Genomic DNA, 72089 nt, shown 5'->3' on the forward strand with positions numbered 1-72089 from the left:
CATTCTGCCCCTCCCTGCCACAATGCCTTCACTTCTTTAGTGCGAGAACAGAAAACATTCTGAAAAATATATGAGCAGATGTGGCTTTCTGTGTATTTAAAAGGAAATTGCTCAATCCATCAAGATAGTCTCCCTAGGAGAATCACCTGGAAGGAACAGCCCATGTCTTGTGCTTTTGGGAGAAGCCAGCCTGGTTTTGTAGATCGACACTTATTTTCTAAGTTGTCTCTTTGGAAGGAGTTTTGACCATTCTTCTTTGGGGACGTGTGATGGCTTTCCAGCTTGTAAGCTTCTCACCCTTGATCCTACACCTTGTGCTCTTTCCTCCACTTGTCCACTCATCTCAAAATGTAATCTCGCCAGTGCAAAAAGGTTTGCTTGCAGTCTTTTTCCAAATTCTCTTCCTTTCTCTTCTCTGAAGCTTTCTTACCTGTACCTCACTGCCACTTCAGAAGTGAAACTCTGCCATGAATGTGACCTTAAGGTGACCTACTAGTAATTTCCCTTTTCCGCACTCCATCTAGATGGTACAAACCTCCATTGTGAAATGAAACCTCCAAATGAAAATGCCAAGTAGACTAAGGTCTGGGGCATTTTATGCTCTTGATATCATTCTATTTGCCACCTTCTGAAAATCTCAAATGAATGCAATATTCCTCCTAAAATGTGGACTTGAGAACGTGAACCCCAATATCCATATGAGATATCAACATAAAAATATCTACCAAAACATTACAAGATGGACTTGGAATATCTTGTGAGGTCAAAAAGTAAGAAAGTGAAAAAAAAGATAAGAGCTTGTCAAAAGGTCACAGAAACAGACTTGAAAGAGCTACCAATGATGACACTATAAAGAAAATAAACACTGATAGTATTCAATTATAACCAAAAGTATAAAATAAACATTCATGAGTCCGTACTGACATAAATAAATGATGGAATAAATAAATAAACAAAGAAGAAAGGAAAACTCTTCCTTATAGAAGAATTCCAATTGACAAGGAAGAAAGGAGGGACATACCGCCATTAGAACACAAGAGTGACAACGGCCGCCTGCAGGATCCCCTGATGAATGCTAAAATTAGTGAGCAGAAGTTTAGGGTGAAATAGGATATTTGCAGTTTCAAATTATCTCCCCCAAATGCTTATTAGTTGCAAAGGGAAATACAATACCTTTCCAGTGGAGTAACCTGGCAGATAACCCATTACTAAGTGATCACCTTGGTTACTTACTTAGTAATAAGATATGCCAACATCATACAGCCCTAATATGTTGCATATATTAAGCCCATCACAGTAATGGCCCCTTTGTGACACTTCCCCCCAAAAACTATAACCTCCATCTAATGATGAAAAAAAGAATCACACAAACCCAAATTCAGGGACATTATTTGTAGTACATGACCACTATTCTTAAAAGTGTCAAGGCTATGAAAGAAAAGCAGAGGATCTGTCAAATGGGAGACAATTATGGGGACATAAGAACTAGCTGCTGTAAGATCCTGGATTGGATCCTGGATTAGAATAAACACATTAGTGAAAAAGCTGATAAAATGGAACAAAGTCCCTAGTTTAGTTAGTAACATACCATTGTTAACTTCCTAGTTTGACAATTGTATCATGGCTATCGGAGATGCTGACACCAGGCGTGCTGTGTGAAGAGTGTACGGGAACTTGTACTATCTTTGAAACTTCTCTACTAGTTTAAGAATTATTTCAAAATAAAAAGCCAAAAGAAATTTTAGTGGTCTGCCTAAGATTAGGGTGCCGTTTTAACATTCATGTTACACGGATGGGTCAGGTTGGGCTTAGAATTAGGCACCTCAGCTAGGTGTTTGTCACAGGAACTAGGACTACTGATTCTATTTTTGTGCAGTTGATTTTTTGAATTTAAGTGCAAAAGCTTTAATTAATCTTTATTTTAAAAATCACTATTGATTTAATCCACTATTTAAATTAAATGAACTCTTTCTAAGTTCTTAGTCTATCACCCAATCTGTTTATTATTACTTCTAGGATGTAAGGTTATGGAAATTTCAAACTATACAACTGAATTTTTATATTATAAATATTATAAATAGCTGTATATTATTTATAACAATGTAATATATTATTTATGTTACATATTCTAAATATCACATTTAGATTTTAAGACACAGTACTTTCAAGTAGTTGCTTTTAAAAGACAGCACAGGGGCTGGCCACATGGCCGAGTGGTTAAGTTTGCACTCTGTGCTTTGGTGGCCTGGGGTTCACAGGTTCGCATCCCAGGCACAGACCTACACACTTCTCATCAAGCCATGCTGTGGAGGCGTCCCACATAGAAGAACTAGAATAACTTACAACTAGGATATCTAACTATGTACTGAGGCTTTGGAGAGAAAAAAAAAGAGGAAGATTGGCAATAGATGTTAGTTCAGGGCCACTCTTCCTCCCCAAAAAGTATACCTTTAAAAAAAATAAAAGCACATTAATTTGTCAGCCATTGCATCTATGGCACACTTTGCAATTTACAGTGTTTTCACATAAATTGTGGCATATTCATAATTGCAAGCAAACTGCTGAGTCACACTCTTTACAATGCAGACTATGATATTGTGAGCGGCGTGACGTAAGCTATGCCGTAGGATGAGCCACTCGTTCACTGTGTTGATGCGATGTGGTGACGGGCCTCCCGAGCGCACCTCCTCAGATCAGTGCCTGTGCTTGCCCTCCGGGAAAGCCCTGGGCAGCAGCATGACCACGCAGGAGTTTCTACTTCTGACTGCACAGAGAGAGAGTAAACCTCCTAATTATTGAAACATCGTACTACAGAGCAGAGATTTTGAAGGAGCCTTAAAGTGGGGTCCAAATTCCCAATCAAAGAAAAACAAAAAGAATCTCCCGGCCGGGGTTGCTAACGGGCAGTCACTTCTGTCAGAACGTCTCCACTCATGGACGGCTCTCTGCTCCGCAGGGAGTCCAGGCCACTTTAAGACGTCTACCCACTGACCCAGGATATGCCTTCCTGTTAATATTGTCCATTGGTTTTCATTTTCCTTTCTGGACCTCTGTAGTGTGTTTAATTCCTATTCCATGTTCAGCCTCTAAAGAGATGAAGACAGCTAATATTTTTTCCCTCATTTCCATATATTTCTTTGCTAGATGAAATATCTCCAGATTCTTCATCTACATGCTCTGTGGTATGGATTCCAGACTTCTAAACCATGCCACCTTCGCCTCTAAAAACCCAATGTATGCAGTGCTTCCCGCAAAATGTGGCAGTTGGAAACAAATCTCAAATTTTATCTATATTCTTATGGGTAATGTGGTCACCCAAGACCGAAATGTATTTATATTTATGGTAACCAAGTCACATTATTGGGTCAGATTGAGCTTGTGATCAGCTTTATTTCCAAGATCTTTTTCATATGAACCAAGTCTTTCCCGTTCTATACCAACACATTAACTGTACCGTGCCTCCTCTGCCCAGGCTTCTCTGCTCACGAACGCTTTCAAGGAGCTCATCCTGGGCCTGCTGACCAGCCCAACCAGGTAGCATGAGCTTTCGTTCAGAAGGGCTATCTCAGGAGGGCCCCCCCGCGTCCCTGGACCTTGGGCAGGCAGAGCTCAGCCTGGCTTCCTGAGCAAACTAGAAAAGAGTCCTGTTTCCCAATCTGGTCCACACTTAGGCGTAAGCAGTGCTCCTTTGGGACCCAGGTTACCGCGTCTCCTACAACAGTTTCTGGTTCTACTCCTTCCTCCCTCGTTAAGTTAGAAGGCCCTTGCTCTGTGGGTCCCTTTGATATATTGTTTCCCACGCTCTGTGTCTCTGGCCTGTCAGCTCTCTGCTACCCTCTCTCCGTTTATCTTCAAGGTGCTCCTCCTGAAGCCACTCTCTTGGTCCAAACTAAATAAAAAAGCAAACATATAGCAGAGCCTCCACGCATATCATTTCATGCATGTCTAGAAGGGTGACTGTCCAGAAGGGTCACCCCCCACGATCTTACAAACAACGTCCCTCTGGACCCCAACGCAGACTCAGGATATTTGGGCATCCCGGGATGTCCCAGCAGGATGGTCGTTCTTTGGTCATTTATATGTTAAACCTGCCTTTTCCAGCCCAGAAATGTGATACCTGAAATGTAATCACCTAAAGTCCAGCTCAGTCCAAATCGTAGGTCAGCCTCTATGGCCAAGGAAAACAGGGAGGACCATAGGAGCTTCAGTCCCACCAGAAAATACAAAGTCAGTCAATGCTGCTGCTTTCGAAGACTTCTGATTCATGATGCCTTTGATGAATCCTGGGCACGCTTAACTCACTAATCTCCCTTAATCCATGCGACTGGACTTCTGCTTTGCTGTCTTAATTATAGGGGAGTCTCTGCACCCATCCCTCCCCATCCCTCACCCAGAGCAGAAGCCAGGATGTGGGCTCGGCGCTCAGACGCCCTGCTCAGCTCCCGCCTGTTCTCTTCCCAGGATGTTGAGTCTGTGTTCTCAGGCAGTGTTTCCAGCTTCCAGAGATGCACGACTCAAAGTGAAAGGCGGCTCTAGACCCGGCCGCCTACTCCTCCTGCAGGCAGAGCCGCTTCTCACACTCACTTCTTCCACACGCTTCTGCCTTTGAATTGGAAGCATCTGCTCCCTGACGCCTGCCTCTGCACGGTTCAGTGACCAGGGAAGATTCACAGGCTGGGCCTATGAATGACCTCCCAGTAAGCGCCAGGTGCCTGCTGCCTCCTCCAAGAGCCCTGTCAGGTCTCTGCCTCCCCCTCCAGCCTGCTCCGAGTGACAGCAAAATGTTCACGGCAGCCAGAGGGCGGGGCAGGTGTGGACACGGGCAGGCTCTCAGGGAGGGCTGGGGGGTTCACTACATGGCTGCGAGGCTGCGTCCTCCTACCCCACGGGCCATGGTGACAGCTCACTTCCCCCTCTTGCTTTTTGTACCCATCACAGGACAGGTCTCTGGTAGACCGCCCAGTGGCCAAAGTCTGGAGACAGCTCTGCAAAACGCTGGGCCTAGAATACAGTAGTTGCTTAATAAACGCTTGTGGATGGTTGTCTGTACAATGATCAAAAACCCATGTTTAAAAATTATTTTGGGGATCAGAAATTCAAGTGCTTTGTCAATTCAAAATTCCTACTATTCTTGGGAATTAAAGGGAATTGAGAAATATCAAGGTGCAGAGGTGCAGAGACGCAGTGCACTGTTTTCTGTTTCAGATTCTCATTGGCAGCGAGAGATCCAGCTCTGTTCTTCACACCCTCCTCCCGTCTCCCCACTTTCCCCGGTAGTGGCTTCCCTCAGCTGGTGCTGTTAACTAAGATGTAATTTATTCCAACTAAGGTGCTAATGGGTGCTTAATGGACACGTTACCCTTTCTGGAAAACCATCGAATTTCCTGTGACTTTTATGCCCTACATCCAAGGAAGGGCTAATGTCCGTGTTAGTCACTGATGCACAGCCTTGCTCTTAATTTTCCACTCCAAGGTATTTGCTTTCGAAAAAGGAACTTTTAATACGAAAGAGATCTAAAGAAGAGCTATGGGCCTGGGCTCTGGTCGTGAGGATGGCAAGTCCAGCTGGACTCCCATAAATTACACTTTGTATATTTGTAAGGTGCACCGTGTTTTACGCAGCGGCGATGTCCCTTACTTCTAATAGCTTTGTGGCGAGCCATACATTTAAAAAGCAATGTGTCAGTGTAGGGGATTATTTCTAAGAATATCCTTAGAATATTTCTAAGATCGTCTGAATTTTTCTCCGGTGAACAGAAGAGAGAAACAGAAAGGACTGCTCAGTTCCACATCACTTGGAATCTTGGATCTTGGTGATCCCTCAGCTCCTTGGGCTTGGGAACAGTTTCCAGGCCCTGTCTCAGAGTCATTTTAATGTCCCTCAAGCCAGAGAGCATCTCCACTTGAGCCCAGGGCTATAGGCAGTTGGGAGAGCAGGTGGGAAGAACAGAAGAGACAGAACTGTCTGAACTGTTTGCAGTATTCAAGGATCCCCAGAAGAAGGAAGAGAGGGGGAAACTGGGACCGTGTCTGAGATCTACCTCAAGGCCCCGTCCAAACATGGAGAATGAGGAAATCATGGAGTCCTCGCTCAGAAGCATCCACTCCTCACTCCCTTCCCTACCAGAGCTCGTGGGCCCCACATTCCCTCAGGAATCGGCTGTGTTCTAAACCTTATCTGGGAAACTAATAATGCCCCCAAAATGTTCAAGAGCGATCATCGCTCGGAGTGCCTATCTTTCCTGCTGACACTAATCTCCTTTTCTGTCTTATTTATTTTTGTTTTAATCCAGTGGTTTCAGTGATTTAGGTCAAACATTCACATCAGAATCACCTGAAAGGCTTGTTTAACAGATTTCTTGACTCCACTCCCAGAGTTTCTGATTCTTGGGTGATGTCCAAAAATTTGTATTTCTAACAAGTTTTGGGGTGATGCTGATGTTGCCAGTTCAGGTGCCACACTCTTTTTTTTTTCTCACTGAGAAAGATTTGCCCTGAGCTAACACCTGCTACAACCTTCCTCTTTTTGCATGTGAGCTGCCACCATAGCTTGGCCACTGACAGACAAGTGGTGTAGGTCCACACCCAGGGAAGGAAGAAAGGGCACCAAAGAAGTGGGGTGCACAGAGTGGTTATATACCCCCAAGGGGATGTTTCACATATGATTGAAATGTCCCTTTCACAATAGTCGCGAGACTGCTCTGTCGGCACAGCGATTGATGGACACAGCAGGTAGGTCTGCTGTTTCGGTGGACACAGCAGGGTGGCAGGTCCGTTGTCTTGAGCTGGGTGGTCCAAGGTGAGCTGGGTGGTCAAAGGTGAGCACAACAATCAGTTCCTAGCCTAGGGAAAGATGCTTATCCTTAAGGAAATGCCAATGTGGGGGGAAGTTGCATCTTTTTCTTAAGGTCTTTTGTTTTTGCCATAGTAAATGTTTAAAGCAGATATACAATGCGTGCTCACTGGCATGTCAGGCCCTTTTGGATAAACAAAGTCAAGCCAAATTAGGTTTACACGAAATGGCTTCCTCATATACTGCAATGTATCCTATTGCTTGCCATTTCTACTTGTCACTGCTATAGGCTGGGCACTTGTCCAAAACCAACGCATGGTTCTCCCATAAAAAACATCCAGACGGAAAGTGAGGGATCCTGGCTCCGCCATTGTTTCTCTGGGCCTTGAACAAACTTCACACTGGCTGCCCTGCCCTCCGTGGGCCCGGGGCCCTCAGGCAGGGCTCCAATGCACATCTTCCCTCCAGAGGGGACAGCACCAAGGTAAGGGCCTACATGGCAGGAACCAGTGGTCACCTCCCCTCTTTGAGACAGTTGTGAAAGCTAAGGGTCAAAACGCACCAGGAGCCTGATGTAGTAGTGCTCTCATTGCCATCACTGTCCTCTGGGAAGCCCCCGATATGGTACACCTGTGGTATTTAAACGGAGACAATGAAACGGCAGGACAAAGGGCAAGACAGAATGTGGGCTGTCAGGGGCGACGGTGCTGCCTTTTCTCTGTATTCTCACCAGCGGATTAAATATCTAAGATAAAGAGTGAGAGCAATGCAACAGAGATGAGGTCTTCCTCTTCCGAGAGGAGGTCTGCGTGTGTGTGAACATGTGGGTATGTGAGTGTGTGTGTGAGCATGTGGGTATTTGCATGAGGGTGCTCACAGGCATGCACAAATGGGCTGGTAGAGAAGCTGAGTATTTGTGAGGAGTGTTCTAGAAAGATAGAACAGCACCAGCCAAAACCCTGTCATAAAGGATGAGCCTGAGGAATTGAAAGGAAGGGGTGCTGATGGAGTGCGGAGAACATGGGCACATGAAGGCAGAATCTGAACCCTTGAATATGTGTCTCTATGCTCTGAAGAGCGTCTCTGTTCTTACTAGATACATTGAAAGAGAAAAGTCATTGTCCTTCTGCCCATTCTTCATCTTCTCAGTTTTTGAAAGTTGACATTATTAATCTGGGCATGAGGCAGCGGTTCTCAAAGGGTGGTGTGGGAATCCCTGGGTTCCTCAGGACCCTGATTCACGAAGGTCTATGAAGTCATCATCTTTTCCGTAAAAATATTATGATGCCATTGGTCTTTTTTGCTCTTGTCTCATGAGAACACTGTCGAAAGTTCACTAACATGATTTCAGTTTCCACATTGCAACTAACCTTTAAGAAATTACCATTTGTCCCTTTTTGGTGTAATAGCAAGGAAAAACAACCACACTTTTCTTAGAAACTTATTAAAATAGTCCCCCTTCTCTAATTTTATAACTGTATGAGGCCAGGTTTTCTTCATATTCTTCAACCAAAGCAATGTATTGCAAGAGATTGACTGCAGAAGCACATTTGAGAATCTGGCTATCTTCTATTAAGCCAGATATTAAAGGTATTTACAAAAATATAAAACAACACCCCTCTTCTTACTATTTTGTTCTGGAAAATATTATTTTTCATAAGATAATTTGTTTATATTGATATGAAATGGCTTTATTATTGCTATTTTAAATGAATCAATAAACATTTGTAAGTATGCTAATTTTAATTCTAATATAGTAAATGGCAATCAAGGTAATTCATGTAAGCAAAAGGTCTTTGTTGTCCTCAATAATTTGTAAGAGTGTAAAGGGGTCATGAGACCCAAAAGTTTCAGAACCACTGACGTAAAGAGAAACACAAAGCCACATTGTTCCCCTCTGGACCTCGATAGAGTAGGAGCCACCCATGTCACGGGACCCGGGATGCGTTGGTAGAGTTTCCACTGGACCACCTTCCGGATGAGCCTGTTGCTTTGAACCCACAGCCTTTGATCACCCATGAGATTATAATGACTTCTCTCGTTAAAATACACATTGCCCTCGGTCAGCGGCATGGCACATCCTTCATCGTTTTTGCTTTTTTCACCTCAGGATAGATTCTTGTATAAAACCTATCCTAACACGAAAATTACCTGGGAGGCCCTCTTTATAGCAAGATGGAGAGAGATTCAAATGGTCTCTCCACAACGTTGGCTGGGGAGATGGAGGCTGGGAAGATCAGCGCAGGGGGAGCATCTCGCTGGCCTTTATGTCTCATGATGGCATTGGCTGCTGCCAGGGCTCCAGGATCAAATCCATCATGCCCAGTTAGATTTGAATTTCAACACACAGCAAACGTTTTATTTTTTGCGTGTTTAAACATTGTGTGAGCCATACTTACACAAAAACATGATTTGTTGTTTTTCTGAAACTCAGTTTTAACTGGGTGTCCTGTATTTGTATTTGCTAAATCTGACACCTTAGCTGTTTGAGAATAGACATTTTACAGCTCAACAAACAATTTTTGCTTTATTCATTGCTTTTCAGAGTACCACTTCCATTTAGTGCTTCATTCCTCATAAGAAAATACAGAAACAAATTTACTTTCAAGAGATTGTGCAAAAGCACGTTTTTGTAAGCAGATGCAAACTTTTTGGAATTTTTTTAACCGAATAGAATTTATTGTCGGGTGACTTGCCCCATATGTTAACTGCTCTGCCTTTAAATATAGTTCATACTCTTGCTCGTCCATCTGTGTCTCTTTCTTTATCTTTCTTTTTTTTTTTGCAATGTTTTCATATTCCTTTAGTTTAAATTATGTAAGTTTTATTGATTACTTAAAGGTTGGTTATTATTTTATCAATTAGAAAAATGTGACTGAGAAAATGACACTCCTTTAACCATCAAATTGCTAATATCTGAGTGTCTAAACACAAGAAAGCATCCTTGCATGCTTTGAATGCGAATGCATTGTGAGCATTTTAGAGGCAAAATGTAGAGCATTGTCCCGCACAGGTGGCTGGGGCAGACATGAGGAAGCACCTCGCAGACCTCCCTCTGCAGAGCAAAGGCCCCAGCTGCAGATGGATTCTGAAATCCGTTGCTGAAACCATGTATCCTGTGCCCTGCTGTCAGCCAATGACTGAACACACAGGGAAACTGAGGCAGGCGCATCCCTGGGAGACATGGCTGACTTAGGTGAGGACTCCCTGGCAGTCCTGCCAGACTGTCATCAAGCGCACAGTGCTCAGGGAGGCTCCCACCCAGGCATCCTTTCTCTCTTCTCCACTTGAGGTTGGACTTGCACAGCAGTCATCGCCTCTCCCAGCCCGTTCTGGTTCCCTCCCTGATTTCTATCACAGGTGTTTCCTCTAATAAACTATTTGCATATTTATTCACATCTTTGCATCTGTTTCACTGAGGACCCAGACTAGCACAAGTGGTAGCAGGAGTGGTCCTGGAAGGTAAGGTAGGATGGGCTCCGCCTCCTCATGCAGGGGAAGAGAATGCCATCCTGGTTTGTGGATGGGACAGGGAGATTCTAACTATGCAGTTTACGGTGACCTGGGAAAATGTCCTGGTGGAGAGAAATGCTGTGACAGGTACGGCAATGCAGGCATTTGAAAAACATAGGGCTACAGAGACAGAGGAGTCGGTGGGTTCCTGGTAAGTTGTATTGACTCGTTGCAGAACGACATGAGAGACTGAGGGCTGTTAACAAGAAGTGAATGGCTAAGTGTGAGGCCAGAGAGCCCCTGTGGTAATTTGCAAAGAGGAGAAGGACAGGAACACATGAGCAGCAGCTGGAGCACGTAAGGGGCACAGGTATCCAGAGACGTGCCAGAAGGCACAGCCAGAGCAGGTCTGTTCCGTGAAGGTTAGGGTCTTGGTAGGGCACACCTGGAATCCAGCAGCGTGGGGCAGGGTATCTGGATGGACGGTTGGTGACGTTGACTCAGCCCCTCCGCGTGGGCCTGCTGGGCTTGCAGAGGTGGTGGGTATGTTCCTACTAAAAGCCAGCCCTCCTGCTGTGCTGACAGGGGCTGCAGGAGGCCCTCTCCCTCAAGGCAACAAAAATCGCACCAGCCAGCTGCCCAACCCCTCGGCAGGCTCCCAGAGTAACACCGGGTTAAATCTCAGGATACTCAGCTGGAGACACTCTGTGCCTGATAAGAGAAAAAGAGACTGTGTACTTAGGAAATTGCAAGATTCAGTAGGCATACACTGGTTGGTTGCTTCCTCCTGAGGCCTCTCTCCTTGGCTTGCAGACGGCCGTCTTCTCCCTGTGTCCTCACATGGTCACCCCTCTGTGCGTGTCTGTCCTCATCTCCTCTTCTTATAAGGACATCGGTCACGTTGGATCAGGGCCCACTCTTATGACCTCACTTTATCACCTCTCTAAAGACCCCACCCCCAAAGACAGTCACCTTCTGTGGTACCGGCAGTCAGGACCAGCCTGTAACATAAGTAGAACTTGTTTGCCATTGGATTTTAGGAGAAATTAGCAAAATTTATTTGTTCTATTTCATTTTAAAGTATACACCCAAAATTTAATATTTGAAAACTTTACAATATATGTTATCATGTCAAGACAAAATAAACCCAATATTTGACACATTTGTGGCTTGCAAAGGTTTGTCATTCATTTGCACCTAGAAAAAGACCGGGGTAGTACACTAAAGGTCAGCTTTTGTGAGCACAGAGAAATGAGCTGTGGGTCGTTTCCCGAGTGGAGAGCGTCATACTCCATCTCAAACGAAGGAGCAGCTTCTTGAGAAAAAGTCACTTACAGACAGGAGAGGCGACGGCACAGCCCACTCTCACATCCCCTGAAGCCACCAGCCTCCTCTCCACACTCTCTCTCAGCCCCTGTGCGCTGGTCTTCAGTGCTGTAAACGGTGGCCCACGTCCCTGGCCCCACCCTCCATGCCTGCAAAACTTGGAGGGCAGGAGTTGAGTTATTGAGTCACAAAAACAAACTAAAACATTCAATTATTTTTAACCCCATAAGCCAATTTTTCAAGAAATCAGGCACACATCATAGCATTTCACCCGTTTGTCCCATGTTTGGTGTTAGGTTAAATCATCCAGAGGAGTATTCCAACCCTAGACCATAGGCAGCAGGCTGGTCCTATAATCTAGGGAGGGAAACCTGGCCACGGCGTCGTGGAAGCAGACTTTCCAAGGACAGCGAGGAAATCGGCTCTGGTGTCCGAGAGAAGCCAGCCGCCTGCCGTAATGTGTGGCACCTGCCGAGGGAGGCGTTCCTCTTCAGGAGGTCTGGTGACCAGGAGGAACTGAAACCCGGCTCTGAGACTCCAAAGGCAAACAGCTCGTAACTGTTCCGCCCTCCGAGGACTGCAATGAAAACCTCGAAATTGTGGGCACTGTCTGTCAATAGCAAATCCAATTTTCAAAAACGGCGCTCAATGGCTAATTAAAGAGATTTCTACAATAAACATATATATTATTATATTATATCATATATATATTTTTAAATACTTCCATGTTGGGGCCAGCCCCGTGGCTGAGTGGTTAAAGTTCTGCATGCTCCACTTCAGCAGCCAAGGTTCACAGGTTCAGATCCCGGGTGTGGACCTACTGCACTCATCAGCCATGCTGTGCAGGTGTCCCACATACAAAGTAGAGGAAGACTAGCACAGATGTTAGCTTAGGGCTAATCTTCCTCAAGAAAAAAGAGGAGGATTGGCAATGGATATTAACTCAGGGTGAATCTTCCTCACAATAAATAAATAAATACATACATACATACTTCCTTGTCTTTTAAAATTTGTTTTGCTGGGAAAGATTTGCCCTGAGCTAACATCTGTTGACAATCTTCCTTTCTTCTTTTTTTTCTCCCCAAAGCTCCAGTGCAAAGTTGTATATTTCTAGCTGTAGATCCTTCTGGTTCTCCTATGTGAGCCACTGTCACAGCATGGTTACTGATAGAGGAGTGGTGTGGCTATGACCCCAGGGAACTGAACCCAGGCAACCAAAGCGGAGCATGCTGAACTTTAACCGCCAGGCCAACAGGGCTGGCTCTACATATATATTTAAATTAAGAGATCGGCATGCTTAATGAGCACCAACTATATGGAGATACATTACTAATGACTACCAACTGATAATCAATAGCTATGTGTTTGGAATCTGCTATGTACTTTCCACTGTGTTACTGCAGCTGCAAAAGAAATGTATAAAATTCCTGTCATTGAGAAAGTTTAAAATCTAGTTCGAGAAGACACAGACACACACAAACAGAGACGCAGAGAGACACGCACATACACAGACACATGTGCACATAGACATGGATACAGAGTCAAACATACACAGAAACACAGAGATACAGACACACACACACACAGAGACACACATCATATTTTGTATAATAATCTATTTCTAACACACCAGCTAGTAAATCAACAATGTAAATGCTTTAGGAATGCTTTCAGAAGATACAGGCTGTGGCTTGGTGACCCTAAAACAGACACCACTCTGTCTGGATGACAAGATGGAATACTTTGGAATGCAATTTCAGCCAGAACGCTTTTCTGAAGGAAGGGTTTTAATGGGCAGCACTAAAGTGTGGAATTTCCCCATGAGAAACTGACTCCCAGCTCTGGACTTCCTGGCTGGGCTTGACTACCTAATTTAGGTACTTCATTTTCTCTGTCAGGAAATGGTGAACTTGACAGCCCTTTGTTAGAAGCATGGAGAAGCTACTACACACTGACGGTTTTAACATGAAAGTCCTTTGGGAAAGAAATGGAAACCATACTCATTATGCTTTGACCAAAGCCTGAATATAGTGGTTTGGATTTTGTGGTTAAAAAAAAAACTGGGGAGAGGATTAAGCTGGAGAGGAGGAGGAAGGCAGCAGGAAAAGCAGAAAAAAGAGGGGAGAGGAGTGTCCTGAAAAAGGTACAGCATCGCTTGCATTTCCTAAACTGCAATGACAGCCTTGGAATTAGCCCCCAGTGAGTGCCTGTGGTTAGATTACTGATTTTTCAATCCACATAGGTCATAAAGTTTCTAGAAGGTTTAGATAAATTTACAAATATCACAGAAGACTATAAAGTGCCATGATGGGCCAGCCCGTGAAACCGGACCCCTAGAGTACTAAGAACAATAATGAAGAAAGAGGCAACCATCTTTCTTGTGTCTAGAAACTTACGTATTAACTCTCCTCTCATTTATGAAGAGAACTGTTAATGACTTTGGCACTGGACATGGGAGATGCCTGACTTCATCACTCTGTTGCTGTGCGTCCTATACTCCTTAAATTCCTGCCTTCTTCCTGAGATGTCTGGGAGCCTGGCTGCAGGACATTACCCATATTGGTCTGTCTTTGGCAGGATCCTGTTTCTAGGTATCTTCTCTGCCCCCACCCCTCTGCCACATAATCTCTGAGAAGCCCAAAGAACACCATTGTCTAGACGTCAAAATGAGGAACTCCATCACATTAAGACTTGGACAGCAGACAGTAGAGTCAATATAATCATTAGTAGTTAGAATCTGGAAATACAACAGTAACAGTAGCTGGCTTATTATAAAGTATTTGCTCCACGCCAGGCACTGTGTTAGCCGCTTTCCACGTTCTATTATTTACCACTCACGAAAGCCTGCTTGATGTAGACACCATCTTTGCTTGTTTCAAACATGGCAGCCACTAAGACACAGTTAAATACTGAACTGAATATTCTCAATCATGCACTTCAAACACATTTCACCAGGTTAATATCTCCTCACTGGAGAGACCTGGAGTCAGGAGCTAAATGAAGAAATTAATGCGTCTTCCTGGAATGGAAGCCCCTCCTCCTTGTCCCAGTCAAGAGTTCCCTGACCCTAGCTATTTAAACAATTCACACAAAAAATTGCAAGAGATAACGTGAAATTCAAGTGCAACTGGTATCTGGGAAAACAATGTTTAAAGAGAGACCACAAATTACTATTTCAATATTTAACTCTTGGTAGGAATTTTAGGCGTTGGACAGACCTTGTTTTTGATACGATCTTCACACACTGTTGAATCATATGCTGAACCTTCTGCCCACACAGCACCAGCTCTGGAAATGAAGATCTGTGGTGCCAGAGCTCTCAGAGGGAGCAGCAAAAAGCACAACTGGATTTTCTTTCAAAACCTGATGCGTGACTCCTGTTCCCTCTCTCACCCACCCACTCAGCAAACTGAAGGGAGCTTTTCAGATATTTCCGCTGGAATAATACCACTCTCCCCTTTCATTAGAACTGAGAAAATGAAGGCCAAATTGCAAAGGGATGTCAGCTCGTCTGATGCAGAGGCATAATTTAGGTTTCAAAATAACAATATAACTTTAAGAAGGTCTTGGAAGGAGACCTTGGCCCCAGCGAGGGTAGTCTGAGATGTAGTAAGCTCCCACGAATAATGTTAATCACATAATTGTCTAACTTCAGTATGATTAGCTTAAATGACAAAAAATAACAAATGCCAGCCGGCTTCTGCAACTGCCGGGAGGTCCATGTAAGAGTTGGTAGGGATTTAATAGTTATCTGCAAATCTATGTCAGCTCCAAGAGAGAACAACTTTGCTTTCCCTTTAGAGCAATAGGCTATAAACATTGTTAATAGGGTGCCCCCGCAGTAAGAAATACTTGCGTCTGCAACCTCCATTCATGTTTGTTCATTTATTGAAAAAAATTACGTACGTATCTTCCTGTACGTGAGAGAGTTTACAGCGTAGATTCTGGAGCAAGACCATGCGGGTCTGAATCTCAGTTCTGTCACTTATTTGCTGTAGACCTTGGTAGTTCATTAACCCAACTGTGCTTCAGTGCCATCATCTATAAACTAGAATGATAATAACAATTACTGTGATAGCTGATGTGAGGACTAAATTAGTTGATACGCATAAATCACTTTGAGCAGTGCCTGGCACAGAATAAATGCTACAGAATTCTGGCAATTATTGTAATTATATAATTGATGATAATATAGTTACAATAATTGCTGTATATATAATTAATTATATTATATTGATTAACATATTATATATTAATCCTGTTATAATAATTGCTAAAATTCTGCAGCACTTATTTTGTGCCAAGCACTGCTCAAAATTATATATATATATATGTATATATATATATTTCAACACTCACAAAAGGCAACCTACTAAATGGGAGCAAATATTTGTAAGACATATATCTGATAAGGGGTTGTTATCCAAAATACATAAAGAACTCATGCAACTCAGTAAAAAACAATCTAATTTAAAAAATGGACAGACCATCTGAATAGACGTTTTTCCGAGGAAGACATACAGATGGCCAACAGGCACATGAAAAGGTGCTCAGCATCACTAACCATCAGGGAAATGCAAATCAAACCCACAGTGAGATATCACTTCACACCTATTAGAATGATCATCACCAAAAAGAGAAGAAATAACAAGTGTTGGTGAAGATGTGGAGAAAAGGAAAGCCTTGTGCACTGTTGGTGGGAACGCAAACTGGTGTAGCCACTATGGAAAACAGTATGGAGGTTCCTCAAAAAATTAAAAGTAGAACTACCACATGATCCAGCAATTCCATTTCTGAGTATTTATCTGAGGAAAATGAGAACAGTAACTTGAAAACATATATGCACCCTGATGTTCATTGCAGCATTATTTACAATAGCCAGGATATGGCAACAACCTAAGTGTCCATGGATGAAGGAATGGGTAAAGAAGATGTGGTGTATATACACAATGGAATATTGTTCAGCCATAAAAAAGAAGGAAATCCTTCCATTTGTGGTAACATGAATGGACCTTAAGGGGTTTCTCTCTCCATATCCTCATGATGATGTCTCTAATTTCTCTGTGTCTGGCTATCTAGGAGTCCATTCGGTTTGGTATGAGGAAATTTTAAGCTGTCTCAAGGGAGGAAGAGAATGCCCTTGTGACAGAATGATGTTTTCTGAACTGTAGGCGCTGGGTACCTCTCAAGCCATTTATGTCTCCTCTCCTCCAACCCCCACCTCAGATACAACTATTGAAGAATTGCATGTTTAATTCCCTTGTAGTTTCTACACACTGCATGTGCTATGAACATTAAGTAGGCAAATTGTTCCCCTTCTGATGATAAACTTTTATATTACTGAGGCAAAGTAAAAAGACAACACAGATGTCCTCTGATAAATATTAACTACCAAAATTCCATTTCACCTCCCATTGAAAACGTCATTTGCAATTTATTAATTGCCAAGTGTCTGCCAGACACTCATTATTTTTTGTCTGCCCAATAATATTTCAAAAAATGCATTTTAATCTCTGATTTACTGATGAGGAAATTGAGGTTTAGGAGATTAAGTGATTTCTCCAAGGTTACATAGCTGGTAAAGGGCAGAGCTGCAATTTTTGCTATTATGCCTAAAAGCTGACATATTAAATTTTCAATTCAGAGAGAAGGAAGAAACAGAAAATAAGAAAGGCAGAAGGTAGGCAGGCAGAGGAAATCGATTATCTACAATGTGGGATTAAAGGCATGGTGTTGGGACATGAGAAATTCTCTTGTGTCCTTTCGTCACCTAACCCTTTATGTCAAGCGCTGAGCATAATGCCTTCCTATAGTAAGGAAATGATGAGCTATAGGATTTGCTATCCGATTTAAATCTAACAATTATAATCCAAATTTTACCATTAAGGAAACGAGTTTTTAAAGAGATTAAGTAATTTTTCCAAGCTCACAATACTTGTAAATTACAGAGCCAAGATTAGAAACGGAAGCTATAATGCTAGATAACCTCAGTGGGTTTCAGTGTGCTTCAACTGTAATAAATCTTTCTTTTTTTTTTTTTTTTCACTGAGGAAGATTCACCCTAAGCTAACATCTGTGCCAATCTTCCTCTATTTTATATGTGGGTCACTGCCACAGTGTGGCCACTGACAAGTGGTGTAGTTCTGCACCCAAGAACTGAACCCATAGGACTGATCCCATGCCCACAACCTTTTCCAACATTAGGATTCATGATCCCAGCTCAAGCACGTTTTTATGCCGTGCAGGTTTATTTTCACTTCTCAGAGAACAATCGCTGTGGACTATGTTTTGGTAGTGGTCATGGCCCTTTGCATGTACTTGGTGCCATATCCTGCCCAGCCAGGTGAGCAAGGAAAGAACAAATAGCAGATAATTATGGATTGTGAGAACTAGGAGAAAGCTTAGATGCTTTTTTTTAAGTTCCCTATTTTTATAGACGAGAAAAATAGGAATGACTTGCCCAAATGTGTGCAACTAATTTGTAGGGAGCTTAACTCGAACCCTGATATCCTAGAATTTCAGCCTAGCATAGTTTATACTAAATAACACAGTTATATTTCCTTTGGCCAAATGGTGACATAGGTGTTGTTTGTGCTTGGTGGCCCTCCTGCCTTTGACCTTTGGAAACCCTAACTCACTTTTAGGTCCCTGTAGGCGCTGCTTCTGCCTCTTTGAACAAATGCATTGGCCCTTCACACCCTTCTTCCCACTCCTGTCTCCGTGCAAAGATGAGGTGGAAACATGGTAATACTGAGGCTTAGATTTGGGTTCCACAATAAACCCTTGGCTAGCTCCTTTGTTATCCATTAAAATGGATAAAACGCATTAACCCCTCTCAAGGTAGAAGTATCAGGTGACGTGGTCCATCTGTGAAGATGTATTCTTTGTCGAAGAAGACTTCCAATCACAATTTATAATTGACTGCACCATTAACATATGCTCACTAACGCAGTTACCCGCCCGTGTGCACAGACACACCATCGGCAGCTGGCAATGGCAAATATGCCACATGGACAGATATAGGAGCCACTAGGTAAAAACATCGCCAAAACTCATGCCAAATGGGCACAATCTCACTCTAACTGAAAAGGAAAGAAAATATCATATCAGTAAACAAACCTGTCTTTTATCCTGCCTGTTATTCTCTCCACAGTTACACTAACACGTGACTGCAGCTCCACTTGCAAATACATCTTCTAAGAGATGTTAGGACAATTAGCAGGAAGACTTTGGAAAAGACTAATTTGACTTGGAGATGGTACAGAGATGAGGGTGGAGGTATCAGCTTATATATTTTCTTAGCCTTTGCATTAAAATTGAGAGATTTTGGTACCTTTATTAATCAGACTTTGGAGAAAAGTCAATGAATTCTTGAGGCCTCATTCAATAACCAGTGTGATTTCATGAAGAAAGGATTATGCTTCACCAGCTTGTTAAGAATTCTTTGAATTTTACTGCCACTTAATCAAAGCAACTATAATGAAATTGGACACAGACAGCAGTGGGGCATTCATACTGCTTTGTAGCAAAGTTTCTCTGTGTCAAATCAAACTTCATTCAAGGGACAGAAGCGTGCAATATTAGCCAAGTGCAAGAAGTTTCAGCAATGCCGCAAACAGCATGGAATCCTAGAACCTGGAAACAGACGTTCCCAATCTGGAAAAGAGCTACAAGATTACATCCCAGGCCCCACATTTTATAGGAAAAAGTTCCAGGAAGTTCGATTCTCATCCTCAGGACACACAGCCTGGACTAGAACGAGATACCACCTCCAAGGGCTTTCCTATGCCCCACAGACGAGTTTTCTTCTTTCTAAATAAGAACAGATTCTCCCCACAGGCCCTGCAGGAGTCTTCGTACAGGATGCACACCGTTATTCTTTATATTAATGGGGTGAATAATGGCACTGAAGGCAGACTGTCAGGTTGGTGACTTGTGCTGAATAGTGTAGTAGTGAAGAGCGATAACAGGAGTGAGGGAGCCCGGAAGCAGGAACTTGAGGGCATACAAGTGATTAAGCCAAGCTGTGTTTGGAACAATTTGTGGCTGAACATGGAACAAAAGCAAAAGGAAATGGGAAAAAAGGAAATGTCTCGTAGTTTTCTACCCAGAAAAAGTACTTGCATTGAGAGTTTAACAAATTAACTAATTTGTTCTTACTGCTTCATGGAGCAGTTCTGGAAATGGATAATTCTGGCTGTTAATAGAACATATGTATGTGTATGTATATATTCAATATGTGTGTATATATATTTATTCCACACCTGCACATATATTCCATATGTGTGCATATAACTATGTATTCAGCAAAGCAATGAATGTCTTGTTCACTGAACGTTCTGTTTCTGTTAGCAATGCCACCATTGAGAGGTCATTTCAAATCCTTTCTGCCTCAAATTTTCAATCATATTATCTTTCTATTGCAAATCGTGCTAAGGTCTATGTGACCAAAATCCCTTATTACGCAGATGGCAACTGAGGTCTCAGCTGGCTGTGACTCACCCAAGGTCTCATGGCTGTTACGAGGTGTGGCTGAGCAGGTGGCAAGTTTCAGTTTGACAGGGCCATGGATAATTAGATAGAGGGACAGACTTTTCTGAGAATCATCTGCTTCTCAAGGGCTGGGCTTCTATAACTCACTCAAATAAATCCAGGCTGTCATCTCACGGGGAATTGTCATTATCTCATCCAGTTGACCAGCCTTTCTCCAGCCCTCAGTCCCCTGACACCTGCCCCCCTGGCACTTGTTTAAACGGCCGGTGCCAAAGGAGTTACTCTTGCTATCACACCAAACCAGACTCCTGAGAAAGAGAAGTGGGATGTCATTTCTGCTGAAACCCAGCCCAGTGCTCTTCTCTCTGTGACAAGCTCGCCTATCCCCGAAACCTCCTAAAGCCTGCATTCATTTCCCAGGGCAGCCGTAACAAAAAAACACAAACTGCTTGGCTTAAAACAACAGAAAGTTATTGTCTCACAGTTCTGAAGGCCAGAAGTTTGAGATTAAGGTGTCATCAGGGCCACATTCCCGAGAAGCTGGTAAGGGAGGCCCCTTGCGGGCCTCTTCTAACTTTAGTGGTTGCCCGCGATCCTTGGCTGGCCTTGGCTGGCAGATGCATCACTGCAATCTCTGCCTCTGTCGTCTCGATATCTCTTGCGTCTCTCTCCTCCTCTTACAAGCACACCAGTCATACTGGATTAAGGACCCACCTACTCCCAATATAATCCCATCTTAACTTAGTTGATTATATCCTCAATGACACTATTCCCAAATAATGCCACATTCCGAGATACTGAAAGTTAGGACTTCAAAATATCTTTCTGGGGGGACACAGTTCAACCCATAACAGTGCCACATGTCTCTGGTGGCTCTTTCACGCACAGATGGGTCTGGCTCTGCTGAACAGCTCTGCCTCCCGGTATCCCTGCCTTCTTAAGATGCTCCATGTGCTAGCTCATCCACAACCTTTTGTTATTCCTCAGTAGCCCTTTGCCTGGAGAAATTGGGACGCTCTGAATGTGTCACCTCAAGAGGGCAGCACAGAGAAGGCACCTGATCGTTTTTTAAATACAAAGTGCAAATCTGCAGCACATCCAACAGTTGCTCTTCTAAGAAATGTGATCAAGTCCGCTAAAGCCACTCAGAGAGGCGATGGAGCAAAATCTTTCCTGGAACTACAGGTAACCCTGCCCACTGGTTTCTTCCCACGGTGCAGGCGCGTGTCCAGGGACTCCTTTCATTTCAGCTACGTACAACTCAGCTTGCATGTGTGGCCATGCAGCCTGTGCCAAGGACTGTGCTGGGGGTGGAAACGGAAAGATCAGTTTCACTCAGCCATTACCCGGAGGGAGCTCGGTCTAGAAGAGAAGTTGCTTAACTATACTTAATGTGATCTATTTGCACATGCATGGGAATAGCTTTTATAAATAAAGTACTGGGAGACGCAGAATGTTGAAGGACTCATTCTGCACTTAGGGATAAGAAAGAAAAACTAGAGAAACGCCATTTTACCTAGATATTAAAGGCAGAAGGAAGCAGTCAGAGAAACTTCCAGTTCCGGGCGTGATGAGGAAGCCAGTGTCTGACTGGATGAGATATTAACACAGCTCTTCTCAGGACTTGGTCAACACTTAACACAGGGCTACAGTCCTTGAGAAAAAGAAAAACCAAGAAGTGAGCCCATATTCACTCCAGCTTCCCGTGTAGTGGAGAGTGCTGAGAGGGAAACATCAGGGTTGGGACTGCTGAGGTGACTGGACTGGGTGGGCAGGGCACTGGTGAGGAGGGTATTGCAGACAGGGAACCCTAGAGGCTGCAAACAACCCCCCTGAGTGACTCCCAAGCTATGCGCAGGGCCATCTACAGAAAGAATAGCAATGAACAGTTATGTGGAACCTAAGGGCTGAGCAGAAACTAGGGGTCACACAGTGTGGGGAGAGGTTGGAATTTGTGCCCAGCTAGAGAGTAGAGACCTTGGCGAATTATCCTAGGAGATCCTAGAAAGGGTACTTCCCAGTAAAAAAGGGAAAAACTGAATGAAACACACCTTAACAAAGCCTAAAACCAAGCCTTAACAAGAGAAAAGTGATCTGCTTTTAAGTAATTTAACTCCCTGTCAAAACAAAGTTCAGCACTCTTCAGAGGAAGATAGCTTCATACAGACACTTACAATATAATCCACAGACCCCAGCTGACAGGAAAAGACTTACTGGGTGTGATAATAAGCAGGAAAAATTGACTTGTAACAAAAAAGATGAGTTACTAGAAATAGACCAAGATTTGATAGCTTATGTAGTTTTTATTGACCTGCCTTTGATAGGCTAACCTTTCTTCTGCTATTAAGTCCATCAAATAATTATTCATGTCAGATATTTTGGAATTCAATTCTAGGTTTTTACATTTGATGGTTTCCTTTTTCTTTTATCTCTTCCTTCCTTCCTTCTTTCTTTCCTTCCTTCCTTCCTCCCTCCCTCCCTTCCTACCTCTCTTCCTTCTTTTCTTCCTCTCTCTTCTCTTCTTCTTTTTTTCTTGCTGAAATGTACCATCTTTTTGCCTAATTTGATCATTTTTTCATTAAGTTCTTTAACATGTTTACAATATTTATTATAAGTCCTTGTCTGCTAATTCCAAAATATGGGTCATCTCCGACCTTGCTTTTATTGTCAAATTTATTCTTTTGATTATTGGTCACATTTTTCTGCTTCTTCACATCACACAATTATTTTTTATTGCATGCTGGGTATTGTGCAAAAAAGAACAGTAGAAACTGAAGTGCAGAATATTCTTCCCCAATAAAGGCTCACTGTTTGCTATGTCAGGCAACTAGGGTACGGCTCCACTTTCTTCCAGCTAATGAGGGGTTGATCTGGGTTGGGGCTGGATAGTCTCTAATGATTTCCATTCACTCTGGTGTCTTGAGAGTGGGATCAGACATCAGACGACCCTTTCCGTAAGCACTTCTATATCTTTATATCACATGGTCAAGAGCTCTTTCTCTATATTCCAATCCAATCCCTAGCTTCCTGCATCACAATTTTTTCAGTAAAAATCCCGTGGTGTAGGATTATCAAGTCATAGCACTTGCTCCGTGTTGTGGCTCCTTCTCATGTAGGGTCATTAAGAATTCAGCTACGTTCTCCTTGACCCTGCAACATTTCGCTGCTATTCAATGTTGCTTCTTGGCTGTGCTTCCAGACTTGGCAAATGCCCACAGGGATAAAGTGACTGCTTGTCTCTGATTACCTAGGAAGGCTTTGCTCCTGTCTGGAAGTTAGTTTATTCTATTTCTTCACATCCATTGCTCTTTTATCTGAAATCTGAAAGTTTGACCCATGTTTTCTCAATCTTATAACCAGACCTGTGATCTTTTTTGACTTTCTACATCCTCACTGGATGCAATACTCATCTGATAGTGTCTTAACTCAGGAATATGCAAGATCCTCAAATTCTTCTTCAATTTTCCCCTAGTAGATACAATGACCACATATGGAAGACTAGCTAAAATTGTATTCTCAGAAATTTTATCCCCTTGTCCTCATATATATGGTTAGCATATTTTTGGTTGAAAATATGACTAGACTATATCAGATTTTCTCAGTTTCACCTACCTCTGGTACTCTCTGCTGCTTGCTTTACCAATTAACTTTGAGCGACTATTGCGTCACAGGACACGAGCAAATCAAAATCCTTCACCACCTGCCCGAAACTGTAGAACATGGGTATGAATCTCCTCAGTAGCTGCTGGAATGGTCAGGTTATGCAACCTGGAAGCATGAGGGAGCTGACTCTCCTTTAGGAAAACTTCAGGCAATCACAGGGAGCCAGTAGATACATACCCTCTCGCTCCTTCTGATGGACTTTTCCAAAGCATGGCTTTCCATAAAACCTTTGAGGGACGTACTTGATTTCCACATGAGCTCATCTGCAAATTCACCAGTGGTGACTCTCCATGGGCCTGCCAGGGGGCAGTGATGAGCACATTAACGCATTACCTACACTGCTTTCCATCCTTTCTTCCTCACTTTCTTCTTCTGTCTCTTAGATTGCTCCTTCAAAACAAAACTTTCCAGCTAACTTTTTCCTACAGCTCTGGTTTCTGTGGAAACTGGGTTAAGACAACCTGAATCATGCATCTTAAAGTCATGCAGTGGAAGGAAAGAAGTAAAAACAAATCGCATTACTCCTGGTATTGGTGGAAAATATCTATTCACATAAGTGAGGTACAGTTTACCTACCAAGAGTCATTTCAACCCATTCATATGGGAAGAGCTCCTCCCGTCTCTAGAAGAATAAGAAAACCATTCCATTTACAAACATCTACATTTTTAAGGTTCAGAATGATAACAGTATGTGGAAATCCAAACAGAGTATTCCTTCAGGGAATAGGATTTGTTTCTCTTACTAAGTTTTTTCCTGATCCACTGATTTTCTGGGTTTCTACTTCCATTTATTGAAAAGTTAGCAAAGAAATGACAAGAGAATATCCTAAAACTGCCCTTGAGCAACTGTACTACCACACAACTTGCATAACCTTTCTGAGCCTCAATTCCCCCATCAGATAAAATAAGGATCATATGAAATGAGCATGTGAACACACCTACTGCTGACCATACCTCCTGGCATACGGTGGGCACTCAGCAAAGTCAACCTAATCTGGATCTCCGCGTTTAGTTCAAGCAAATTGCTTTGCTTTCTGTAGCTTTTAGAAGAATATCCCATTCCACCTCTGTATGCTAATTGCCTTTTCAGATTATGTATCTCATTAAGCTCTGTATATCTTCATTTCTAGTGTCAGTAGTAATTGAGTGCTCAGTCATTGTTATATTCTCTATCCTGACAACATTTATTAAAATGAAGCAATTAACTATTGTCTTAAATGGAGTTTAGAGGTAAGGCTCATTAGACTTAGGCTCATTACAATTAGCTTAAATGATAAATGCAAAATTATTTTATCCCAGCTCTACCCTGAAAATTGGTTCAACTGTGTTTCTCTAGAGCTGGCTTGCCTTCCTCACATAAGAACGAAATTAGTTTCAAATATGTTAGTGAAACACGATATTCATTAAAAGTATCCTATTAAAAATGTAAAACCCCAAATTGGCTCACAGGGGTTTCCACACTGTTAACTTCTGGACCCCAGCGCACCCTACTTCACAGGGGGCCACCTGGCTGGACTCGGGGGCTCCCTTGAATGGAGGTAAAGGAGGAAACAGGCCCTTATTAAATGGCCCAACCGTGTATTTGCATTTAGATGCACAGGAGATGGTCCCCTTTGCACACGCACACGGTGGTGAGAATGACAGCGCAGAAGAGAGGCCCCTCTTCCTAATGGTTTGCTTCAGGGAAGCCGGGGCTCTGAATGTTAAGTGATTCTCGACTGGATTAAGTGGTTGTTGTAGAAAATTGCAGCTCCTCTGGTTCTTGCCAGACACCAGACATTAGGCAGGATATTTAGACGATTTTATTCTTTTCAAAGGGTCTTGTAAAAAGGAAACAGAAGTAAAGACAAATCCCATCAGGCTGCATCCAAACTCTTCCCACCACAAGTCAGCAGAGAAGAAATTTCTGGAAAGACATCACTTCGAAGTGATAAAGTGTGGACTTTAGAGTCAGACAGAACTGTATTGTACTCCTCGTTGTGTGATCTTCTAGATATTCACAGCTTCACAAAAACATCACTTTTGCGGTCTGAAAATGGAAATAATGTTTAATCTTTCCAAGTGGGAGATAGATGAGATAACCCTTAGCATAGTCTCCAACACATAATACACAATGGACAGATGCTCCTTTTGCCCTTGTCTTCCACCGGTCACACCAACTATTTGTTACAGTTTGAAAGACATAATAGGGATGTTGAAACCCTCTACCAGACCGCCTGGCACATGTGAAGAGCATATAGAATATTTTACGGTGGCTTCTCATCTGCACGACTGTGTGCTCCAATTTGAGATTCACACAATAAGACCTCCTCTGTACGGTCCCTGAAATCTCTGTAATAATCAGATGGTAAATTAAAACATGTAGTGGAACAGCCCTCTCAGTGACCATGGTTTGATTATGACTTGAGAGAAAGAATCTAAGAAAAAAGAAAAAAAAATGATAGAAAACCTTGCTTTCCAACAACAAAGCTGAACATGAAACAGGCTGGAGAGGCATTGGGAAGGATGTGAGGGAAGAATGTATCAGATAAGCAAACCAGCTATACAGTAGCTTAAAATAATCAGATTAGGTATTTTTTTCCTCATTTTAAAAACATCTAGTATTCAATAGTCTAGTGTTTTGAATGAAGCGATTCAACAGTGCTCTTAGGGTCTCAGGGTCTTTGTGGCTTTCTGCTCTGCCCTTAGTAACTGGTTGCCTTTGTCCTGATGTTTGCTGCCTCATTGTTGCTGTGCTTGCTGGGGCCCAGGAAATATGCCTGTGCTCTATCTGCAGGAGAGGCTGGGAAGGAAAGCATATTCTGTCTCTCCAAAGAAAGACAGTCTTTTTCCTCCACCAAAATTCATGATACGGATAATCCCCAAACATTAAAGGGTGAATGCATTTGGCCATATACACATGACGAATGCCCACAGTGTAGGAATATGTGGATACAAGGAGTGGTTGGCTCCTTGCAATGATGGCAGTGGAACCTGGGCAGTCTCTACCCTCTACCCAGTGGTGACAGCCCAGGGCCACACCAGCCAAGCAACAGTTCTGCAGAGAGAGTTTTCAAGTTCTTTACATTTTTCTTAAACAACTTGGAGGATCTAGATGAGGAGAGGAGATGAAGGGAGCACTCAGGGATATGGCAGTGTGCAACATCTAAAGGTTAAATGACTGAGTGTGTTGTGGTTCAACAGAGAAACAGAGAATTAAATGGCTGAACCAACTACCATTAAACTGTGGACCTAAAACCTCCATCAATATCCAAGTGAGGGTCACCATGAAAGAAAGCCACTAACTTAAAGTGAAGGAACAACATCCTCAAAATATGAGGCCTGGAAGAAGGAAGCACATCCAGACGCTGGAGTGAAGACTTCTGAAAACTCATTCCTCCATAAAAGAAACAGGAACCTTGGCAAAAATTGTCAAAATAAACATTTTTAAAACTCTGGATTTTAAAAACTCTGATTACTGCCTTGCAACAATTCAAGGAGTGTTTATTCAAGATGAATGATGGAAACTCAACAACAGTGAGCGCCATGGTCTTTCAGCTTGCGCTAGTCCACCGCCTCACCAGCTCCTTGAAAACCAACAGCCCACCATCACAGTCACTGTGGCAGCCAGGAGCTCCTCGAGAAGCCCAGTTCTCGGAGAATCATCATGACTTAACCTGACTGGCAGCTCCCTGAATACTCCCACTAGGAGGACGTGTCTTAATCTGACCGGATTCAGAGCTCGCTCAGTATAAAAAGTGCTTTCCCCGGGGACACTTGTTGAAAAAATTACCAGCAATTGTTTAACATCCACCTTGAGGCAGCGATAATAGTTAGAACAAGCAAGAGGCTGCAAAAACTAACAGAAAAACCTGGGAGTGAGAAGTCCTTGAGAGGCTTTGAAAAGTTCAACATGCTGCTGGGGATCTAGAAGGCCACATATGTGCCAAGAAGATCTGAGAGACTCTGATCTTTCCCTGCTGGCTGACCGCGAGGGTCTGTGCAAGCAGGACATGAACGCTACGGGCAGAGCTGTAAGTGCCTGAGTGTGGAGGTGTTGAAGGCAAAGGCAGGGACACTTAGTGGTTCAAGGAAATATTCGTTCAGTGTGTACAAGGACATGTTGGTATCTAAGGAAATTTCTGTCTAATCACCAGCTGCCTGGTAAGTTAACTGCAGAGACTTCAGGGGCACATGACACACACGTCAGGGAATGCAGACTTTATAGAATTAGTTCAAGAAGGTCACTAAACAAACACATGACAGCAGCAGTAGCAACAACAACAAACAATGACAGCAAACCCTGGAATGAGGGAAATAGGGTTTCCAGAGCTGTCACATTATAATGTTTAAATTGGTCAGCATTCAACAGGAATTTATGAGAAAGGGAGAAACACAGGAAAGTGCGTCCCATAGACAGGAAAATAAGTAGACAATAGAAACTGTCCCTGAGGAAGCCCTGATGTTGGACTTCTTGCATAAAAAACTTAAATCACTTATTTTAAGGATTTTCAAAGAACTAAAGGAAACCATATCTAAAGAACTACAGAAAAATACATGAATAATACATCACCAAACAATTACACATAGATATGCGGAGATATATTTCCAAATCGAAATTCTAGAGCAGAAAAACACAATAAGCACAATGAAAAAGTCGCAAGAGGGGCTCAACAGTATACGCTGTTGGTGGCAGTGGAAAATAGTGCAGCTGCTTTTGAAACAGTCTGGCAGGTCCTCAAAATGCTCAACATAGTTACCAGGTGACCCCCCTACTAGATGTACACCTGTTTCGACCTCTGTAACAAGTTGCCTCACGCTTAGTGGTATAAAAAATGCAGATTTATTGTTCATCAGTAGTATAAGTTAGAAGTCCAACAGGGGTCTCAGTGGGCTGACATCAAGGTGACGTCAGGGCTGTGTCCCTTCTGGAGGCCCTAGTGGAGGGGCCATTTCTTTGCTTTTTCTGCCCACATTCCTTGGCTCTTGGTGCGTTTCCTTCATCTTCAAAGCCAGACACAGCAGGTTGCCTCCTTCTCACTTCGTCTCCCTCTGACCTCCTGTTCTACTCCCTTATCCACTCTCAAGGCCCCTTGTGATTTCATCGACCTACATAGAAAATCCAGGATAATTGCACTATTTTACGATCAGCTGATTGGCAACATTAGTTCCCCTTTGCCACGTAGGAAAACATATTCGTAGATTCTGAAGATTAGAACATGGATGTTTTTAGTGGGGGACATTATTCTGCGTATCACAGTCCCCAAGAGAACTGAAAACATGTATTCACACAAAAATCTGTACAAGACTGTTCATAGCAGAATTATTCATAATAGCTAAAAATTGGAAACAACCCAAATGCCCATCAACTAATGAATGCATAAACAAAACGTGGCAGATTATTCAGACATAGAAAGGAGTGGAGTATCTATAAATGTGACGGCACGGATATTTCTTGAAAACGTTATGCTAAGTAAAAGAAGGCCATCACACAAGGCCACGTATTGTACAAGTCTATCTACATGAATTGTTCGGGATGGACCAGTCCTCTGAAAGAGGAAGCAGAGCAGTGCTTGGCAGGCACTGGGGGGACGGCAGCACTGGGGAGTGACTGCTAATGATACTGATGCTGATGCAAATGTTCTGAAATTAGTGGTGATGATTGTCCAACTCAGTGAATACACTAAAAGACACTGAACTGTCCTTGTTAAAAAAGCAAGTTTTATGGTATATTAGTTGTATCTCAATAAAGCTGTTATTAAAAAATATGAAGTCTTTGACTGAGCCAACAGACTAGATTAAATGCTGACTGAGTCCCCCAAACAGATTCTCACAGAATCACTGGAAATGCTCGTTAAGCATTTGCTTTGCATGTGTCACAGGGACTTTGATATTGGCCCTGGTATCAGTTCCCCTGTGTTGTACCCAGCATGTATGGGATTAAAACCGAAAGCACTCCTCCCCTGCCCCTGCTCACTCCTTGGCTTCCTGGCACCAGAATCCACCATCCACCATGGAGGCAGACAACCAAGGACATTCAATGGTGGATTCCCTTGTCTCTCCACCCTTCTTTCTACAAGCAGCCTCACAAGGCCAAACACAGGCTGGTAGGAAAGGACCCAAGGCCACAGCCTCCACCTCCCTACAAGCAGCTGGATTCCTTGCAACCTTTAAAACTGCTTGCCTCCCATCTTTCAAGGAGACAAGGTGAATTCTAGGGCCACTCTTGTCCCCTGGCTGATATCACGCAATACAAAAACACTTTCCTTGCCACAAGCCTGGCATTCCAGTTTTTCTTTGTCCCCTCTTGTGTGGCGGATAAGGAACCGGTGTGTATGGCAGGCAGCAACTTGTCATTTGGGATTTGCTTCTCACCTTCAAGAGGAGGCCACTCTGCATAGGGTTCAAGAGGATAAGCTTTTGTTTTTGCTCTTTTTTAAGTCAAACAAGCCTTGGTTCACACCCTAGCTCTGCTATGACTCATGCAGGAGCGCCAACAAGTTATTTTCCCTTTCCAGTGCTGCCCTCATTGTGAGATCTGAATAGCTGAAACCTCCTTCACCAAGCTGCTGTGTGGGTTAAGGAAGAGGATGCATTTAGAGCACACGTTGCTCCCACGGAGTGACAATTGCTTCCTTAGGACAAAAAACCCTCAGATATTACAATGGTTTTTGTCCCCCTGAAACTTAGCCCCACCTGACAAAACCTTATTCCACAGTAATGTCATGAGATTGGAGAGGGCAATTAGGAAAAAATAAAGCCTAAAAAAGCTCCCTTCGGTGGAGATTTTTTTAAAAAGGTTGAGAAACACCTTTAGAGTCTTTATCTCAGCTGATTGGCTCAATAGAAACCCTCAAAAATCACCATTATTTTCCGTTATTTCCATAGTGCGGTTTTCTCCTCCATTCTTAGGTTGAAACAAATTACTGTGTTCAAAGTCACAGGCTGCTGAGCCATATGGAGAATAAAGAGGTTTCTGTCAGCAATCCAAATCCTCTATTTCCAAGAAAGTGCCATTTGAGCTGAAATATAGAAAAAGAAACAAAGAAAGTAAATCTATCCGATGCTTCTTACTCTCCCAGCTTTCTACCGTGTCCCTGAGCTGTGTGGTTTCTTCTGCTAAAAGGTTGACTTATGCTGTTTCTGGTCCCCAAATTGCTCCGCCAGACTTCAACAAGATTAGATGGGTAATTGCGAAGGAAACATTGTTCCATTTCATCGCAACATGCAGGCCGACCAGGGAGAGGCAAGCTGGTGTGGTGCCCGAAGCCCCCTGAAGTCTTCAGCAGACCCCTCCTGCCACCTCCAGTCCATTCCCCTCTCTACGTTCAAGGTTCAGAGGGCGCCACCTCCCTTGCACTGCTCCCACCCAGCCCCCACGCTCAGCTCAGCCACGTTTATCCTAAAGGCTGTAAACTCTAAAGATGGAAGGTATGCACCAAACGCAAAGAAAATCAGCTATTTTAGCAGGAATTGGATTGTTGTACCTAGTAAGAGTTCACATATATAAACCTAAATCTTCACGGATGTTTTCAGAATCAAAATCTTCACTGTCCATTGATTAATTCATTTCTTTAACAATTTACCTCCAAGAATACTAGAGATTTGTTAAAAAACATTGAGTGCAGTGAAAGGTGCATCCTTTAGTGATACCATGTTTCATTCAACAGGTATTTATTGAGTCCTAGCTGTGTGCAGGGCTAGAACCCTAGCCCTAGGCACTAGGGTTACAGAGACGAAAAGGACAAATATGTCCTTGGCTTCATGGGACTCATGTTCCTCTGTGTGTGTGTGAGTGTGTGTGTGTGCGCAGGGGAATGGAGGTCATAAGTGGATGATAAATATCACTAACTTGTGAGATAGTGATAAATTCTATGAAGAAAAATAAAGCTAGTTAAAAAGACAGAGAACCACACTGGGCTCTATATATTTAAGATGTTCATAGAAGGTACCTCTAAAAAGGTCACATTCAAGCAGAGACCTAAAACCAGAAAGAGCATGTTTAAGGAAATGGTGTTCTGAGAAGAGAGGAGCAGGTGTAAGAGTCCCAAGAAGGGGTCATGATATGCCTGGTGTGTGTGAAGAACTTCCTGGAGGCCAGTGGCTACAGCTCAAAGTATACACAAAGACACAGCCCCCTCCCCAGCATGCACATAATTTCAGCTAAAGTGAAATTATAGTGGATAAGTGTTTTGTTGCACTGAATGGAGTCTATTGCTTGGTTTCTTTTAAACTCTCCAATTCCTTTTTATGTCTCGGAACAGGGGTTCTCCCAGCACCATAAGAACTATTCATTCACACATTGGAGACTACACAAAAATTCAATGCCAGGTGATATGGACACAAGTAATTTTCATCTATCCACTTATAACATATACTTACCTACCTTTTGAAAATCTTTAATTTGTTTTGGGAAGTCTTCTCCCCTTGTTCAATTATTTAGTCATAGAATTTACGACTTCTTCCTTAGCCTTCTGGTTCCCCCATCGCATACAAGATAATCTGATGTGAAGATGTACTCTTAGCCATGCTCTAGTTACTTTTGTCCCTTCAGAAAAGGGGTAGACTATTTTCTAGGATAACAACAATGAGATGTGTCAATTACAGTATACGCCAAGTGCACAGCCCTATACTCGTTGCCTTTAATTATCATAATAAGTCAAATCCTAGGCATGAATTTTTATCATTTGCCCATTACCGTTGCCAAAATGTTAACCAACTTACCAGGGTCAAGAACCAAGTGGGTGGCAGAGGTAGATTGTGAATACTCGGATCTGTCTGGCTCCTGTGCGCTCTGAACTTCCAAAGCATGAAGCCTTCATGGGGTGGTAAGCAGCGAAATGAGTGGAGACGAGCTTCACCTCCATCGCAGTGCCCACACACTCCCCCCACGCCACCGACACCAAACGCTGACAGATTTTATCCCGGGCGTTTTCTCAGCAGTTGAGCCGGACCAGGATATTCGCAGAGAGATGGAAGTAGAGGTTGTGCATGCTGGAGCTGCAGATGGTCCAGGTTGCACACTGTCTGGTTGTGCAGCTATGCAAATAAATTTTCTTTGACTTTAATTGTACCTGACAGACAAGGACAAATACGTTTGCTTTTGCTTTTAATGACACTTTGGTGGTATCTGGAGCGTGTTTGAACGTGGCAGTCAAGCGACCCTCCATCCTGCTACTCTGGAAAGGAAGGCTGCTCCCCACCTCTCTCTCTCTCTCGTAAATATATGTATGTATTCTCTCATCATCTCTAAGAGTAGTCATTTTTAATTATTTTTATTGAGGTATAATTAAAATATAACAGATATGAAGTAAGTTCAAGAGTCCCATGTGCTTTAGCTATGAAATCATCACTAAACAACATGTGGAACAGTCCATCACCCCAGGGAGTTTCTTCATCACCCTTTCTGGTCAACCTCCTCAACTCCTAGAAGCAGCCTCTTGCTGATTTCCATCAGCATAATAGTTTTTGCTGGTTCTTAGGATTCAGTATAGACGGACTCATGCAATTTCGTGTCTGGCTTCCTCGGCTCAGCAGAATGTTTTGGAGATTCACCCCTGGCGTTGCCTACGTCAACAGTTGGTTCCTTTTATTTGCTGTGATATATTTTATTACATAAATTCAATATTTAAAAAAAAATCTATTTGCTTGTTAATAGGTATTGGAATTGTCTCCTGGCTGGGGCTCTTTTGACCAAAACTACTATGAACATTTTTATATAAGAGGTATTTGAGGACATATATTTTTTTTTTATTGTGGTAACACTGGTTTATAACATTATACAAATTTCAGTCGTACATCATTATGTTTCAATTTCTGTGTCAACTACATCATGTTCACCACCCAAAGACCAATTACCGTCCGTCACCGTACACATGCTCCCAGTCACCCCTTTTGCCCTCCTCCCTCCCCCATTCCACTCTGGTAACCACCAGTCTAATCTCTGTATCTATCTGCTTGTTTGTTGTCGTTGTTCCTGTTTTTTACAGATTGGCACCTGAGCTAACATCTGTTGCCAATCTTCTTCTTTTCATTCCTTCTTCTCCCCAAAGCCCCCCAGGACATAGTTGTATATTCTAGTTGTAGGTCCTTCTGGCTCTGCTATGTGGGACGCCACCTCAGCATGATCTGAGGAGCAGCGGTAGCTCTGTGCCCAGGATCCAAACCAGTGAAACCCGGGCCACTCAGTTGGAGCACATGAACTTAACCACTCGGCCATGGGGCCAGCCCCTGTTTGTTGTTGTTTTTCTCTTCTATTTATGAGTGAGATCATACAGTATTTGATTTTCCTCCCTCTGACTTACTTCACTTAGCATAATACCCTCAAGATCCATCCATGTTGTCACAAATGTCCAGATTTCATCTTTTTAATGGCTGAGGAGTATTGCATTGTGTATGCATACCACATCTTCTTTATCCATTTGTCCCTTGATGGACACTTAGGTTGTTTCCAAGCCTTGGCTATTGTGAATAAGGCCGCAATGAACATAGGGGTGCATATATCTTTACATATTCATGTTTTCATGGACTTTGGATAAATACCCAGCAGTGGAATAGCTAGACTGTATGACAGTTCTATTCTTAGTTTTCCGAGGAATCTCCATACTGTTTCCCATAGTGGCTGCACCAGTTTGCATTCCCACCAGCAGTGTATGAGAGCTCCCTTTTCTCCACATCCTCTCCAGCACTTGTTATTTCTTGTCTTGTTAATTATAGCCATTCTGAGAGGTGTGATGTGATATCTAATGTAGTTTTGATTTGCATGTTGAAAATCTTTTCGTGTGCCTGCTGGCCATCTGTATATTGCCTTTGGAAAAATGTCTGTTCAGATCTTTTGCGCATTTTTTAATTGGGTTGTTAGTTTTTTGTTGTTGAAATGTATGAGTTCTTTATATACTTTGGATATTAACCCCTTATCAGATATGTGGTTAGCAAATATCTTTTCCCAATTGTTAGGTTGTCTTTTCGTTTTGTTCATAGTTTCCTTTGCTGTGCAGCAGCTTTTCAGTTTGATGCAGTCCCACCTGTTTATTTTTTCTATTGTTTCCCTTGCCTGGTCAGACTTAGTATTTGAAAATATGCTTCTAAGACCGATGTTGAAGAGCATACTGCCTGTGTTGTCTTCAAGAAGTTTTATGTTTTCAGGTCTTACATTCAAGTCTTTAATCTATTTCAAGTTAATCTTTGTGTTTGGTGTAAGATAGTGGTCTACTTTCATTCTTTTGCATGTGGCTGAAGGACACATTTTTAACAGCTTTATCTACAAATAATTGAAAAATATTAAAACGCAGTACTTAAGGTGTATAATTAGATGGATTTTGAGAAGGGAATCCATCACCATCACAATTAAGACAATGAACACACCCATCCCTTCACAAATTCCTTGTGGTCCTTTGGAATCCCATCTTGCTATTGACACTCCTTGCCATACACTGGCAAACACTGCATGGCTGTCTGCCACTATAGATTAGTTTGAACTTTCAAGAATATAAAAAGGGAATCAAGATTATTATTTTATCAGCCTTCTTTCATTGAGCATGATTATGGTGAGACTCATCAATGTTATTGTATGCATAAATTTTTATTCCTTTTTATTGTATTGTAAGGATATAATTAAAATTGTTTATGTCTTATCCTATTGACACTTTTGATCTTATTCTACTATCATTTTGATTTAATCCATTTTTGGCTGTTAAAAATAAAACTTCAATGTTCACGTCTAAGTCCTTGAATGGCCATACGCTTTTATTTTTTAGGGTAAATACCTAAGAGTAGCATGACTGGGCCATATGGTAGATTGTTTAACATTTTAAGAAGGTTCCAAACTGTTTTTAAAGAAATTGTACCATTTTCCATTTCCACCAGCATTGTATGAGAGATTTCCAGTTGCTCCACAACCCCATCAACACCTGGTATGGTCAGTCTTTATTCAGACATTACTGAGTGTGTAGTGGGTCTTATGGTAGCTCTAGTTTGAATTTCCCTGATGGCTAGTGATGTTGAGCACCTTTTCATTGCTTGTGTACCATCCGTGTATCTCCTTTGTCAAGTTTTCTGTTCAAATATTCCAACTTTTTAAAACAAGTTGTTTATTTTCTTATAATTGCATTTTGAGAGTTCTTTAGATATTGTAGAAAAAATTCCTTTACCAGACATGTCATTTGCAAATATTTTTCGTAGTCTGAAGCTTGCCTTTTCATTCCCCTAACAATATCTTTTAAAGAGAAGAGTTTTTAAAATTTTAATGCAGTCCTATTTATTTTTTATTTTATGGAATGTGCTTTCAGTGCTGTGTCTAAGAAAACTTTGTCTAACCCAAGATCACAAAGATTTTCTCTGATGTTTACTTCTAGGTGTTTTATAGAGATATGTTTTCTTTAGGACTATGATACACTTTGAGTTACTTTTGTATGTGATGTGAGGTAGGGATTGAAGGCCATTTTCTTGTATTTGGATATCCAATTGTCCTCGGATCATTTATTGAGAACACTATATCCATTGAATTGCCTTTGCATCTTTGTCAAAAATTGATTGATCATACAAGAATGGGTCTAGTTTTTTTACTCTGTTCCATTTTTTCTATTTTTCTATCTTTATAATGATTCTATAGTGTCATGACTAGAGTAACTTTATCATAAATCTAGAAATCAGGTAGTCTTGTCCAAAAACTGTTCTTCTTCAAAGATATTTTGGATATTCTAGGTCGTTTCCTTTTTCATATAAATTTTAGAAACAACTTGTCAATTTCTTCAAAAGTTATGCTGAAATATTGATTTAGATTGCAAAGAATCTGTAGAACAATTTGGGGAGAATTGACAACTAAACAATATTGAATCTTTAATCCATGAACATGGTCTAACTAAATTTATTTGTCTTTAATTTCTCTCAGCAAAGATTTATAGTTGTCAATGTAGTGTTTTCTAGCATCCAGAGAGCTTGACCATCTTCTGGGAGAATTAAACCTAAGTAGTTCATATTTTTCTCGCATTTTAAATAAACTGTTTATTTTAGAACAGTTTTAGATTTACAAAAAAATTCAGAAGATAGTATAGAGGGTCCTATATACTCCACATCCAGCTACCACTATTATTGACGTCTTACATTAGTAGGGTATGTTAGTGAAGCAATGTTAATACATTATTATTAATCAAGACCATATTTCATTTAGATTTCCTTAGTTTTTAATAGTCATGTCTCCCTAAGCTCCTCTTTGCTGTGATACTTTCTCAGACTTTCCTTGATTTTGATGACCTTGACAATGTTAATATTGATTAGCTATTTTGTAGAATGTCCTTCAGTTGGGATTTGTCTGATATTTTCTTGTGGATATTTCTCAGACTGTGATAATGTATTTGGGGGAAGAAAACCACAGGGATAAATTATCATTCTTATCCCATTATATCAAGAATACAGGCTTAGCCATATGACCTATCAATGTTGATGCAAGCCTTGACCACTCGGCTTGAGACAGTGTTTGTCAAGTTTCTCCACAGTGAGGTTATTCTTTTTTTCCCTCCTTTTCATATTTGTAGTCTTTGGAAGGAAGTAACTATGTGCAGCTCACATTTAAGGGGTAAGAGTTATGCTCCATCTCCTTGAGGATGGTGTGTTGACATAAATTATTTAGAATTCTCAAGCAAGGCAGATGTCTCTTCTTCCTCATTTATTTATTCAATCCTTTATATAGGTATGGACTCATGGATATTTATTTGTACTTTGGGTTACAATCCAGTATTACTTTATGTGATTTTTCCTCAAATTGTTCCAGTTTTGGCTACCAGGAGCTCTTTCAGTTGATTCTATCCTCGAGCATTGTGGAGTTGTTGTTGTTGTGTTTTCCATTTCCTTACTTCATGACACTACAAAATGCTTCAGCTTCATCTTGTATATTTCCTACCTCAGGGCTGGAATCAGCCGTTTCTCCAAGGAGCATGGTTTCTATTACCAGAGAATGATATTAGGAACCAAGATCTGAGTGTTAGATGTACTTGTTGCTACCAGGAGGACAGTGTCTATTGCTTCTAGGCCATCTCAGCTTTCAGAGCAAAGAGATATATGTGTGTGTATGAACCTGTGTATCTACACAGATCTATAAATATTTCTGTATGTAACATCTGTTCTATCTTAAGCTAAACATGAAATTATACTGATGTCTGTAACTCTAATCCATTACCACCTGGATTATTCTAACTTGAGGAGAGGGCTTTTAAAATGAGATAGGGAGATAAATGCTCTCTGTAGCCCAAAGAGATGATTTTCTCATGGCTACAGGGCATGAGTAGTCTACAGTGCAAGCCTCTCAACATCCAGCATAACATACTTTTTTCTAAGCTACACCAGTTTGCCTCAATCAGGACAGGCTAGGTTTATTGTGTAAAACAATCCAAAAATCCCAATGACTTCATACATCAAATATTTATTTACCCCTCATGCTACACATCCAGTGAGGCTGGGAGGATGGCTCTGCTCAAGGGAGGAGGCTGAATCTTGACATGTGCCTCCACAATCAGAGGGAAGAACACGGCCATTTGAGCACTGGAATCCAGAGTTTACAACTAGGAGTGACATATCACTTCTGCTAAGATATTATTGGCCAAAGGAAACAAGCAAAATGGATTTGTCAACTTCAAGGAGAGTTGGGAAGTACAATCCTGCTACAATATCCAGAAACAGCAAAACCAGAATTTTTGTAAACAGCCTTAATAGTTACCAGTATGCATCAAGGCTTTCCTCTTTTTTCTAAATTCCACATCTGATAATTTAAAAGTAGTTAACTTCTGCCAATCCTCCTCTTTTTTCTGAGGAAGACTGGCCCTGAGCTAACATCCATGCCCATCTTCCTCTTAAAAGTAGTTAACTTCTAAACTACCCTAAGAGATTGGTCTTCCTTTCATTACACTGAACATAGTCTTAGTTGGATCTAGACAATGAGATGTCCAATCTTCTATTACTGACTTGTCTCAGTAAGAAAAAGAGAAAAGGAAACAAATGTTCTTGCTCTCTTGGTACTTCCTGACCAAACATTAAAAATGCAAAATGAAATTGCCATAGTCATATTGTTCTCTTATACGTAATTTACTAAATGGATTTTAGGATGAGACGACATTATTCATTTATCTCCTGGCAATTGTTTTAAAATGCTTCCTCTCTCCTCACTCCATCCTCTTTCTGTTTCGTGGCATTTGTAGCTTGAGGGGCCTCTGTCTTTCGCACCACACAAACTCACTGAGATCCTTCTACAGATACTTCTCAGACAACAGCAGCATGTCTTGACGCCACAGATGCTGACCAGAGTGTGAGGAAGGGAACAAAGCATCTTTGAGAATCCCCACTGCCTCATGTTAGGGTCCCACTCTTCAGCTCCCTCCCCACAGGGCCTGCGTTTCCTCCAGCTCACCTGTCAATAAGCCTTGGTAATCAGTTATCTACTAATTGTTTAACTCACACAAGTGTTTGCATGTTGAAAGGGAACACTAAGAGGACTAAAACAAAGCGTAATGGTTCTCCAATGACTTAGTCTCAGACTTCATAAAGAGGGGCATACTTAGAGGATGTAGGCAGTATCTGCCATCACAGGCAGTGACACTAAGTGGAGACATCGGGGGTCCCACAGGGTGGAGTCCAGGAGTGTGATGGGAATGCGATGGTGAGATTGTGGTCCCCAGGATTTTATGACCCAAAATAATTGGATAACATTCCCAGAGATTATGGAATTGCAGGTGACTGACCAACATTATGTAAATTCAAAAAAGATGGATGTAGAGAACTCAGAATAATAGCTTATTAAGTTACAATGTGTCAAGCAGACTTGGATTCCCACCTTCACAGATCAGGGCATTGTGCCTTGTTGGCAAATCTACACGGTGAGCCAACTTGCGACACACCCAGAGGGCTAAAGAGAAATCTGAGTGGCTGACGCCACCTCCTGAGGGAGCCAGAGGAGGGTGCGCCTGCTCTTCTGACCTGCGCGCTTGAGCTGGGGCCCAATTGGTCCTGGGCAGCATTCGCACGGACCCCTGAATGGCTGTCCCAAGACACTTTCCTATTTGCATGAATGATACCTACATAAATTATTAATTTAAGAAAAATGTGTCCGCTAAAATAATAATGGTAGTAAATAGGAGACTGTAGTTATTGAGCATTTAATATGTCAGCCATTGTTCTAAATGTTTTACATATAGTGACTGAGGTAATTTTCATAACAACCTTACGAGGAAACTGAGGCACAGAGAAAATGATTTCCCCATGTGTGCACAGGGGCTAGGGTTGATAACCAGAAAGTTCGTTTCCAGAGCCTCTTCCTAATTTCCATCCTCACCAGGTGTCAACCAGACTATAGTTCAAATCTTGGCCTAGAAGCCTTTTAAGGTAATGTTGCATTTTTCTAATTGATTGCAAATTGATTTTCTAGTTTAGCTCCCAAGGGCGGTTCCCAGCTTCATCAGCAGTATTTAGAGTTGCCACCATGTATTCCCAGACCTGTATGTGGTTTCCATATTAAGAGGGACTAATCCTAAATTGATCCTGACCTTATTATATAGCAGACTTTTTAGCTTTTAGTCTTTTCCTTTTTTCCTCTTAGCTTTGAGTTTCTCTCCTACTTAACCACTGAGGATTTAGTCACTCTTAGATTTCCTCTGCCGGGCAAGAGATCTGAGGCAGAGCTGGCCTCCCCTAGGACCTAGGAGCAAAGGCTTAAAATGTCTCAAGCCTGTAAAAATGTCTCAAAGAAGGATGACCAATTTTCAGGGAAATAAAAGTTTGTGCTTCTTTGAGGTTTATAAGCCCTACACCACTGCCTAGAGGAGTTGGGGAGCTTCCCTTGTAGAAAATTGTGCAAGAGGCCATGCTCATCCTTGTAGACTGGAAAGTAACCAGGAATAGACCCCAGTGAGGCCTCACCTCTTTCTGGGGTGGTTGCACTGTTCCCAAGTAGGGCCATTATACAGTTGCCCGCTGGGGACCATGTCTGCACTATGTAAAGTCTCTCTTACATTCACCCTGCTGCGTGGTCTGCAATGTTCTCATTTAGAGACTTGGTTTTTAACCTTTTTAGGGTGTTGGATCTTCTCGAGAATCTGGTGAAAGCTATAGGTGTCTCCCTATGAAATGCTCACGTGCACAGGGCTCTGTATACAAATCCAGAGCTTGCACCCCAAGTTGAGAACCTCGTGATGGAGATATTTCCCCTTGGATTAGAATTTTACTTTTTCTAGAAGCAGGCTTTTAAAATGTAACTCTTGCAATGAGTAATACACAAAAGACTTCACTTTGTGAATGACTTTATCAGAGATTTGCAAACCAGACACTGCTTGATTCTGATGGAGGGAAAGTCTGTCTTTGGGGGAGGAAAAGGCCTTTAAGAAGGAAGACTAGATCAAAAGGGAAGGCAACCTCGAGTCAGACCCAGCTTGGTTTTTTTGTGACAGGATCACAGCCCCGGGTCTCGGGCTGTCAGAGCAGAGGGCCATCTGAACCGGACCATCTCACTTCCCTTCTTAGTGTCTTTCCTGCCAGCCTTTGAACTCACCGAGGACAGAGGTTGTGTGTCACAGATCTTGAAACCAGAGCCTGATTTTGAGTCCTGAACACTAAGAACTCTTACAACAGTCCCGTGAGATACCATTCCCCTTTTACAGATCAATAAACTCAGGCCCAAATAGTTTAAGCGGCTTGTCTAAGGTCACCTAGCTAGAAAATGGTGAAGCTACAATCCAACCTTGGTCCTTCTCATAATCACCCTGCGGGTATGTTCTGCACATCTTAGAGACTTGAGAACTGTTAACATGACAAAGCCAACATAACACAACCAAATATTATGTACAGGCTATACAGCAAAGAGAGTATAGAGTATACAGGCCATGCAGCAAAGAGAGTTAGAGTAGCGACTTGTCGGACCATGATCTGTGGCTTCTGTGATGGGCCCAAAATTTTTCAAAACCATGTAAACGTTTTCCAGACTTACCAGTAAAACATATACTATTCCAGACATGTCCATTTTTATATATGACTAAAAGTTTTTGTGCATTACCTAATAAGTGAATTATTAGGCGTTATTGAAATTAACAATTCATAGGTGAAAGTGAGCACGGTAGCAGAGTCTCCAGATACCCTTATGCAAGACACTAAGAAGAAGTCTGGTTGCCATGAAATGTCTGGTACAGCTTGCAAGGCTTCTGGAAAGGAGGTGCACCTACAGATAATTCCATTTCTCTTTTCTCAGGAAGGACTCTGTAATTATTACAACATCAGTGTTGAGCTAATTGTGATGTTCAACTGCTGTTATTTTTGCTTTTAAGATACAAATTCCTATTAGTTTACGTACATTATCGGTTCAGTTTTTTATTAGTGTTTGGTTAACATAAAACGAGCAGAGATGAATATCTGCATTAGCAATATTCGAGCCTGGGATTTTACAATAAATTGACCTTAAGTGCATCTGTATTATAATTCAAATATTAATCGCCATCCCCACGTTGCCAACGACAAGCAACCCACTAAAATATTCAGGTACAGCGGCTTGTCATTATCTTGATGTTTTTCCCACATGAAGTAGGATCTGGCCATCTGTGTGATCCTACTTGCCCCCACTAAGCTGCATGTGGGCCATGAGTAAGAAGTGTTGGGTAACTACTGAATCAGAACATATAAGACAGCGTACATGCATAGTAAATGTTAGACTAAACATACACGTGGTGATGAGATCCATGCAGACTGGATTTCTCTGAGACAGTTCCACGGAGGCAGTAAAATCTGAGTGCTCTGATTTATCAACAGACTGTTGGATTGATTGATTGACTGGCTTGCACTGGACCTTGCCAGAGGGTTAGACATGGCCTAAGTCCCGTGGAGAGAGAAGGCACTTTCAGCTGAGGCGGTGGCATGGGAAATGTGAGGTGTCTGCAGGACTGTGAGAGCACAGGCCCCTGGAATAGGATGCAGATGGTAGAGAGCCATGGAGATAAGACTGGATGAGGAGGGAGGGACCTGCTGTAACGTGCTCTGAAGGCTAGAAAGAACCATCTAGAAGGCTGCGGTAACAGCCAAGATTCCCCTTTAAACACCACCTTGTATCATTCCTGATTCTCTCTCTGGACCTGTGACAGCCCTTCCTGGGCCTGCGTTTATGAAGGGGACTCAGGATCTTCAGGTCCCATGGTTCAATTGGGAGGAAAATGATTCCAGATGAAGTGAGCAGGCACAGCACAGCTTTCCTTAGAACTCAGCAGAAATTCGTGGCGTTCCTGGGCAGGAGTCCAGGCTTGAACTGCCAGGCGGCAGTGGGTCTTACTTCTGGGGCTGAACTCAATCTGAGAAGAGTCCCTCTCCTGGGGAATTTTCCCGTTTCCACTGGAATCGGGTTTTGGAAATTACTTTCTCTGTGGATTCCAAATTCCAGTATTGATTTAATTGTGGCATATTTAATTAATTGGGATGAACAAATTGTTGATAAGGCTGAGAACCATTTATTTTTATGAATTACCTTTGAAATCATATAAAACGTAAGTGAATATGAGACATAAAACATAAAGCCCATGCATGAACCTCTAAGCCCAAGAAATAGACTGTTATTAACTAATGAACAATGAATTTGAGCCCCTCCTCTATTGCCTCTCTTTCTCTTTTAAAATTAGCATTATTGTAAATTTTGTGTTTATTATTTCCTTGTTTTTCTTTGCAATTTTACTAAATATACCTGTATCCCAAAAATAAGTCAATTAACTTTTTTTGTTTGGGAGATTTCAAAATGATTTCATACTATTTGATAAAATCATACTACTTTTTTTTTTTTCTAAAAAAAGAATTTATATGCAGGGGAATCACCCAGGTTGATACATACTGGTCAGATTTATTTGTTTTCACTGTTTTATATTATCTTCCTGTTTGAATATGAATATACTTTGATAGAGTTATACATTTTGTTGTTGATGGACATCTGGATTTCTCCAGTTTGGGGGAGTTTTGTTGTTGTGTTAATGTTGCCATTACAGCCCAGGCTGCTTGATCCTGGGCAATGGGAGAGTCTTTCTAGGGCACGTAACTAAGAATCTCACAGCCCAGGAGAGCACCTGTCGATTTTGTCCTCTTCTCCCAAGAAAAGTCTCGTGTCTCATTGTTCAGGAGGAAAATCTCGTGAGAGAGTACTGGGAACGCCCAGCACAAGCCACTGGAGACACAAGTCAAAAGGACCTGTCTGCAGATGACAAGCAGTAGCCTCTTTTCAAAAGTGTTAAAATAGGAGACTATTGAGATGACATTGTTTGAGGGGCACCAGGCAGGGGCAGGCCCTATCTCCCTGGAATTTCCCTCTTTAAGATTCATTCCTTGCACTAGGAGGCGCCTTCTCCATTGCTTTTGCTTGGCGGACAGAGCACCTTATGCCCATCTGACCAGGGTAAGTGCTGCCTGAGGGGTGCCGCAGCAGCAGGAAGGAGTTCTGCATCACGAGTGGAAGGGAGAGAAACACAGGGAAAGGCTTCCCAGAGGAACGTACTTTAGCCGGATTTTAAACAACTAGTAGGAGTTTGTCACTAGAAGAAGATGATCATTGGTAGACAGATTCTCCCCAGCAAACATACAGACATATAAGACTATTGGAGGCTAGAGTGCAAGGTGTAAGGAGAGACCCAGTCCTTCAATAATTGTGCTCTGTGTGAGTCTGGAGTGCAAGATTATGCACTTCCCCAACTTTCAGTGGGCACAGGGTCATGCCTACAAGGAACAGAAAGAATAGGTTTAGGGAGTCAGGAGACAGGCGACCTGAGAGGAGGGGCGAGAAAGGTTGTGATTTGTGTCACAATTCATCCAATATTTTTAATTATGTACATTGAAGATATGTGAGATTATTGTACCTTATATGTTAGGGTTTCCTGATTTCTGAATAAGAATTATGTATTTTAAAATTCCTGGTTACTACATGTTTTGGCAACGTGTACATTGAAGGAGAGTAATTCTAATCTACAGTCTCCGGGTTTACATGCCTGATTCCTGCTTAGCCTTTAGGTCCAGCTTCAATGCCATCTTTTCCTCAGAAGGACCTCCCCGCCTCACCCCTCCACACGTGCCCACTACCTCTCTCCGCCCCAGCCTGTTTCCTGCACAGAACTGATACAGTCTGTGATTATCCTGTTCAATTACTGTCTTTGTCCATTATCTCTCTCCCTGCATTTGCCTGTTCTCTCTCCTGGTAGGAACCTTTACCATGCTGTTGTCTGTTCTACCTTCAGTACCTTCCACATGTTAGGAGTTCAATCAATATTTGTTGAATAAATGAATAAATTTTAAAATTCTGGTTGTAGGAACACTCACAGATAAGAGACCTCTATTTCGAATAATCATTATACTATGTCCTGGGGCAGTAGGCCCTAATTATGCACCCAAATTGAACTGTGTGGTTTACCCAAACATGAGAATTAGATCGCCAAAAAGAGATAGAAAGCAGGGTTGCTATTGTTTTCCAGAAAACTGTGGATAATGATATGACATATTACTCTTGTGCTGTACTTTACATTATTTCTAGCCTAAACTCTTATAACATGTAGATAAAGTTGACATTCCATCAATAAAGAGAAGTCTATTCTCTTCCAACTACTTGGAAAGGATTTAGATCTTAATGGGGAGAAGAGTTGCAAGTAGGTACATAAAATCTACTGCCAAGAGAGGTCCACGCCTAGGAATATTAACAATACCACTATGAAGCCTGCTTAAATATTTATGTAGTTTCATATTTCTAACAGAAGCAAAAGAATTCACAATAACCAAGGCTAGTTTTCTCTTTTGATGTGGAAAAATTTGTGGGCTTCTACATTACAATAACATGAAAAACATTTTTACAACTATTTTATTCATGCAACTTTTTTTTAAACTTTTTATTGAAATTATGATAGTTTACAATTTTGTGAAATTTCAATGGTACATTATTGTTTGTGAGTTGTGTTGTAGGTGTACCACCTCACCCTTTGTGTCCACCACCTACCCCTCCTTTCCCCTGGTAGCCACTAATCTGTTCTCTTAGTCTATATGTTTAATTTCCACATATGAGTGGAGTCATACAGAGATTGTCTTTCTCTATCTGGCTTGTTTTACTTAATATAATTCCCTCACGGTCCGTCCATGTTGTTGTGAATGAGACGATTTTATCCTTTTTATGGCTGAGTAGTATTCCATTGTATATATATATATATATATACACCATGCCTTCTTTATCCAATCATCAGTTGATGGGCATTTAGGTTTCTTCCACATCTTGGCTATTGTAAATAATGCTGCAATGAACACAGGGGTGCATGGTTCTTTTGGAATTGCTGATTTCAAGTTCTTGGGTAGATACCCAGTAGTGGGATGGCTGGGTCATATGCTATTTCTATTTTTAATTTTTTGAGAAATCTCCATACTGTTTTCCATAGTGACTGTGCCAATTTGCATTCCCACCAGCAGTGTATGAGGGTTCCTTTTCCTCCACAACCTCTCCAACATTTGTTACTTTTTCTTTTGGTTATTTAGCCATTCTAGTGGGTGTAAGGTGATATCTTAGTGTAGGTTTGATTTGTGTTGCCCTGATGATCAATGATGATGAGCATCCATACATCTTCTTTGGACAAACGTCTGTTCATGTCCCCTGCCCATTTTTTGATGGGGTTGTTTGATTTTTTGTTGTTGAGTTGTGTGAGTTCTTTATATATTATGGAGATTAACCCTTTGTCAGATATATGATTTGCACATATTTTTTTCCCAATTGGTGGGTTGTGTTTTTGTTTCAATCCTGTTTTCATTTGCCTTGAAGAAGCTCTTTAGCCTGATAAAGTCTCATTTGTTTATTCTTTCTATTGTTTCCCTTCTCTGAGAAGACATGGTGTCTGAAAAGATCCTTCTAAGAGTGATGTCAAAGAGTGTACTGCCTACCTTTTCTTCTAGAAGCCTTGTGGTTTCAGGTCTCACCTTTAGGTCTTTGATCCATTTTGACTTTATTTTTGTGAATGGTGTAAAAGAATGGTCAATTTTCATTCTTTTACATGTGGCTGCCCAGTTTTCCCAACACCATTTGTTGAAGAGACTTTCTTTTCTCCATTGTATACCCTCAGCTCCTTTCTCGAAGATTAGCTGTCCATAGATGTGTGGTTTTATTTCTGGGCTTTCAGTTCTGTTCCATTGATCTGTGCACCTGTTTTTGTACCAGTACCATGCTGTTCTGATTACTGTAGCTTTGCAGTATGTTTTGAAGTCAGAGATTGTGATGCCTCCAGTTTTGTTCTTTTTTTCTCAGGACTGCTTTAGCAATTTGGGGTCTTTTGTTGCCCCACATATTCATGCAATGCTTATGTTTATCCATATTTGTCCAGATCCTAGGAATTATTATATTGTGTGTGTCCTTTAAATAGTTGGGTTTAGAGAATGTCATTAGCTCTGATTTGGCTCCAATTTATGCACAGGGATGGATTTTTCCTAGGGCCTGTCTTATGAATGAACAAAATAGGTGACAGCCTATGTGGTCTTAACAGTTGATGCCCCCAAATACCATTCCACTAGAAGAGCATCTTTCTCTAGATCTTTGCAGTTTCCAGCCTGTGATAAATGAAAGATAACTTCATGATAAAACAACCCATATGCCTATTACAGGCCAATAATGTTCAAGGAATGAAAAGGAGATGAAACTAGAGAGGTGGAGTGGGGCAATATTTTGAAGAATTTTAGAAGCCGTACTATGGAGCTTATACTTCATCATGTGGATTTTTCTGAGCCACAGTTTTATGGAGGCCAAAGTGGATCACACTTGTGAGAGTAGAGCCCCGAATTTGACCCGTCTAGTCTGCTTCACTAAAATGATGCTAGCAGGCAATGAAAAGAATAAAAGCATCATCCTTTAAGAACTATTTTCCTTCCAAAACTCATTGCTTCCAGTGGCGCAGTGGAAGTTTCTGAACGCCAGCTCTCTGAGGATAAACTCGGATAAATGCCTTGTCTTTCAGGATCTTCTCTCTGGATTTTCTTTTGAAGAGTTTGACGGGAGAACATATTGTACTTTTTGTTTTTAATATGTCAAAGCAAAGTAAGTTTCCTTTCATCTTATTTGCTTGTCTTTTGTGCAAAGTTATGCTAATTAAATGTAGAAAAAAATAAATATTGAAATGAAGAGCAATTGGGTTATATTTATATGCATCATTCTGTGTTATTATTTCTCACTCCCCCTTCCCCCACAAATTCTGGTTAAGGAATCCTCTCTTTGGCTTCACACATCTCAAGCAGGCAAAAAATGACCATTACTTTCTCTTTGTGATTTTCCTCAGAGTACCCTGTTTTCCTGACAGTGTGAAGTTTTATGAGTGAATTATGAAATGATTAGCAAATTCATTATCATGATGTTGTTTCATGAAAGTTTGAGATTGGGTGGCCACACTGAAAAGAGTGGGCTTTATTTAAAGGTTAATAAAAGCGCCTGGAAATAAAAACTCACATTGTAGCACCTGCCCACAGTTTGGTTGGCAAAACATTCACTCAGAGTGGCAGAGCCATGTCAGGCCAGGCCGATTTCTAGCACGAATAGGAGGGAAGTGCTTTCACATTAGACTTTTGTCAGGCATTCCAGGAATCCATGATGTCTAAACAAACATCAGAACACTGTCTTTGAAATATAGGTAGATCCATCCTGACACAAGTGGCCAACAATTATCAAGTACTCTGCAAATTGTTGAGCAAAAAGAAAGGAAAGAAAGAAGAGGAGAAAGAATTGGAAGTAATGTTTTCAAACATCAGAATATATCAAGATTTCCTGGAGGGCTTGGTAAAGTGAAGACCTTCGGGTCCTGTCCCCAGAGTTTCTGATTGAATCTGGAATGTGGCTCAAGAATTTGGATTTCTAACACGTTCCCAATTGATGCTAAAAGTGCTGGTCCAAGGCCCACACTTTGAGAACCTCTGGTGTGAAGTTTATGAAAGTAAAGATCAATGTCCCACCAAAAGATACAACTAATATCATACTTAATGATGAAAGACTGAATGCTTTCCAATAATGGGAGCCAGAAACCTTTGTCCACCTGCCCCACTTCGATTCTATATTTTACTGAAGGTCCTAGCAAAGTTAAAGAGAGGGAAAGGGAAGTGGGAGGACAAAGGAAGGAAGGAAGGAAAGGAGGAAGGAAGCGAAGGAGAGAGGGGGAGGGAGGGAGGAACAAAGAAAGACATGATAATCTACCCAGAAAATCCTAAGGAATCTACAAATCATCAACTAGAGATAATAGGTGAGTTTAGCAAAGTTGTAGGATACAAGGGTAATGCACAAAAACCAGCCATATTCTATGGATTAACAATGAGCAATGGGATACAGCAAAGGTGGTTCTAAGAGGGAAGTTTATAGCAATTCAGGCCTACCTGAACAAAGAAGAAAAATCTCAAATAGACAATCTAACAGCGCATCTAAAGGAACTGGAAAAAGAAGAACAAACAAAGCTCCAAATCAGCAGAAGAAAGGAAATAATAAAAATCAGAGCAGAAACAAATGAAATAGAGACTAAAAAAACAATAGAAAAAATTAATGAAACCAACAGCTGGTTCTTTGAAAAGATAAACAGAATTCACAAACCCTTAGCTAGCCTAACCAAGAAAAAAGAGAGAAGGCTCAAATAAATAAAATCAGAAATGAGAGAGGAGAAACTACAATGGATGCCTCAGAAATACAAAAGATAATAAGAGAATACTGTGAAAAGCTATATGCAAACAAATTGGATAGTATAGAAGAAATGGATAAATTCTTAGAAACATGCAACCTTCCAAAACTGGATCAAGAAGAAGCAGAGAACTTGAATAGACCAATCACCAGTAAGGAGATCGAAACAGCAATCAAAAACCTCCCAAAAAATAAAAGTCCAGGACCAGATGACTTCCCTGGTGAATTCTACCAAACATTCAAAGAAGACTTAATACCTATCCTTCTCAAACTCCTCCAAAAGATTGAAGGGGAGAGGAGGCTTCCTAACTCATTCTATGAGGCCAACATTATCCTGATACCCAAAACACACAAGGACAACACAAAAAAAGAAAATTACTGGCCAATATCGCTGATGAACACTGATGCAAAAATCCTCAACAAAATACTAGCAAATCGAATACAACAATCCATTAAAAAGATCATACATCATAATATACTGGGATTTATTCCAACGATACACGGATGGTACAGCATCCACAAATCAATCAATGTGATATAGCATATTAACAAAATGAAGGATAAAAATCACATGATCATCTCAATAGATGCACAGAAAGCATTTGACAAGATACAGCATCCATTTATGATAAAAACTCTGAACAACATGAATACAGAAGGAAAGAACCTCAACATAATAAAGGCCACGTATGACAAACCCACAGCTAATATCATTCTCAGTGGAGAAAAACTGAAAGCTATCCCTCTAAGAACAGGAACCAGACAAGGATGCCCACTTTCACCACTCTTATTTATCATAGTATTGGAAGTCCTAGCCAGAGCAATGAGGCAAGAAAAAGAACTAAAAGGGATCCAAATTGGAAAAGAAGAAGTAAAGCTGTCACTCTTTGCGGATGACATGATTTTATGTACAGAAAACCCTAAAGAATCCACTAAAAAACTTTTAGATATAATAAATGAATACAGTCAAGTCACAGGATACAAAATCAACATACAAAAATTGGTTGCATTTCTATACACTAACAACGAAGTAACAGAAAGAGAAATTAAGAATAAAAGCCCATTTACAACTGCAACAAAAAGAATAAAATACCTAGGAATAAACTTAACCAAAGAGGTGAAAGACCTGGACACCAAAAACTGTAAAACATTGTTGAAAGAAACTGAAGATGACACAAACAAATGGAAAGATATTCCATGCTCTTGGATTGGAAGAATTAACATAGATAAAATGTCCATACTTCCTAAAGCAATCTACAGATTCAATGCAATCCCGATCAAAGTTCCAGCAACATTTTTCACATAAATAGAACAAAGAATCCTAAAATTTATGTGGAACAACAAAAGACCCCGAATAGCCAAAGGAATCCTGAGGAAAAAAGAGCAAAGCTGGAGGTATCACACTCCCTGATTTCAAAATATACTACAAAGCTATAGTAACCAAAACAGCATGGTACTGGCACAAAAACAGACACACAGATCAATGGAACAGAATGGAGAGCCCGGAAATAAATCCACACATTTATGGGCAGCTAATATTCAACAAGGGAGCCAAGAGCATATGATGGAGAAAGGAGAGTCTCTTCAATAAATGGTGTTGGGAAAACTGGACAGCCACATGCAAAAGAATGAAAGTAGACCATTATCTTACACCATGCACAAAAATCAACTCAAAATGGATTAAACGCTTGAATATAAGACCTGAAAAACTGAAACTTCTAGAAGAAAGCATAGACAGTATGCTCTTTGACATCGGTCTAAGCAGCATATTTTCAAGTGCCATGTCTGACCAGGCAAGGGAAACAAAAGAAAGAATGAACAAACAGGACTACATCAAACTAAAAAGCTTCTGCACAGCAAAGGAAACCATCAACAAAACAAAAAGACAACTTAACAATTGGGAGAAGATATTTTCAAATCATGTATTAGATAAGGGGTTAATAGTAAACATATACAAAGAACTCATATATCACAAGAACAAAAAAACCAACAACCCAATTAAAAAATGGCCAAACGATCTGAACAGAGATTACTCTAAAGAAGATATACAGATGGCCAACAAGCACATGAAAAGTTGTTCAACATCATTAGCTATCAGGGAAATGCAAATCAAAACTACAATGAGGTATCACCTCACTCCCGTCAGAATGGCTATAATTAACAAGACAGGAAACAAGTGTTGGAGAGGATGTGGGGAGAAGGGAACCCTTGTACACTGCTGGTGGGAGAGTAAACTGGTGCAGCCACTATGGAAAGCAGTAGGGAATACGCTCAGAAAATTAAGAATAGATCTAGCATATGATCCAGCTATTCCACTGCTGGGTATTTATCCAAAGGACTTGAAAAGACAAATTCATAAACATACATGCACCCCTATGTTCATTGCAGCATTATACACAATAGCCAAGACTTGGAAACGACCTAGGTGCCCATCAAGGGACGAATGGATAAAGAACATGTGATATATATACACAATGGAATACTACTCAGCCATAAGAAATGATGAAATCCGGCCATTTGTGAACTTGAGGGTATTATGCTAAGTGAAATAAGTCAGAGAGAGAAAGACAAATACTGTGCGATCTTACTCATAAGTAGAAGATAAAAACAACGACAAGCAAACATAGCATTGGAGATTGGATTGGTGGTTACCAGAGGGGAACGGGGGGGATAGCAAAAGGGGTGATTAGGCTCATATGTGTGGTGATGGATTATAATTAGATTCTGGGTGGTGAACATGATGTAATCTACACAGAATTCGAAATATATTACGATGTACATCTGAAAGCTATATAATCTTGTAATCCAATGTTACTGCAATAAAAAAATTGAAATTTAAAAATAATAGCAATAAAAAATTATTTCAATGAAATTATCAAACTATGTGCATATTCTGTACACTAAAAATATTGTTAAGACATTAGTTCTCCCTAAATTGATGTGAAGATACAAAGCAATTGCAGTGAAAACTTTTTAGGCTTTTTTCAAAACATTGAAATAGTCAAATTAATTACAAAGTGGAAATGAAAATACAAGGGAACTAGAATAGTCAAAACGATTTTGGAAAAGAGGAACAGCGTTGGAGGACTTACACTTACTGATTTAAGATGTACTCTATATCTGTAGTGAACAAGCCAAAGTGGTATTTGCGTAAGGGTAGCCACACATACAATGGAACAGAATAGAGAGTACAAAACCGTCTCAGACATGTAACCAAGTGATTTTGGGCAGAGGCTCCAAAGTAACTCAAAAGGGAAAGGGTTATCATTCAATAAATTCTGCAGCAAAAAAAAAAAAAAAAAAAAAAGGATAAACATGTGAATGAAAATAAACCTCAATATATACTTCACACCATCACCATTATCACCATCCACAAAAATTACCTTGAAATGGATCATAGATCTAAATGTGACAACTAAAACATAAAAGTTCAAAAAGAAACCATAGGAGATGACTTACTGAACATCGATTAGGCAAAAACGTTTCAAATAGGACAAAAAAAGCATAACCGTAAAACCAAAAGAAGTGATAAATCTGGCTTCATCAAAATGTAATACTTTTGTTTGTCAAAAGATAACGTAAGGAAAATGAAGAGGCAAGCCACAGACTGGGAAAATATTTGCAAAATGTAACTGATAAAGGACTTGTATCCACTATATATATATATATATATATATATATATATATATATTTACAACTCAGTAACAAGAAAATAAACAACTTGATTTTTAAAATAGGCAAACACATTTGAATAGACACTTTACCAAAAAAGATATGATTGCCAAAAAAACACATGGAAAGGGCTCAATATCATTAGTTAGGAGGGAAATTTTTTAACTCCAATGACATACTATTCTTAATCACTAGAAAAGCTAAAATTTAGAAGACTAAAAATACCAAGTTTTGGTGAAGACGTGGAGCACTTGGGACTCCCGCACCTTACTGGCGGGAGTGGAAAATGATACAACCTCTTAAGACAGTTTGACAGTTTGCTACAAAGTTAAATATACACTTTTTCAGACAACCAAGCAATCTCATTCTTAGGTATTATGAAAAAGAAATGAAAATATGTCCATACAAATAGTAGCACTCAAACGTTCATAGCAGCTTTACTCATCTGGGTGCCAAATTGAATAGAACCCAAAACCCATTACCTGGTAAGTGGATGAATTGTGGTATATTCATAAAATAAAATATTCCTCATCAATAAAATTAAATGAACATTTGATACAGACAACAACATGGCTGAGTACCCAAAGTGTTATATTAAGAAGCCAGAAAGAAGAAAATGCACATGCTGTATGATTTCATTTATATGAAACAATAGAAAAGGCAAAACTCCAGTGAAACATGAGATCACCGATTACCAAGAGTTAGGAGAAAACTTTTTGGGGTGATGGAAATGCTATTTATCGTGATTGTGCTGATGATTACATACACGACTGTATACATTTATCAAAACTTGTTAAACCGTACCCTTAAAATTGATGACTTTTATTTTCTATCTACTTTAACTTAGTAAGTCTGATTTTAAAAATTAACTATACTGGTTTGGTTAAGCAGTCAATTAAATAAAACTAATTATTGAGTTTGTACTTTATACAAGGCACTTCACAAATCTCTGCAAGGGAAGAAAAGAGGAAATGTGTCCCCAGCATGTGCACCATGTATCACAACTCCAAACCAATGCATCCATTCCATCTGGAAAAGTCGAAGCTTCACCTGCTCTTGCTCACTTCTGGCTCTGGGTTGTAGTTAGTGTGTGCTGGGCAGTCAGGGAGGTACGTGGCTTCTCCCTTCAAGAGAGAGCCTGGCTGTCAGCTACGAGGTGTGCAGTCAGCCTCCAGCGGCACCACCTCCCACCATGTTTTAACCAATGCCACACCAGCTGGGGGCAGCCACCATAGTGACAGAGCTGGGCAAGAGCAGCAGAGCCAGGCCAATTTCTGCCCACAACTCTGATGGACGATCTCCGCTGCAAGGCTCCCCATCTGAGTTGTATGAGACTTTTCAGACCTTTATCACGGTCTGAGTCTCCCATTGTCCAGTTCTGCTTCACGGTTTTTATTTGTCACAGGCATTACCCCCAGGAACCCTCTTGTATTCCTACCTCCATCATTCTGGCTGTTTCCCAGAGGACCCAACCTGACACACTTAAAGAATAACAGAGTCGTTCTTATTAAGAGGAGCTTGGCCATGTAAAAGCAGTGTTGGTTCGGCAACCATCTCTGAATATTCAATGGGCTTATGCTGTCATTGACACTGTGTATATCTGCATAAAAGGGGCAGCCCTCCTCCACACGTAGGTACCTACATAACCTGATCTATGCGTGGAGTTAAAATACCAGTCCTTGGAAGAAGTGTATTTTAAGCTGTGGCCAGGTAGACAGATGGATAACTCATGGCAAAGAGAGGAAGAATGATTTATGGGACTTTAGATAAATAGAAATCAAGGATTCTGATTTCCAGAGTTAAGCACCTCTTCCCTGAAACAGTTACCTGTAAACCAAAAGAAAACCTAGCTTCTATCATTTTGTAGGCAGCAAAGTAGACACAGGGTCTTGTTTTGCTCATGTCCCGCCGTCATCTTTACCCATCGTTTAGACATGTATGCTGTGGAACGAACTGAGATACTCTCTCTCCATCTCAACTGCTTCTCCGTTTCTATCTGGAGAGAAATCTGGAGAAGAGAATGAATCCCCTCATGGCTTACAGGGATCCAATGTCAGTTGGTGTGGGGGTGCATGGGTATATAAGAAGAGACACATGAAAAAATAAAGTGCTTCTTCAGCACTATATTGCGAGGCTAATCGTTCCCAAGGTTCAGCTCAAATCCTGATCCTTCAGCATGTGAGACAAGACTGGTTTTCTCTGAAAGAAAATTAATATTTGATATAAATGTATACCTCTGGCAAATCCTAATGATATCACTATTCAAACAGTTTTTAAATGTGAGGATCAAGATAGAGCCCATAGCCATTCCCGTTAGAAAGAATGAACCAGAAGCAGAAACCCAAATCATGAATACATGCCTTCCTTCTCTGCTTCGAAGGCAGTGGGAGCCCAGTAGAATTGAGGAGACAGAAGAAAGGGGGAGAAAGACTTCCAGGGGTACCCTATGACACCCTAGAGTGTGAAGGCCTGTCCTGTACCCAACCCTGCTCTCTGTAGAAAGCGAGGGGAGAGGTTAATTAGAGTCCAAATACTCAGTCCTCCACTCTGCATGGCTTTTGGTTCTCAACTAGTTATGACTGAGTAACTTCAATTGAAAGTAATGTAATGTGCAACACAAACAAGTTTTTAAGTGTAAGTTTTGGCTCAAATCACTGAAAATTCCAAGTTTAGGGGTAGCATCAGCTGGGACATGATGCCGCGGGATCTCAAATGACGCCACGCTGACCTGGTTAGTGCCACCCATCATTTCCATTGTGCTCTTCTCCATGCACCTCCTTCACTCTTAGCCAGACTTCCCTTCCCCCCACCCCATCCTAGCCCTTGCCATGTGATAACAGGGCTGTAGAAGCTTCAGTTCTCACACCGAGCCTCACATCCAACAGGGAAGAGCACATTTCTCTCCCCTAATGCTAAAAAATATTCATATATATCCTGGGCCTAACTCTCACTGGCTTAAATCAGATAGTGTACCCATTCTTGAACCAAAAATCACCTCAGTGAGGGGAAGGTGTTGATTAGTGTGGATGGCAGGGCTGATCCCTGGTGCTGAGCCAGAGGTCAAACTTATGTCATTACAAGGAGGTGGGGGAGGCTGGCCCTGTGGAAACTCCTGGATAATGTTTTATTAGACAAAGGTTGAATGGATTGTGGGTCAGCTGGGTTGATGCTGTGACAATAAAAACCCTCTTTTTGAATACTTGACTGATCTTTCAGCAAATGAAGACCTAAAACCAACATCAGAGTTCAGGAGGTGATCAGTGTAGGAAAGACAGAGGCTGGTGAACACGAGAGGGAAGAGCTCTGTGCAAGATGCCACTCAGGAGGAGCAATGGGTGTCCCCATTGTCACCGGACAGGAAGCTGTGGGTTAGTACATGACTCCCCAAGTGTGGAGACACAGGCCATTTTCTAGGATCTTGTCCCCTAAGGAGTAGTGATGAACATCCTCCCTACACGCAAGGAGAAGAGGCTGGTCTATCGGATTCTATAGCCATCACTAACAATAAGATTAATCATTAATATTAGCTTAAAATGTAAATTACCACCTTCTACACACAAAAGACAGTTTGTGGTTTCCTAATGACAAAGTCTTTAGGAGTTAATTAGTAAATCTCTGACCCCAGAGAACAAAAACAAACTCTGGACGTGGGGCTGGGGAGCTGGTTGTGGTTGTCAGGAGTTAGGACATTTCCGGAATTGATGGCTTTTCCCGGATGTCCATCTTAGTGTCAACCAGATAGACATAGGTAGTCTTGAGATTGTCATATCTGAGAGAGTATGATCACTGAACTCAATTTTCCAATCTTCAGGTACTTGAGCCCGATAAATTCGCAGTACCCAAGATGTCTAGACAACATGGATGTGAGAACTTTATAACTGCCTGATCACTGGGAAGTCTGAACCCCACTCAAGCTATGAAAAAACAACAACAAATAACAACAACAAATAATAACAACAAAGGGAAAAAATGTTCTATCCAAATCACACAAGAAATGAATGACCTCAAGGAATGGACTGCACTTCTCATCTATTTAGTTTTGCTATTTCCATTGGGAAATTTTCCCAAGCAGTTAAATATGAGCCTACAGCTAAGGGAGCCTAAAAGGTCCTCACTATTTAGGCATACTTCTCCCTCGTATAGGTGAAAACATGATTTTCACATAAAGCAGAAAAATAGGGAGGATATTAAATTGTACATACTCTGTAGTTACAACCAATATCATTGTGAAAGGCTTATGATGCAGTTTGCACAACAATTATTGCAATGGCTGCACAATGCTTTATTGAATAGATGTGCCATTCTCACTCTCTTTAGTTATTGGAGAAAATCTAAAGTGATTTTTAATGAATTCAGTAGACGTTGCAAATTTCCTATATTAAACATTTATTTATCATATCCCATTTATGCTGCATATTAAGCATGTCTGTATTTATGCCATATTTCCATACATGCATACCTATAATTTTTCATTAATACTAAAGTTAGCAACAATTCAATGATAACAGTAAGTTCTCAAAGAATTTGCTTTTCCAGTATTGCCCATATCAACTCCTGTCTATATTTCTCTAATTTATCATTACCACTCTTTCTAAAGAAAAATTGAAATGAATTGAAATGAATTTGTCTTGACTTCAAGATCATTCTTTTTTTAACCTCTTAAATTCCTTTACATCCCCCTTCTCCTCCGCACACATGTTCTTCCAAGGCTGCCAGCATCCATTTGTCCCCATCCTTCCCCTTTTTTATTAAAATGATAGTTAACTTACATGCTACCTCTCTAAGTAACCTCCTGCATTTCAAAAGAATATCAATCAACAAATACTGAGCTTACTATTATTATATTAGAAGGTACTTATTGTTGGAAGACACTAAACTCATCATGGAGACCCTGAAAAGAGCAAATACACAGGACTCATGCAGTGTTCTCTCTTTGCTTACTGGGCAGTTGACTGCGTAGGATCCAACACCAGACCTGGAGGCCCAGGAGCCAGGGCATCATCACAAGAGTGAAGGAGCCAAGCCCTCTGAGTCACCATTTTGAGTAGACCTAAGAGGGATACCTCCACTGCAATTTTCATGTATAAGAAATATACTTTTACTGTACTAAGTCGCTGCAGTGAGGACGGTTGGTTACAGAAGTGACTCTGTCCTGACTAATACATCAATTTGAACCAGGAGTGGGGTTCTACAGAGAAAGCAGGAAGGAAGGAAGGAAGGAAGGAAGGAAGGAAGGAAGGATGGATGGAAGGATGGAAGGAAGGATGGAAGGAAGGAAGGAAGGATGGAAGGATGGACGGAAGGAAGGATGGATGGAAGAAAGGAAGGAAGGAAGGAAGGAGGAAAGGAAGGAAGGAAGGAGGGAAGGAAGGAAGGAAGAAGGAAGGAAGACATAAAATTCTAAAACAAGAGACAATAGCCTTAGGATGGGCTGCATGGGGAAAAAACCTGATATAGGCGAGGTTGTGCTGTGACAAACTCTTGCCCGCAATGGCTTGAGAAGCAGATCGCGTGTCTGCTGAGTCCGCAGCCCGGGGGGCATGATTGGGAAGAACAACAGCCCTGACGTGTGGGGTTATTACTGCATACATTTATATCAGAAAAAACTTTGTTCAAGATGAAATAAGAACAACAAGAGTTCAGTACTTTGAGCCTGGAAGAGCTGTACTGATTTTAAGCCCAAATAGTAAGAAATGGGATTGAGAAGGTCTGCCTGACGCCAACAGTCCAGCCCTGGCCTTCCAGTGAAGACCAGATTAAGGTGTAGCCTTCTTCATCAAGTCTAATCATCTCAGGGTAGCAGGCACTAAGCTGAGAGAGACGAAGGGGCAGTGGAGCAAAGAAATTTGTAAAACTTGAAAAAGAGGTCTGGGCGATAACTTTGGGTACAGTTCCTGGTTCCAGGAACTGACCAGGGCAAACAGTCAGAAGTCTGCGTGTAATTGAACCATAGTGTAAAAGAGACTGGACAGGTAAGGATTTGGACAGTCAAGACGTGAGACAAACAGCTGTTTCTCCAACTTTGCAGGATCAGAAAGCAGGACGAGAAAGCTATGTAGCACCCTACAAGGTCGCACTCCTCCACATGACTTCAGATGTGGCCAAGAAAGAACTCTCCAGCAGATAGAGAGAAGGACCATGGAGAACAATGGATGAGGTCCTGGAAGAAAGCAAGACCAAGGTATAGTTACATGAGCTCCCTACCCTCAGGAGGGGTGGCTTCCAAAGCGCCACCCTCAGCGTTCCAGCGGGGCCTCAACCAGTGACTGCTGAAGTCTCCTCTCCATCCACCCACCTTATAACCATGAAGAAAGCCTGAAGAGGGTATCTTGAACTCAAAATAAAGAAGTATGAAATTTCAGACCCTCTGTGACCTACAAAAAGAGCATCACATTCCACATTCTCATACTTAGTGATGACGCGATTCTGCGTGTGAGGCTGGTCTGCATGGCAGCAATATTGCATGCTCATCTCCAAATGAGAGCAATGAACTTGGAAAATGTCCACGTCAGAGTCCTGGGAAGATCCCCATGATAGGACAGTGCTGGGCCAAGAACCTAGAATAGTGAAGTACAAGTTGTTTGAACAACTAAGGATAGTCAACACAAGGGATGTCAAAATGAAGGGCAAAAGATAGAGGGACTAAGTGCTGGCATTCCCAGAAATAATTGTCAATTCAGAATAATTGAAATTCCCTGGTCACGCCCCACCTCCCAGGAGAGGAAGCTGGGTCTCTGATCTAGCCCATTGATCACCTGCTTAGGAGCCCATGGCTAGGTGTGTGATATATTCCCCAGGCAGTCCAGATGTGGTTTTGCATTTCTGCGTTGTAATTTATTTTAAAATATTTCAGTATGAATGTGAATATGCGTGGGTACAAGTTAGTTCTCATTTACACCTAGAAGAGGTTGCTGAGCACCTGAAACGTGTCCCTCCGGGTTCGCGTTCTCCCCAGTGGTGGAGACTTTTGTTTATGTTAACCCCAGTGATCAGGTTGTCAGGCAGGGGCCCTTGACATGAAAAAAACGGAGCTTTGTCATTTTGAATTATCTTATCCCTCTCCAAGAAAATCTGGCTTTCAACTCTATTTTCTCACTATGGACGAAACAAGTCAGCTCCGAGACTCTAAAATCCCATTCTGGATGTCGAAAGCTGAGCCCTCTATTTCTCTTTCTCCTTGCATTTTGGGTGTGACTGTCCTAAATCCCCCTGAGGCAGGCGGGCTCCTCTGGCCCAACAGAGGAGGTTACACACAAGGAAACACAGGAGAGAAAGCAGGCAAAATTAGTTCAAAAAATGTCATCCCTGTCACTTGGCTGCTGCCTGAGTCTTCCTTTCCTCCACAGGTAAGCTTCTTGAGTTAGTTTTTCTAATTTGCTGGCACCCAGTTCTGTCTTCACCATTACTCTGAAATCGCTACCACCAAATGTCACCAGTGGATTGCTTATTGCTAAAGCCAGTGTACACCGTATTAGTCAGAACATGTCCACTTCTATACAGACAATCTGCAAATCTCGGTGGCTTAAGGCAACTAAAGGTCTTTTTGTTTTCTTATATCACAGTCCAATGTGGGGGCTCTGCTCCATATAGTCAGTCAGGGACCCAGGCACCTTTCATCTTGTGAAGTCGCCATCTTCCGTGCTCACCCTCTAAGGTCACTGCAGATTGGGACACAGAGAGTAGAGGTGGACACATGGGAGAATGATACGAAGTTGGGAGTCTAAGTGGAGTGCATTGCCTCAGCCCGCTGTACATCCGCCAGATAATCATGCTCCAATCCAAATGCAGCGGGCTGGGGAATGGGGTTGGGTGAGCCAGGGAAGAAGAGCAGAAATGCACATATCTGGTAGCAGCAGCATTCATAGCCACCATCACCTTCGAGTCCTCCTATTCCTTGACCTCTTTGCAGTTTCCTGACTCTGTTGACCTTCCCTCCCTCTTGAGATGTTCTCTTTTCTTGGCTTCTAAGGCTCCATACACTCTTGGTTTCCCTGCCTCCTCTCTGGCTACTTTTTCTAAGGTTATTCCTCACAGTCCATCACATAAATGACGCCCCTTCTCCTCCGTTCTCTCTCTATCTCCCTGGGCAACCAAACCCATTCACACGGCATCAACTGGTCTCCATGTAAGGAGTCTCAAAGCTGTGTCCCCAGCTCAGACCTCTGTCTGAAGCCCCAGATCTATATATTCAATTGCCTAGTGGGCCTTTCCTCTTTAGGGTCCTAGAGGCGTCTCCAATGGACCTCACCACACACTCCTCACTCCTCTGCCACTTTTTCTTAATGACTGGCCCTGCAGTCTGTACGATACCCCAAGTCATCTTTGAGCCCTTTCTCTTCTTCACTTCTCGCCTCTCAAGACTAAGTCCTGACAATCTGCCATCTTAATATTTCTCTAATTTTTTTAGCATCTTGCCCCCTGAGCATCCTGGCCCAGGAAACCCTCATCACTTGCCTTGTTTATTTCAGCTCCCTCCTAGAGGATGCTCGGGTTGCAGTCTTCTTCTGGTTATTCTCCACAATGCAGACAGATCGCATCCTGCCACTTTGTATGTAAAACACAAAAGTAGCCCCCAAACCCCAGCCCATTGGTCTCAGGATAAAATCCCACACAGTAACTGGGTCTCTCTGTATGGCTATGCTTCTACCTCTCTGCAGGATTCTCCTGTGATCTCCACGTCAACTGAGTGGAATTATGATTGGGTCACGATATTCTCTCTCTTCACCAGACCGTGGCTGTTCCTGAGGCTGGTGTGCCCAGTGGCCCCCTCCCTCCTACTGCATTTCCTCTGATAGCTTCCCATCCATGCTTCAGGAAGCCGGCCCTGATCCCCCAATGCTGGGCTACACACCTCCTCTCCCGGTACAGGCGCTCATGTGGGTTTAGAATTCTCATTGCATCTCTAAGCACACTACCCTACATGCCTGCAGGATATGGCGGGAATATAGCAGTGCTCAACACCATCCACCTGAATAAAGGAACAAACCACAGCAAGAAAGGAAGGGAGAAGGAAAGAAGGAAAAAGAATTTAGGTTTTCAATAATCTAAGACAAATACTGATATAGTAAATCCTGATCATACTAAAAATCAACATAATACTGAACTGCAAATCCTCCAGTAAGTAAACTTACAAATAAATTACGTGTAATTAGCATTAAAGAGCTTTGTTGAATAGTCATGGGAATGTTCTGAAAGTGTCTCTAAGCTCTAAATTCATTATTTCTGGATTATCTTTAAATGAAGAGACCCTCAAAAATCCAGGCCGAGAGCCCTGTAATAACAGCTGCACCAAATTGGTGTTTAACTCTTCCATTGGAAGCTGTTTTCCTAACACACGATTATCTATTTCATGAGTATTTGAACAGTATCCATTTTTTATCCTGATGGTGGCTACAGTAGGCAAATGTTGTTTTTGAATTCCTAAGAAATAATCTAGAATAAAAACAAATTTAAAAACTCATTTTCTTTTTTTTCTTTAAATGAGCTCAGTGGTAACAATCTGGCTTTTATGTCTGAAAAGTTATTCTGTTTGGTATGCCTGCATTACTAGGCGATATAGATTGCATTTTAATCACCAAATACATTAGAATTGGCAATAAACAGCTTTAAGACTGCTAAATTATTCTTCCATGCATGGTCAATAGGCAGCTAGGATTCTTTCTGGTGAGTGAAATGAACAGCATCACCGTCATTGTCATCATTGACTGATCCTTACTCACAGTATGGGCCATGAAGAAACTTAACCCAAGGAGTAGCTAGAGTTCAGGGTGCAAAGGGCAGGGGTCACACAGCGAACCATTCAGGATGTGAGGACAGCTCCTGGAGGGAACCTGAGGCCAATACTGAACATCAGGAGAGGAGACACCAAGAGACAGTCAAGTCAGTTGAACACAGAGTCTGGAATCACGGTGTTAGGGAATAACAGGGTGGGGGAGTGTGTGTGAGAGAGAGAGGAGAGAGAGTTGGTGGTAGGAGGCTCGTGCCCCTTTGTCCTGTGGTCATCCTCCCTCCGCGAGAACCCCTTGGAACGCTTTGCCCAACATCTGCATCTGTATCACACTCCCCAGGTGCAAGGCCTTTGTCTCATGCAGAATTTCCTTTGACACTAGAGCCCTGTGAGTTAAAGAGAGCAGTGATTGTTAGCCCATTTTACAGATGAGAAAGCTAAGAATTAGGGACAATGAAAGTGGTTTGTGTACTTGATGAGGTTCACAGTCAAGACGAGAGCCCAGGGATTTGGGCATCTTGCCTAGGGCTTTTCCCAGGTTCCCCAGTAGCGCTCTCCTCTGTACCAGGGCACGAGGCTTGAACTCAGAAAGACCCAGTGGTCATCCTCATGGCAGAATTTTAGACAGATATAGGAAAGGCTCCATCACACACCCAGCAACACGTCCATCAATTAAGAAATGTCATACCTAGTCAAAAGGGGACAATTGGTATAGTGGTCAAGCATACCCTCCACGTGTTTCATTAGCCAGTTATTCCTTTCTAGATTTTAGAAGGGAGAAGGCAGAAACCACAAAATGCTCTTTTAGCCTCCTCCTTTCCCAAAATGAGTAGCATAGTGACAAGGTAATCCCTTGTATAAATATATATGCCAGGATGCTATCATTAGATAGATAGATGGATAGATAGACGGCTGCTAGTGAGGATTTAGTTGGTTCTGTGGTAGGCTGGGTCCTGGACCAGCCCACTCTGTGTGTAGCTAACGCAAAGATCTTGGGCGGAGGTATGCATAATTGACCAACAAGTGGTTGGGCATCTCTGGAGACAAGGACTGGATGAGACATTAACACCTAGGAGAGGCTAGGAGAAGGTAAGTGGGTATTGAAACGACTTTATCATATTTATATAGGGCTGCCCCTGTGCTCTTATGAGGCTGAATTATGTCCTAGATTCCTTTCCTCCAGGAGTCTTCATTTTAAACGAGATTTGAGGTAGTTGGGATGTGGTTATTGTTCCACATGTCAACAGCTCCTGATGAGTTCATTCATATTTTACTGTAGTGGTAACTGGGAGGCTCTGTTAGGCTGCAACGAAACGACATTTTTCTTACTGTTTGCTCCTTCTGTTCATCTGATTGACGTACTATATTTTGTTCTGTCTTATCTTTTGGTGCTTTGTGGCAAATGTCCATAGTTCTTATTCAGCTCCCCCAAGGTGTTTGTTGTGAGCAGAAGACGAAGATAATGGCCCTGTTTATGAGAGGACAAACAATTGATTGTGTTGATGATAAACAAAACTAAATAAAGAGCTGGAAGGACTGGGCACAAATCTGGTCTCATGAAGTTAGTAATGGATCTCACCTGGCAGAAACGAAGAAATGGACTATTTTCACAAAGGCTGAAATACCGTATAACTCAGCAGGTATATTGGAATTTAAGAAATAGCTATACAATTAAATTACTTCAAAGTCAATTTCAAAATGCACCTTTTTGAAATTCAGATCTTTTGTAGTGAACTCATTGAATTTCCAAGCTCCCAGAATCCAAGAGATATGATTTAACTCATTTTGGCATCTCCATCAATGCAACAGTGAATCAGCCGGCATGTTTCTCTGTGGAAGATATAAGCAAAGGATAAAAATGAACCCTGCCCCGAAACTTAGACCCAAGACCACAGCTTTGGAAACCAGGAGGGAAGGTCTTAACACATGCAGGCACACATTGAGGCCTAGGAATGGTACATGGATTCAACCAGGGAGAAATGTGTTGGAGCTGGAGGGCTGCTTGGCAGAGGTGGAATTTGACATTGGCTTTGAACACTGCATAACATTTAAAAAGGTGGAAAGAAAGGTGGTGAGGATTTGAGGCATTGGGGCCTGGCTGAGGGAGGCACGGAGGCAGGAGTAAGCGCAGTCAATTGCCCGTGGGAAATGTATGGCAGCCACAGACAGGATGGGGCTCACTCTTGACTTCAGATACCTAGTATGTGATCATAATAAACTGTAATCTAAACAGTCAAATGTTGGCAAAAGGCCTAATTACTTTAAGACAGAATCTAAGGGAAGAAAAAAAACCACCTCTATAAAATACTGATAAAATATGAAGGACACCCCAGTGGCCATGAGTGGCTCCTGATTTCAAGGACTGGAGGTGCTTGAGTTATCTGCTGCTCCTTCCTTTCCTCCGGACTGCGGGGAGTTGCACACCCTGTATGTGCTTCCCTCAACACTCCTGTCGATCTGTTGAAGTCTGATAATTTCTTGATACATAATCATTTCCAGGAGTAGCAGAAATTAAATTTGGACTGGCATCTTAGTGATTCAGATCTGAGCACAGCGGTGCAGGTCAGGAAGTTTGGAGGCATGGAAGCTCCCTTCCCGGGGCCTACTGCGCATACGGATGAGACAACCGTTCTCAGAGACGAAACCCCAGGATGACAGGAATGAGCCTCGCTTCTGCACCTCCAATTCCGTCTTCTTCTCAGAACAGGAAAGAGCAGCTGCTGCTTCTTTTCCACCGTGGCTGTCATTTTCTCTGTGTTCCCTTTCCCAAGAGGACTGTGTGTGTTTGGTTCACGTGCACGGCTGACACACGGGCACGAGAGGCTGGTACCGTCTGTCTACCCATCACCTCTTGTTAGGACAGCTCAGTCTAACGCTGAATTTGTCGTTAACCTCTTGTTGTTTTGAAATTTTATATCCCTATGTATTTATGTTTTCTATATTTTGCAGTCACAGAATTAGGTGGATACACATTTAAAATTATATATCTTCTTAGTGAAGCAGTCCATCAACATAGTTAACATCTTTATTTTAAAAATGCTTTTTTCCCTGGATAGTGTCTATTTCTCTGATATTAGTGTAGCTTCACCAGTTGTATATATTATTATTTTATTAATAAAATAATAATTAGTGCTTGCCTGACATTTCCTTTCCCATCTTTTGACTTCAGTTTTCTGTATTCTTATGTTTTATGTCTTTTAACTAGAGAGTTTGTTTGGGTCCAACATTGTGATCACAGACATGTTTGAATTCATTTCTTCCATACTATTTTTTCTTCTTATTTGTTCTACTTTTTCCACATTTCTTTATTTTTCTCTTGTTTTTCCTAATTTGGAGCAATTGAGGTCTGTTTGGTTGTTTGTATTTCTTTATTCCACTTTCTCCTCTACTAGTGGGAATGTTATTATTTCTATATCTTTTGCTTGCCCTAAGAATTTTAACATGCATATTTACTTTGAAAATTTTAAAGGGCAACCAGTATATTCACAGATAAAGCTGATTATAATGCTTTAATTCTGATTGCCCATTTCTGACTACTGTACTATATTAAGTTTCTAACTTCAAAGATTACTTTGTTTCAAAATATACTTATTTTCCCCTTTTAGACTTATGTATTTACCTGCCACTTTCTTTCCTCACTATTATTTTTAGATGTCGAGACTTTCTTTGGAATGGTTTTTCTTTTTTCCTGAAGTACCTCCTTTTGAACACGGCCATTCAATGTGCGGTGTGCGTGTTAGCACTGGTCTGCAAGCTGCCAGTTACTGTCCATAACCCGGAAAGGGGCATGAGCCAGAATGTCCATCAACCACATGGCGAAGAACTCTGTGTATTGCAGCCAACGTGTTTTTCCCCACAAGACCCTTAACGAACGATGCAGTCTGTGGATTTAAATCCTGAGCCAACACCTTGCATGGTCCTGGATCTGCCTGTGCCTTCAGGGGCGCTGCTTTAGGATTTCCTCTAGAGAGTTTCTGTTCGTGTAAGTTTTTGGTTTGTTACTGTTTTTATTTTGTTCCCATTCTGGAAAAATAGTTTTGTTGTATAAAGAGTTTTCAATGGAGAAATTTTCTCTATATGCTGGTTATGCTGTTGAGAATCTGGCTCTCGGCCTGGTTATCTTTCCTTTGTAGATAAGGCGTCTTTTCTCTCTGAAGGCTGGACTTTTGGTCCACGTTGTCCTGCACGTTCACTCTGATAGATCTCGGTGTAGATTCCTTCTTATTTCTCCTGCTCAGGATTTATTGGGCTTCCTGTATCCAAAGATTGGCCTTCAATAGTTACAGAGAATTCCCTTCCATTATCTCTTCAAATAGTATCTCTTTTCCATGTTCTTCATTGTCTCTTTCTGATACTTTGATGGGATGAATTTTAGACCTTACTTAATCCTCTCGTCCCTTAACCTGTCTTACATTTTGGTACAACTCTCTGTGTAGCGACAGGGTACTTTCTGTTCATCTAGCTTCCAGGTTAATAATTCTCTGTTAACGTCATTTAGCCTGATATTGTTAAGTTCATAAATAAATAGATGAGAGAGAAGGGATGAGAGAGAGAGAGAGAAATATGAGCGGAGGAAATAAGAGAGGAAACATGAGGCCTCTGGTTCAGAGAACAGAGTGTGGCATCTCAGCCACAGTTCCCCACAGCACAATAGACACAGATGCTGCGTGGCACACTCTTTAGACTCCCCCGGCCGTCTGAAACTACTTGTCATTTCTTTAATGTGCGTCTCCCTCACCTGTCTGCTGTTCTCTCTAAATGGAAAGCCCTCTGTCTCTCCTCATTTGGGTAGCACGTTCTAGTTCATTTTAACCCACTTCAGGTACCACACGCTGCAGGAAGCCTTCTGTAAACGTCCTCTGTGTGGCTTTAGCACCCTGTACAGATCTCTCCCAAAGCACCCATCACACAGTTTTCCAAAAAAAAAAAGATTACTGTTTGTCTATCTCATTACACTTTAAACTGGTTGAGGGCAGCAGGTAGCTTTTCCATCTCTGCATTCCTGCTGCCTGTCTGAAAGCCTGGCACGTAGGAATGCCCAGTGTTTCCACTGCTCTCATCAATCATTGTTCTCCAAGACTCTGCCTTTTATTATCTTTTTGTAAGATTGTACTAGAATCATCAAATGTTCGATGTAGAAGACATCTTTGTTGAGTATATAAATGTGTGATATTTGGAGAGCATTTTGTTTTGGCTTTAAGGACTGATGTCAACTAGGAGACTCCCATGCCTGCATCCTCTTCATATCAAGGGCAAGTGCAATTTCAAGTGCCTAAAATCTCATTGCTTGGGAGGAAGGAAAGGTGAGTAACCACCAGCAAGAATAAAAAAATGGAGGAAAATGGCCGCTGGGTAAGCGACACACAGGGTTTGCAAATTTATTAGGAGTTCCTCTATCCCAGAAATGGCTTGGTTTGGAGAAGGAAAATATTCTAGATATTTCTTTCCTTCCATTTTAAATATTTTCCCTAACTTCCATTACTGAGTCGTGTTGAGCTATGTCTAAGTTGACAGAGCACCAACTTTAGCTCATTTATTCAAGTGTACTGTGATTTGCATAGTTTCATAACCTGTTAGCATCTGCTCATTGATAATTCTGAGCTTGTAGTTTCCTGCTGATTTTTACTGCAGAGGTGGAAAAGCACTAAGTGACAATTTGTTCCTTTAATTTTCGTATGCAAACAAAGTCAGGGAACAAAGAAAGATGCGCAGTGACTGCAAAAAAATCATTATTATTTTATCAACAATAATAATACAGTAGTCCATTACAACAGCTGCTTAGTAACAAATGCACCTAAAAGCAAGATATTGAGGCAATGCAAAAGATAAATTCCCATAATGCTATATGAATTATTTCGCATAGGGCCAGCTGTAGCCTACCACTGCCTAGCAGATTAATTGCAAATTTTGCAATTCTACATCTATCTCACCAGCTTTCAAAACGTGCACTAGCTAAGGCCAAATTGACTAATGCAAAGCCAGACTAATTAGGCATAAGTAGAATTCCTAGTACACCTGTACTAAGATTTCAGGGGCTACTATGGAAATTTCTTTTCCAGGAAAATCAGATCTCCCTTGGAACTGAGAGGTACAGTTTTAAAGGTACCTCTCTTTGGGTGATAAAATGTATGGGCTTAAATTCACCCCAAGGTTAAATTGATGAAAGGCGAGATATACTTTCTTTTTTGTTGTTGTTAAGATTTGCTTTTTGGTAAGGAAGATTGGGCCTAAGTTAACGTCTGCTGCCCGTCTTCTTCCTTTTTCTTTTTCTCCCCAAGGCCCTGGCACATAGTTGTATATGCTAGTTGTAAGTCATTCTGGTTTGTCTATGTAGGACGCCTCCACAGAGGCATGATGAGCGGCATATAGGTCTGTGCCCAGGATCTGAACTGGCGAACCCTGGGCCGCTGAAGTGGAATGTGCGGAATTAACCACTCAACCATGTGGCCAGTCCCAAGATATACTTTCTGAGAGAAGGAACAGATTAGAGAGTGCACAAGTAAATTTCATGCTTGGAGTCAAAAAGGAGGGTTTGTGAAAGAATATGGAGGAAAAGTTGCATCTTTATTTCCTTTCATCACTAACTGAAATTTAGCATCTCCTTCAATTATGAATGTAGGCAACAACCATTGTTGCATTAGCAATACCTATGACTTCGTTACCATTAGAAATCATTGATTTTTTTATATCATGTTACAGTTATTGCAAATATCCTGAAATGTTGTTTACCCTCAACCTGACTTTGAAATTATCATCCACAACATTTTCATAAAAATATCACATATGTTACTCTATCAAAATTTGTTTTCTTTTAAGTTTGGCTAACTGCAATTTCAATATAACTCATTTCCTTTGTGATCCTATGGTTTTCTTTTTCCTTCCTCTTTTTGCATTTAAGAACTTTGCTCGTAGGAGGGTCTCCAGACTTCACCAAACTGCCAAGGGGCCTATATCTCAAAAAAGGGTAAGAATCCTGCCTTAAAGGTCAAAGAAAAAAGGAAAAGCCAGGGATTCTGTTAATAAAGTTCTCCAACTTCACAATTTTGCTCTTGGCAAAAAAAGCAGATGCTCCCTCATGAATACACTAATGCACAATTTAAAAATCAATTTCAGGGTAATGATAGTGAGCACAGCTTCCAAACAGAACCCCTTGTAGGTTGCCAGCCAAAGATGATCCAGACCCCAAACCTTAAGGGAGGCGGGAGGCCAGATCCCCCGTGCAGGGAAATCTACCTTTTACCCAGCAATAAAGGCCCCACTTCCTAAGTCAGGAGAGTTATTTTGATTAGTAGAATTATTTTGATTAATTGAGGCTTGAAAACAATAATTAGGTGAGCAACAAAAGGAGGCAATGAAAGCTCTTTCCTCCAATCCTTTCCCTTTCCTCTACAAGAAAAGGATCAAGGTAAAGAAACCGAGTACTCTGGTCCACTTGCGGTCTCAGCCAATCACCCTCAGTCCATTTGCATGAACGTTTTGTTCTATGGATTTCCAGGGATTTGATTTTCTGATCTGGCCGTACTCCCTTTTAATCAAACCAAGTATAAAATTTACCAGTTTTGAGTGCTAATTTTGTGCTAGACATGTTGTTGAATAAATGAACGAACATTTCTTGAGCACGTACTATATTCTAGGTACTCGTCTTTCCCAAGAGTCAGCAAACATTTTCTGTAAAGGGCCAGACAGTAAATATTTTAGATTTTGCAGGTCAGACAACAGTCTCTGTTGCACCTGAGTGCAGCACAAACGCAGCCACAGACAATATACAACCCAACAGGAGTGAGTGTGGCCCAAGAAAACTTTGGTTACAAAAACGAGAGTTGGGCCGTAGTTAGTCCATGGGCGGTAGCTTGCCGACTTCTATTCTAGTTTACAGAGTGAACAAAAGACGCCGAGTGCCTCTTCCGGGGCTGACATTCTCGCCGAGGGAGAGGCGCGGTGAGCACAGTGAATGAGTCACTCTGCAGCACACTTCAGGTTGACAGGCACCCCGGGGAGGAACCCTCAGGGACCAGGCTCGGCTGTCACGAGGCGGGCTTGCAACAGTAACCAAGGCCTCTTTGAGAAAGGAATGTTTGAGGAAAGTGTTGAAGGGAACACAGAATCAAGCCATGGGCAGGAGAATTCCAGCTTCTTAGACCGTTATAACAACCAGGCAGGACAAAAAGGAGTCTCACATTAGCAGAAGGAAAACTGAGACGTAGAGAAGTTAACTCACATGTCAAACTTCGGATGCCCAGGTCCATTCTGACCAAGAAGGCAGTATTTTGGGGAGCAATCAAAGGCCCAGCTACTTATTTAAAGCTCCCAAGATGATTTCAATGTCCTGACGTGATTGACAGTCTGCACTAGGCCAGACTGACCTTGAGCTTATTAAATTCCTTCTAAAGAAAACAAACTAAAATAACCCCTAATATTTTTATATGCAAAAAAGGTAAGAGTGAGTAGTGTTAGACATTCCATAGCTTCTGAGATACTCCTTGTTTTGGTCAAGATATTCTGAAAAGCAGATAAGAAGGCAGGCTTAAGCATGGAAGAAATGGATCAGAGGAAACCTCTGATAGACAGTGGGGTGGGAGGTGGGGAGGCTGTGGGACCATCAGGCCACAATGTGAGTGGAAGGGAGCACTAACACAGTCCTGAGACACAATACAAATGAACAGCGTTGTCGTCCCAGGTGAGTCTGGACTGTTTCTGATGGCTTTGCTACCTGGGATGGGAAAGAATATATTTGCCAGATGGATGGCTGCAGACAATGGACATGAGGCCATGGTCGCCTGCTTTAGAGCAATACTGTGTCTGGCTGTAAACACACCTTATTCATCAGTCTGTGTCAGCAACATTCTTTCTCCTGGATCCATCCAGTTTTTGCAGGCACCAAACTGCTGAATTCAGTGGAGACACAGTAGACATCGCTTCCCTCGATTCTTTGAGTCTTCCATGGTGGCACAGATCTTTGCTGTCTCCCCCTGGGATATAACATTGTTTTTTATTTACTATCTTGGCAGGGGAGTGAGGATTTTCAGAGGTTTCCACTGAACTATAATAGTTCTTAACCCACATTCTAGAAACCCAGTGAAAGATTGACTCGAATTACTAAGGATATTAATTCCAGTTATGTCCTTGGGGAATATGTACTGGAGAAATGACACTGAGTAGATCCATGGACACGGTGAATCACTGTGAGACGAGCAGTAGCTAGGACTCCAAATTTTACCTAGCTCCTGTGGGCCCCCACTCTTAGAGCTGGGCCATGAAGGGTATTTGGACCTCCAGGAATCGATGTCAATGCAGAGCCTACGTTCAGTAGTCTTCGACATACC

The sequence above is a fragment of the Equus caballus genome, chromosome 4, assembly GCF_041296265.1.
Source record: "Equus caballus isolate H_3958 breed thoroughbred chromosome 4, TB-T2T, whole genome shotgun sequence".
In the NCBI taxonomy this organism is placed as follows: domain Eukaryota; kingdom Metazoa; phylum Chordata; class Mammalia; order Perissodactyla; family Equidae; genus Equus; species Equus caballus.